At 41.5% G+C, this 53937-nt stretch overlaps 1 protein-coding gene across 1 annotated transcript; it reads left to right on the top strand.

Annotated features, from left to right (window-relative positions):
* The first annotated feature begins 756 nt into the window (after nucleotides 1-756).
* On the top strand, nucleotides 757-53464 carry fra10ac1 (FRA10A associated CGG repeat 1). The gene is made up of 14 exons (XM_060938808.1): nucleotides 757-833; nucleotides 7531-7610; nucleotides 12038-12130; nucleotides 12207-12252; nucleotides 12514-12590; nucleotides 17820-17903; nucleotides 17992-18076; nucleotides 18167-18212; nucleotides 41930-42043; nucleotides 43988-44030; nucleotides 45803-45921; nucleotides 47863-47907; nucleotides 48091-48175; nucleotides 53350-53464. The coding sequence occupies exons 1-14, from the start codon at nucleotides 804-806 to the stop codon at nucleotides 53390-53392; spliced, it is 990 nt and encodes a 329-aa protein (XP_060794791.1). The 5' UTR covers nucleotides 757-803; the 3' UTR covers nucleotides 53393-53464.
* Nucleotides 53465-53937: the final 473 nt, after the last annotated feature.

The raw sequence follows: 53937 nt of genomic DNA, 5'->3' as shown, positions 1-53937 counted from the left end.
CTGACCTCGGCCCAGAGGGCCTCGCTCAGTACTTTCAAGACCTCGGTCACGGTATTTCACCATACGGACCTCCCAGCTGGGAAATAACATATATATCCTTTCTTTTACCTCGCAAAGACGCTCTACCAGTTTATCAGCCCGGGCTGTTTTTGGCTGCTGGTAACTGGTTGGTGTGCGCTGTGTTTTTTCAGCAGGGATACAGGAACCTAAATATTTCTGTTCATTAGTCTATTTATCATGCAGTAAAAATTTGGCAGTTGTGGTGAACTCTGTATGGCTGAGCCATTCTTTGTTCCATTCACTGGGGCATTTTTTCATCTTTTCTCATAAAGATTTATAAACAGTCAAGTTTTGTTTCAGCGTTTGACCCGCTGTCCCTCTCTGCAGTTCATTCATCTAGAACATTTCACAGAATAAGAGACCGGTTGTTATGGTCTGACAAAAATGCATCCAGTCCTCCTCCTCCTTCTCCTCTCTGAATATTTTCATTTAGAGATGAAAACAAGGCCAATGTAGCCATGAGACCTTTTCTTCACATCTTCACAAAGACAATTTAGCCTTTATGTTTGTTTATCAAACCATAAATATGTTATTTATATGGCTGAGACACTACTATTGTGCAATATAATAGCCTACGGCACATGCAATAACCAAATCTCCACTAATATAACTTAGGACTCAAGTCAACTTCCATTGAAGCCTGAGTGCTCTTTGTTTTGGGGCCGGCTCCACCCCCTTCGTACACGTCATCACTGCGCGCCTCGAAAAATGTCTACTGCTGGCGCGTAAACACAGATGTGAGCATGGATCAGAGCGGTCTCGACCTCGTCAAGGTGCTTATTAATAGCTATTTAACTCGAGCATTGGGGAAGAACATTATAATATTATTGAACATGAGAACTGTTTGTGTTTCTTAGTGTCTTCGTGATGATTCCAAATCCCTGTTTATAAATACACGTGTACTGCTTGGAATTTTATAATATTGACTTATATACCCGAGATGGCGCACTGTATATCAAGTAGGGAGTCTGTTTAACCCTTACCAATCAAGTATGATATAATTAGCTCACGAATACTGCATTGAAATGAAAATTACAACACTGGATCAAATGTAGGACTTTATGTGAACTATGACGTTTTTGGTGGATCCTCCTCCCACAGAATAGAATAGAATAGAATAGACCTTTATTGTCATTGTAACGCACAAGTACAGTACAACGAAATTGGTTTGCTGTCCTTTGCCGGTACAAATAGCATCAATACTAAGACACGTTTAAAAAAAAAAAATGGAGAAGCACAGGGAAGGCCAGAGAAACCTACAGTGGTATGCAAAAGTTTGGGCACCCCTGGTCAAAATTGCTGTGACTGTGAACAGTTAAGCAAGTTGAAGATGAAATGATCTCCAAAAGGCATAAAGTTAAAGATGACTCATTCCCTTTATATTTTAAGCAAAAACAATTTTTTTTAATTATCATCTTTTACATTTTCAAAATGGCAAAAAAGGAAAAGGGCCGGGCGGCACGGTGGTGTAGTGGTTAGCACTGTCGCCTCACAGCAAGAAGGTCCGGGTTCGAGCCCCGTGGCCGGCGAGGGCCTTTCTGTGCGGAGTTTGCATGTTCTCCCCGTGTCCACGTGGGTTTCCTCCGGGTGCTCCGGTTTCCCCCACAGTCCAAAGACATGCAGGTTAGGTTAACTGGTGACTCTAAATTGACCGTAGGTGTGAATGTGAGTGTGAATGGTTGTCTGTGTCTATGTGTCAGCCCTGTGATGACCTGGCGACTTGTCCAGGGTGTACCCCGCCTTTCGCCCGTAGTCAGCTGGGATAGGCTCCAGCTTGCCTGCGACCCTGTAGAACAGGATAAAGCGGCTACAGATGATGAGATGAGATGAGATGGAGAAGCACAGGGAAGGCCAGAGAAACCTACAGTGGTATGCAAAAGTTTGGGCACCCCGGTCAAAATTGCTGTTACTGTGAACAGTTAAGCAAGATGAAATGATCTCCAAAAGGCATAAAGTTAAAGATGACTCATTCCCTTTATATTTTAAGCAAAAACAATTTTTTTTAAATTATCATCTTTTACATTTTCAAAATGGCAAAAAAGGAAAAGGGCCGGGCGGCACGGTGGTGTAGTGGTTAGCGCTGTCGCCTCACAGCAAGAAGGTCCGGGTTCGATCCCCGTGGCTGGCGAGGGCCTTTCTGTGCGGAGTTTGCATGTTCTCCCCGTGTCCGCGTGGGTTTCCTCCGGGTGCTCCGGTTTCCCCCACAGTCCAAAGACATGCAGGTTAGGTTAACTGGTGACTCTAAATTGACCGTAGGTGTGAATGTGAGTGTGAATGGTTGTCTGTGTCTATGTGTCAGCCCTGTGATGACCTGGCGACTTGTCCAGGGTGTACCCCGCCTTTCACCCGTAGTCAGCTGGGATAGGCTCCAGCTTGCCTGCGACCCTGTAGAACAGGATAAAGCGGCTACAGATAATGAGATGAGATGAGGAAAAGGGCCCGAAGCAAAAGTTTGGGCACCCTGCATGGTTAGTACCTAGTAACACCCCCTTTGGCAAGTATCACAGCTTGTAAACACTTTTTGTAGCCAGCTAATAACACTGGGGAACACAATTTTTGTTGAGTTAGGTCTGACAGCTGTTTTTAACTAATTTTTGGGTGCGGAATCCAAAACTGATCTCAGTTTTTCTCTATCACGTCAAGTTTTTTAACTATAGGACCCCCGTTTTCTTAAAAAAATATGAAAAATACTGTAAACAGATATGTGCTTGTTTTATAAAAATTTACAAATATTGACATACAATGAAATATGAAAGAAACAGGCATGACTGCAATGTTTATTTAACACTATTATGTTTTTACAAAGGATATGGCTACTGTAATTATAATTGTGTGCAAGAAGAAGAAACCTTTATTTGTCACATGCACACTTCAAGCACAGTGAAATTCATCCTCTGTATTTAACCCATCTGAAGCAGTGAACACACGCGCACACACTCAGAGCAGTGGGCAGCCACATCAGAGCGCCTGGGGAGCAGTCAGGGGTTCGGTACCTTGCTCAAGGGCACCTCAGCCCAAGGCCGCCCCATGTTAACCTAACTGCATGTCTTTGGACTGTGGGGGAAACCAGAGCACCCAGAGGAAACCCACGCAGACACGGGGAGAACATGCAAACTCCACACAGAAAGGTCCTCGCCTGGCCGCTGGGTTCGAACCTGGAACCTTCTTGCTGTGAGGCGACCGTGCTAACCACTACACCACCATGCCGCCCGTGCAAGTAGTTAAGGTAAAAATTTACATTTATAGCTCTTTCTGGAGTGTTCAACTTGAGGACTATCGCGTTTGATGCTCCAACAATAGTCAGCCATCATATGTACATCCCATCTACCCTGATAACATTCTTCCATAACCTTCAAATAAATAGTCTTACTACAGCTAATCAGTGGAATTTTGCTTATCTGGAGGGTAAGCTGTGGAGAAAAAACTTGACGTGCTAGAAAAAAACTGACTGCAATTTTGGAATCAGCATGCCAATTTTAGTTTTAATCAGCATAAAAATCTAACTCAACAGAAATTTTTCAATTTTTTCAAATTGTTCCCCAGTGTAATCTTTCAGTTCTTACCTGGGGGATTTTCACACATTCGTCCTTGCAAAAGGCTTCCAGTTCTACAGGTTTCTTGGGCTGTCTTGCATGCACTGCTCTTTTGAGATCTATCTACAGATTTTCAGTGATGTTTAGGTCAGGGGACTGTGAGGGTCAGGGCAAAACCTTCAGCTTGTGCCTCTTGAGGTATTCCATTGTAGATTTTGAGGTGTGTTTTGGATCATCGTCTTATTGTAGGACCCATCCTCTTTTTAATTTCAACTTTTTTACAGATGGTGTGACGTTTGCTTCCAGAATTTGCTGGTATTTATTTGAATCCATGCTTCCCTCGACCAATGAAATGTGCCCTGTGCCACTGGCTGTAACACAACCCCAAAGCATGATCGATCCACACCCATGCTTCAGAGTTGGAGAGGTGTTCTTTTCTTGGAATTTGGCACCCTTTTTTCTCCAAACATACCTTTGCACATTGTGGCCAAAAAATTCTATTTTGATTTCATCAGTCCACAGGACTTGTTTCCAAAATGCATCAGGCTTATTTAGATGTTCATTTGCAAACTTCAGACGCTGAATTTTGTGGCTAGGACGCAGGAACAGTTTTCTTCTGATGACTCTCCCATGAAGGTCATATTTGTTCAGGTGTCGCTGCATAGTAGAACAGTGCACCACCACTCCAGGGTCTGCTAAATCTTTCTGAAGGTCTTTTGCAGTCAAACAGGGTTTTTTTTAATTTGCCTTTCTAGCAATCCAACGAGCAGTTCTTTCAGAAAGTTTTCTTCATCTTCCAGACCTCACCTTGATCGCCACTGTTTCTGTTAACTGCCATTTCTTAATAACATTATGATCTGAGGAAACGGCTACCTGAAAATACTTTGCTACGTTCTTGTAGCCTTCTCCTGCTTTGTGAGCATCAATTATTTTATTATTCAGAATGCGAGGGAGTTGCTTAGAGGAGCCCATGGCTGTTGATTTTAGGGACAAGTTTGAGGAGTCAGAGAATTTATAGCTACAGCTTTGAAATCTGCATCATCTGACCTTTCCTAACGAAGAATTTGAACAAGCCACAGCTCAGTAAGCTAATTAAGGTCTGGAACCTTGGTAAAAGTTACCTGAGAACTCGAATGTATTGGGGTGCCCAAACTTTCGCATGGTGTTCCTTTTCTTTTTTCACTCTCCGATTGTACAAAATAAAAATAATACACAAATCTTGCAGAAAACGCTGAAATGTATCGTCTTTACCTTTATGCCTTTTGATGATCAGTTCATCTTCTGCTCACTTAACTATTCACAGTAACAGACATTTTCAGTAAGGGTGCCCAAACTTTTGCATGCCACTGTACATTGTGTGTTTGTAGACCTGGAGAAGGCATACGATAGAGTGCCGAGAGATGAGTTATGGTATTGTATGAGAAAGAGTGGAGTGAATGAGAAGTATATTAGAGTGGTGCGAGACATGTGAGAACAGTGAAACAGCAGTGAGGTGTGCAGTTGGAGCGACTGAATGGTTCAAGGTGAAGGTGGGACTTCATCAAGGATCTGCTTTGAGTCCTTTCTCGTTTGCCATAGTGATGGATAGCTTGACGGACGAAGTGAGGTAAGAGTCACCATGGAACATGATGTTTGCGGATGATATTGTGATATGTGGTGAAAGTAGAAAGGAGGTTGAGTTGGGTTTGGAGAGATGGAGGGATGCATTGGAACGAAGAGGAATGAAGGTGAGCAGGAGCAAAACAGAATACTTGTGCATCAGTGAGATTGGGGATGAGAGTGTAGTGAAGATGCAAGGAGTAGACGTAAAGAAAGTTGGTGAATTCAAGTACCTGGGGTCAACTGTGCAGGAAAATGGGGGCTGCGATAGTGAGGTGAGAAAGAGAGTGCAGGCAGGGTGGAACAGTCAGAGGAGGATTTCGGGAGTCATTTGTGATCGGAAAGTCCCAGCAAAAGTGAAAGGTAAGATGTATAAGACAGTAGTGAGACCAGCTGTGATGTATGGATTGGAGACAGTACGCTTAACGAAGAGACAGGAGGTAAAGTTGGAGGTGGTGGAGTTGAGGTTTGCGATGGGAGTGACGAGGTTGGACAGGATAAGGAACGAGCACATCAGAGGGACAGCACATGTGGAGAGCTTGGGAATTAAGCTAAGAGAGATGAGACTGAGATGGTATGGGCATGTCCTGAGAAGAGATGCAGAGCATGCTGGAAGGAGAATGTTGAGGATGGAGCTGCCAGGCACACGAAAACGAGGAAGGCCAAATAGGAGATGCATGGATGTGGTGAGAGAGGACATGAAAGTGGCAGGTGTGGTAGAGAAGGATGCGGAAGACAGGGAGCAATGGAGACGAAAGATCCGCTTTGGCGACCCCTAATTGGGAGCAGCCAAAAGAAGAAGATTCAAAAGATATTGCGCATTCCCAATCAATATCACATTACATGGCATTTAGTAGATGCTCTTATCCAGAGCGACGTACAATGAGCGAAAAAGTCAGGTATACGAAGTGCTGAACCTTCTAGACAAGAAAGTTCTAGTGCCAACTGAACAAGTGACCGGACTGCCGAGTGTAATATGCTGTTGGAGTATCAATACTCAAACAGCCAAGGAAACAAACCAACCCTATTGCTGGGTTTCACGTAACGTCACATCCGCCTCATTAGTTATTCAAAACTTTAGCTGGTGGTCTACCAAGGCTCAGTTGTACGAAGAAGGTGCATTGCTCGCATGAAAAATGCCTTACGCTTGCGTTGTTCAAATCGATCAAACTATGAAACTAATAAAAGTTTCTTCAGGGTTCCCCGTGAAAAATCGTACACAGCAGCAGACACACAGTATTTCTGGCTTTACTGTGTCTCCTATCTAAATTTACAGCATAGTAACTGAGTTTCTTCTGCCAACATTCATTCATCTTCAGTAACCACTTTATCGTGGCCAGGCTGGCGGTGGAGCCGGAGTCCTTCCTGGGAACGCTTTGTGCACCCTGGATGGGATGCCAATCCAGCCGCACCATGCAAACAGTCATTCACACCCAAGGGCGAGTTAGAATGAGTAGTCCAGCGACTGGCATGTTTTTGGCAGGTGGAAGGAAACCCACGCAAACACATGACACAGGATCGGATCAGGGAGCTGTAAAGTTTCAACGCTGCCCGATGCACCACCGTGCCACTCCTACTACAAGCAAGTCAAGTTTATTTCTATAGCGCTTGTAGCGATAGACATTGTCGCAAAGCAGCTTTACAGAATTTGAATGACTTTAAACATGAGCTAATTTTATCCCTAATCGATCCCCAATGAGCAAGCCTGTGGTGACGGTGGCAAGGAAAAACTCCCTCAGACGGCATGAGGAAGAAACCTCGAGAGGAACCAGACTCAAAAGGGAACCCATCCTCATTTGGGCGACAACAGACAGCCTGACTATAACATTAACAGTTTTAACATGAAGTCAGTTTCGTTGATGTTATAAACTCTTCAATTGATGGAAACTCGAGTGCAAAACTGTACAAGCAGTCTCGTGTTGTTCGTTCTGCAAGGCAGAATAGATTTTTAGGAAAGTGAAATGTACGCTGTTGTCACATGTTTGTGAGTCTTATGTTCTATAGGCTTCATTCCATTACGTTGTTAGTGATTCAGAATAAGTGGGAATTGATTGCCCTTCACCTTAAACCAATACAGTGTGTGCAGTCTCGGATGATCAGGATCAGATATATGGCACTTTGCTGAAATGGAGCTTCTGGGAGCTGACATTCACTTCCTGTAAAGATGACAAAGTGCATTTCAGCTATTTCTGTTGATGATGCATGTCTCAGAAATGAATGATATGACAATTCTTTGAATCCCAATACAGAAGTTTGCAAATCCAGGGAGGCACTGGTATAGGAGACAAACGTCATGTAGCATTGATTTTCCAACAGTTCTGATGGTATTGTTATATAGGTTCACGGAGGCGGTGGGTATGACTCGGATTTCAGTGATGATGAGGCCGGAGGAGGCTCATCACAACGTGGAGGGAAGAGGTGAGGAGTTTTTGTTCGATTTGTTGTTGGACAGGAATCTTTTTAAACATATTTACAGTGTGGGAAATAAGGAATTTTAAAGGAACAGTCCACCGTACTTCCATAATGAAATATGCTCTTATCTGAATTGAGACGAGCTGCTCCGTAACTCTCCGAGCTTTGCGCGACCTCCCAGTCAGTCAGACGCGCTGTCACTCCTGTTAGCAATGTAGCTAGGCTCAGCATGGCCAATGGTATTTTTTGGGGCTGTAGTTAGTTGCGACCAAACTCTTCCGCGTTTTTCCTGTTTACGTAGGTTTATATGACCAGTGATATGAAACAAGTTCAGTTACACAAATTGAAACGTAGCGATTTTCTATGCTATGTTAAGTCCGCACTATAATGACAGGCGTACTAACACCTTCTGCGCGCTTCGGCAGCGCATTGATACGGAGCTCAGATATCAATGCGCTGCCGAAGCGCGCAGAAGGTGTTAGTACGCCTGTCATTATAGTGCGGACTTAACATAGCATAGAAAATCGCTACGTTTCAATTTGTGTAACTGAACTTTGTTTCATGTCACTGGTCATATAAACCTATGTAAACAGGAAAAACGCGGAAGAGTTTGGTCGCATCTAACTACAGCCCCAAAAAATACCATTGGCCATGCTGAGCCTAGCTACATTGCTAACAGGAGTGACAGCGCGTCTGACTGCGTCTGACTGACTGGGAGGTCGCGCAAAGCTCGGAGAGGTACGGAGCAGCTCGTCTCAATTCAGATAAGAGCATATTTCATTATGGAAGTACGGTGGACTGTTCCTTTAAGCAGACTGGTACAGGGCAGATGGGTCTGAAATGTTGTCTGTATGTCCAAATTTCAGCCTGTCCGAATAACGGGCCAAAGGCCTCGAACAATGCGGCTGGCGGAAAGCGGGGCCCGGAAGCTGGAGATGGCTTCTCAGATATTTCCAGGCACATTTTTGTGATCTTCAAAGGCCAAATTACGCTAGACATTAGTTGCTAATTACACTACAAATTGAATCTAATTTACAAGAAAATGTCAGAAGTTTCAAGAAAAACGTGCTTAAAGTTCGAGCCAAGAAAACAGTAGCACACACGGGTCAGTTCCATGTCTAAAAAAAAAAAAAAAAAGTATGGGGGGGCCAAGGATGTTCCAGTTGGTTACAACTTACTGGTCATCATATATAAGTACGATAATAACACTCATCAAACATTGTCAACAATGAATGTCTTTATACTGTGTCTATAATAAGTCTATACGAAATTGAATAATTAACAATACAACCATTCTTACATAATAGAGTTAAAATTTTGAGGACGAGATCCCAAGTGACTTTGTAACCAAATGACTTTTAAAACGACTCCGACCTCGACATGGGAATATCATTTAGCGTTCAGACTAAAATCTGCGGGACTAGAACTTAGAAAATAAAAACTCTATTAAAATATAAATCTACATCGTCCAAAGCATATCACTATAACTGACTGTCATTCTTATTATGAATAAAAAAATGCACATAATAATAACATGACCATTGATTGGCAGTTTGGCATTTAACATAATACTGTAGTGCAAAGTTTCATGTGAACTGAACTCTTAATCAACCGACTGGATCAATCAGATACTGTCAGCCCTAAAGCACGAGTTCAGCTGCATCGTGCAATAAAAACAACAGTGAATACTGAGTGTATTATTATTGTCTTATTTAGTGTGCCACTCGGGGAGAGGGAGGTGCCTATGAAGTTTGGTGGGGCTCGGACCTTCGGTGGCTGCGTTATGAATTTTTAAATCCCCGCACATGAGAGTGGCTGGAGCTAGGGCTTGTGCTAAAGCTTTCCGTGAGCCGCACTTGCTCCTGACATCAGATCAGGCTGTGCCTGGGCTCGTTCGAAAAGTCTCGAGGAGAGGGAGGTGCCTGTAAATTTTGGTGGGGCTGTGCCATTCGGTGGCCGATATAAGAATTTTTAAAGGCTGGCTCGAGCCAGGGCTCGTGTTAAAGTTTTTGACGAGCAGCGCTTGCGCAGGGGATTCGAGGGCGGATTACAGGCTGAGGCCGGGTCCTACCTGGTCATGCCTGGGCTGGTTTGAAAGGGCTTGGGGAGAAGGAGGTGCCTGTAAATTTTGGTGGGGCTGTGCCATTCGGTGGCCGATATAAGAATTTTTAAAGGCTGGCTCGAGCCAGGGCTCGTATTAAAGTTTTTGACGAGCAGCGCTTGCGCAGGGGATTTGGGGTGAATAACGGGCTGAGGTGGGGTCCTACCTGGTCATGCCTGGGCTGGTTTGAAAGGGCTTGGGGAGAAGGAGGTGCCTGTAAATTTTGACGGGGCTCGGACCTTCGATGGCCGAGTTACGAATTTTTAAAGTCGCGTCCGCAGGAGCGCCCATTTCACAGGCCGTGTTCCGACATGACGTATTCGCCCAGTGTAACATTTGGAAGAAAATTAGAAGTAGATTAGACCTATGATATCTTTACAATTTTTTCATAGCCCATCCAGTTTGATGCTTTTGAAATACAGACGGACAAATGCGAAAATTACCGGTCAATGTTCACCGGTCCGGCCTTATTTCCCACACTGTATTTATATTATTTTTCGCATATAACTACACACACACACACACACACACACACACACACACATTTGCATTTATAATATGAAGCTCAATATGTAAAAGATTCTAAATTGACACTTTATGTGACATCTGAAAATTTTTAGTCCATAAAAATGTCTTTCACATGATGAATGCTGACTGATTATCATTTATCATCAGTGACGATGAAGTGCAGGATACAACCCCGATTCCAAAAAAGTTTGGACGAAGTACAAATTGTAAATAAAAACGGAATTCAATGATGTGGAAGTTTCAAAATTCCATATTTTATTCAGAATAGAACATAGATGACATATCAAATGTTTAAACTGAGAAAATGTATCATTTAAAGAGAAAAATTAGGTGATTTTAAATTTCATGACAACACCACATCTCAAAAAAGTTGGGACAAGGCCATGTTTACCACTGTGAGACATCCCCTTTTCTCTTTACAACAGTCTGTAAACGTCTGGGGACTGAGGAGACAAGTTGCTCAAGTTTAGGGATAGGAATGTTAACCCATTCTTGTCTAATGTAGAATTCTAGTTGCTCAACTGCCTTAGGTCTTTTTTGTCGTATTTTCCGTTTTATGATGCGCCAAATGTTTTCTATGGGTGAAAGATCTGGACTGCAGGCTGGCCAGTTCAGTACCCGGACCCTTCTTCTACGCAGCCATGATGCTGTAATTGATGCAGTATGTGGTTTAGCATTGTCATGTTGGAAAATGCAAGGTCTTCCCTGAAAGAGACATCGTCTGGATGGGAGCATATGTTGCTCTAGAACCTGGATATACCTTTCAGCATTGATGGTGTCTTTCCAGATGTGTAAGCTGCCCATGCCACACGCACTAATGCAACCCCATACCATCAGAGATGCAGGCTTCTGAACTGAGCGCTGATAACAACTTGGGTCGTCCTTTTCCTCTTTAGTCCGAATGATACGGCGTCCCTGATTTCCATAAAGAACTTCAAATTTTGATTCGTCTGACCACAGAACAGTTTTCCACTTTGCCACAGTCCATTTTAAATGAGCCTTGGCCCAGAGAAGACGTCTGCGCTTCTGGATCGTGTTTAGATACGGCTTCTTCTTTGAACTATAGAGTTTTAGCTGGCAACGGCGGATGGCACGGTGAATTGTGTTCACAGATAATGTTCTCTGGAAATATTCCTGAGTCCATTTTGTGATTTCCAATACAGAAGCATGCCTGTATGTGATGCAGTGCCGTCTAAGGGCCCGAAGATCACGGGCACCCAGTATGGTTTTCCGGCCTTGACCCTTACGCACAGAGATTCTTCCAGATTCTCTGAATCTTTTGATGATATTATGCACTGTAGATGATGATATGTTCAAACTCTTTGCAATTTTACACTGTCGAACTCTTTTCTGATATTGCTGCACTATTTGTCGGCGCAGAATTAGGGGGATTGGTGATCCTCTTCCCATCTTTACTTCTGAGAGCCGCTGCCACTCCAAGATGCTCTTTTTATACCCAGTCATGTTAATGACCTATTGCCAATTGACCTAATGAGTTGCAATTTGGTCCTCCAGCTGTTCCTTTTTTGTACCTTTAACTTTTCCAGCCTCTTATTGCCCCTGTCCCAACTTTTTTGAGACGTGTTGCTGTCATGAAATTTCAAATGAGCCAATATTTGGCATGAAATTTCAAAATGTCTCACTTTCGACATTTGGTATGTTGTCTATGTTCTATTGTGAATACAATATCAGTTTTTGAGACTTGTAAATTATTGCATTCCATTTTTATTTACAATTTGTACTTTGTCCCAACTTTTTTGGAATCGGGGTTGTACTAAGGTGTGTCCTTTCACCTCCTTAACAGGGCACGTGAAGATGAGCTGCTGCAGAAACCATTCCAGAGAGGGAAACACGCCAAGGTCGCTCACAGAAATGTGGCTGCAGATGAATGGGACAGGTACCCGAGACATAATACAAGGTGTAACGCGTCGGTCTATAGCTGAGTCCTAACGCTGTTTTCTGCTGCACTACAGGGAGGAGGCCAGGAATCGGCGCCACCACCTCATATCCATGAATGCTGTATCCTTTCAGTGAACGTCGAATAATTTAGCAGTTTTTTAAACCAAATGTGTCATGGCTGATACCTTGTTTATGATTGTAAACAGTTGGCGTTCGGTATTTCATTAATCAACCTTGGGCTTACAAAAGGCTCCGTTATCGAAACTGATGATTATCACTTGATATATTTGTGAATGCAGTTTGATTTGTAACCTGGCACAGCACTATAGTGAGCACTTAGTGTTTCTATAAGAGCTGTTGATCCTTGATGCCGTCTTAAAGTTTGAAAGGCATAAGAAGTTTGTCAGCGACTACGTACTGTACTATGGAGGAAAGCTGGAGGATTTCAAAAGATCCACGTGAGTATGAGACACTCCACTCCTCTCCTCTCCTATCCGTCCCTCCGAAGTGGGACTGTAAATAGGCTTGACAGCGTGCCATTGCGCTGATGAACCTCCCATACGTTCGTATGGGAGAACATGTTTTCGTTTGGCCTTTAAAGATGTTTAAAAGTGTTTAGATAAAGCCAGTGTCGATTCGAGAATAAATAACACATTCAGGGCTTTCTGCAAAAATCAGTACCATAAATTGAACAATGCAGAGTACTTTCCGCACGTAAATGTCTCCTATTCCCTTCTGAAAATGAGTAATTACTATAGAAATAGGAAGATATTGTAATATATATAGGTCTAGACTATCCTGGTACTCAACCCAGAAATGAAAATAAAGGGTTTCGCTGCATGCACTGACTGCCATTCATACAGTGGCGCTTGAACCCTTTAGAATTTTCTATATTTCTGTATAAATATGACCTAAAACGTCATCAGATTTTCACACAAGTCCTAAAAGTAGATAAAGAGAACCCAGTTAAACAAAGGAGACAAAAATATTATACTTGGCCATTTATTTGTTGAGGAAAATGATCCAATATTACATATCTGTGAGTGGCAAAAGTATGTGAACCTCTAGGATTAGCAGTTAATTTGAAGGTGAAATTAGAGTCAGGTGTTTTCAATCAATGGGATGACAATCAGGTGTGAGTGAGCACCCTGTTTTATTTAAAGAACAGGGATCTATCAAAGTCTGATCTTCACAACACATGTTTGTGGAAGTGTATCATGGCACGAACCAAGGAGATTTCTGAGGACCTCAGAAAAAGTGTTGTTGATGCTCATCAGGCTGGAAAAGGTTACAAAACCATCTCTAAAGAGTTTGGACTCCACCAATCCATAGTCAGACAGATTGTGTACAAATGGAGGAAATTCAAGACCATTGTTACCCTCCCCAGGAGTGGTCGACCAACAAAGATCACTCCAAGAGCAAGGCGTGTAATAGTCGACGAGGTCACAAAGGACCCCAGGGTAACTTCTAAGCAACTGAAGGCCTCTCTCACATTGGCTAATGTTAATGTTCATGAGTCCACCATCAGGAGAACACTGAACAACAATGGTGTGCATGGCAGGGTTGCAAGGAGAAAGCCACTGCTCTCCAAAAAGAACATTACTGCTCGTCTGCATTTTGCTAAAGATCACATGGGCAAGCCAGAAGGCTATTGGAAAATTGCTTTGTGGATGGATGAGACTAAAATAGAACTTTTTGGTTTAAATGAGAAGCGTTATGTATGGAGAAAGAAAAACACTGCATTCCAGCATAAGAACGTGTGAAACATGGTGGTGGTAGTATCATGGTTTGGGCCCGTTTTGCTGCATCTGGGCCAGGACATCTGTCCATGAACTGACTCTCAAGAGAAGGTGGGTCATGCAGCAAGACAACGACCCTAAGCACACAAGTCGTTCTACCAAAGAATGGTTAAAGAAGAATAAAGTTAATGTTTTGGAATGGCCAAGTCAAAGTCCTGACCTTAATCCAATCGAAATGTTGTGGAAGGACCTGAAGCGAGCAGTTCATGTGAGGAAACCCACCAACATCCCAGAGTTGAAGCTGTTCTGTATGGAGGAATGGGCTAAAATTCCTCCACGCCGGTGTGCAGGACTGATCAACAGTTACCGCAAACGTTTAGTTGCAGTTATTGCTGCACAAGGGGGTCACACCAGATACTGAAAGCAAAGGTTCACATACTTTTGCCACTCACAGATATGTAATATTGGATCATTTTCCTCAATAAATAAATGACCAAGTATAATATTTTTGTGTCCTTTGTTTAACTGGGTTCTCTTTGTCTACTTTTAGTGACTTGTGTGAAAATCTGATGATGTTTTAGGTCATTTATGCAAAAAAATATAGAAAATTCTAAAGGGTTCACAAACTTTCAAGCACCACTGTATAGAACACTGGATTTTCAAATGTTCATAACCTTTTTTTTTTTTTAAATATATATTTACAAAATTAAACAAGTTTTCAATTCAGATCTTCACGCTCTTTAATCGTACTGTTATTTTAAAGATGACTAAATTTAACCTATTTCTATAGTTTTTACTCATTTTCATAGGGGAATAGGAGATGTTTACGTGCGGAAAGTTGCTCGGGGGGGTCCGGGGACATGTTCCCCTGGAAACTTTTGAAATTCGAGACTTCGAATGGTGCATTCTGGCAGCATCTAGGGCTGATTTAGGCACAATTCAACATTATTACATTTGTTGCTTTTTACCTTGTCAGATATGCAAGGGGCAAAATTAGATTTGAAATAACACTGGAAAGAGTCAGTTCAGAGAAATGTTATTTTATTGCACAACAAAAAAAACCCCAAATAATATTGAACAATATAGCAACTGAAATAAGAATAGTAGTAGACCTGCAACCCAACAGGCTAGAGAATCGAAGGTCAAATCACCCAACACCGCCATCTAGTGACCAGCACCTAGAGCGTGGTTTTATGTCTGGTTACAGTGGTGCGTGAAAGTTTGTGAACTCTTTAGAATTTTCTATATTTCTCAATCTCGTCGTACATGACTTGTAGCCAATTCGGTGCTATGTGCCTCATCGGCTGTCAGCTCGTGTACAACCCGATTTAGTGGAATAACTGTTAATTATTATACATACACTACCGTTCAAAAGTTTGGGGTCACTTTGAAATGTCCTTATTTTTGAAAGAAAAGCACTGTTCTTTTCAATGATCACTTTAAACTAATCAGAAATCCACTCTATACATTGCTAATGTGGTAAATGACTATTCTAGCTGCAAATGTCTGGTTTTTGGTGCAATATCTCCATAGGTGTATAGAGGCCCATTTCCAGCAACTCTCACTCCAGTGTTCTAATGGTACAATGTGTTTGCTCATTGCCTCAGAAGGCTAATGGATGATTAGAAAACCCTTGTACAATCATGTTAGCACAGCTGAAAACAGTTGAGCTCTTTAGAGAAGCTATAAAACTGACCTTCCTTTGAGCAGATTGAGTTTCTGGAGCATCACATTTGTGGGGTCGATTAAATGCTCAAAATGGCCAGAAAAATGTCTTGACTATATTTTCTATTCATTTTACAACTTATGGTGGGAAATAAAAGTGTGACTTTTCATGGAAAACGCAAAATTGTCTGGGTGACCCCAAACTTTTGAACGGTAGTGTACAGTAGAGCCCTGCACTCCCACGGGAGTCCCGCGGGACTCGCGGGACCCGCTGCAAAGCAGTGCGGCGCGGGACAAATTTTGAAAGCTCATTGCGGGCGCGGGAGGGACCGGAAGTGCACATATGCGGGCGGGAGCGGGAGTGCACATATGCAGCGCGGGTGGGAGCGGTGATAAGCTGCAGTCCCGCTAACTAAAAACGTGCTTGAAATAAAATTTATAAATTATTAATTTATGTCTATCATATATAATTCATGCTGGACATTTTATTTGGCATTAATAAAAACATTTTAAGATGCCTAAATTTGCAGAGAAAGTCAGATTGCCAGATTGAGTGAGAAATGGCATCTTAAACTTGCCATTGATCATCCTAACGGGAAATTCTTTGATCATTCTAATGACTCGCAGTTCACACCCAGCTAGCAAGAGAACCATGAGTGAATTGATTTACTTGTTGCGTTAGTCTACAACTTTAATCAGAGAGACAGGTTACACAGTGACGGTAGGCTTGACTCAATGCTATCCCAGAAATCCTTCCTGTAATATGCAAATTTGGCCGCCTCTGATTGGACAGCCAAATTTGCATATTACAGGAAGGATTTCTGGGATAGCATTGAGTCAAGCCTACCGTCACTGTGTAACATGTCTCTCTGATTAAAGTTGTAGACTAACGCAAGCAGTAAACCAATTCACTTCTTTTACTAGCTCTGCTTTGCAATAAAAAAAAAAACATTGGTACAAAGCAAGCCATTCACTTTTTTATACTGATCAGAGAATTACAATGGTTTCTCATGTGATAAAAATGTGCGATTTGCGATTAAACATTTTAATCGTTTAACAGCACTAATTATTATTATTAGAGATACTACATGCTGAATTCAGAAACAAGGTAAACAATAACAAACGTGAGCTGTAGATATTTATGCTCAAATCCACTCAAAGTAGGGGGTGGGGCACCATCACGCTGTGTCAAGACAAGAACTTTCCTGAGAACGTCTGCATCATGTGGGATTTGCGGGCGGGAGCGGGACAAAATATGGCAGGCGCGGGCGGGAGCGGGACTGAAAATCATAATATTTTTGTGGGCGCGAGCGGGAGCGGGACTGAAAATCATAATTCTTTGCGGGTGCGGGCGGGAGTGGGACTGCACAATGCGGGCGGGAGCGGGACTGAAAAATCCGACCCGCGCAGACCTCTAGTGTACAGGACACTTTTTCAATGGAATAAAAACATATGTTCTATTCCCTTCTGGTGGGTTTCATTCATTTGGTTTGACAGCATGCAATATTGTTAGCATATCGCTTATCCTACGTGTATTATGTCACTCTACCCAATGGAGAATGAGCGTTGAATATGGTTCACGATATTGCATGGTGGTCAAGACAACATGATGTCACGCGTCGGAGACGTAAAACTTCTGCGCTAGCGAGCGACTGTGAGAATTCGTAAACAAACATGGCCGCCAGGTTTGCTTCGTTAAATACTGAAGATTTTGAGAGAATTTTGAAAGACAAAGACACATTGAACACCCGAAAGAATGTGTATTTATGATGATGATGATAATATCGGCTAGCTTTTTTTCATGGTCTATCAGATATATTCCATTCAGCTAGCTTGATGTTGAACTTATCTTTGGCTTGTTCAGTATGTTTCTAGCCGAATGGAATATATCTGATATACCACTCAACGCCAGCCAATATTATTTAAATACGTCACTCAGATCCGTGATGTATTTCGTATGAAAAATGCGAGTTTTTCAACACAAGAAGATAAACTTCATATCTTCAAGCCAACGTGTGATTTTTCTTTTTATTATATCGAAACAAACAAAAAGGACCCAAATTTATCAAAACAATTCATCGATTTCCTCACCAGTGACATTTCGAGATTTGTCACGATTTTGGTTCTCCATGTCCCGGATGGAGCTCGTATGAGAAATACGAGTGGTGTATTTCCCAGTAAAACGCTCGTGTCTATAATATATTGAGTAATCCATTTCCGTCATCTTGTGCAGCTGATTAATTTTGATGTGAGTTGTCTAACCTGAATGCACTGTGCGTGCAGGGCAAACGACAAAACGGATATGGACGTGGTGAGAGAACATCACCGCTTCCTCTGGAGAGACGAGGATGAGGATGATATGACCTGGTAAAGTTTCATCTTCATTCTAAAACCCAGTTTACTCGTAGTTAAATCGTTTACTTTGGTCACACATGAACAGATTTGCCCTTTTTAGGGAGAAAGAGCTCGCAAAGAAGTACTATGACAAGCTGTTCAAGGAGTACTGTATTGCTGACCTCAGCAGATACAAAGAAAACAAGGTACGTCTCCTTCTGGGACTGAGGACTGATGTCTCTGACTTCCATGTCTCAGGAGAAATTGATGATTGTTTTTGTGTTTCCATTTTGTAGTTTGGATTCAGATGGCGCATTGAAAATGAAGTAATATCTGGAAAAGGTCAGTATAAATAATATTCCTAATGATAACACACTTACTGCTACTATTCACAGCTGGTCAGGATGGATTATCCAGGGCAGTTTGGTAATTTTACTATTTTACTGTATAATACACACATGCACGCACACACACTATACTCAGTAGGAATACCTATACCTCTGCTTATTCATGCAATTATCCAATGAGCCAATCATTTGGCAGCTGCAGCACATCAAAAGCTTCAGTTAATGTTCACTTTTTTTTGTGTGTGTGTGTGTGTGTACACACATGCATACAGTACCTGTCGAATGATGTTTGGACACACACCTTCCGATTTAATGGTTTTTCTTTGTTTTTATTAACGAAAAGATACTTCATGTCTTAGTCAAACAATAAATAAATACCAAAAAATAAATACCGTTTGTTGATCACAGCAAGTGCCCTGATGTGCCCCACTGCACGTTTAAATTAAACATAAAACTTTTCTATCAATAATTTATCCATTTTAAAAGTTATGATCTTGCTAAAAATAGGCTTATGTGGGTGCAGCTATTTGAGCTGAAACCGGATATCTGCTTGTGATGTAACGGGATCACTAGTACACCGTTTACCTTCATAACACAGAGCCATCAAATAAAGGCTTCTAATTAAAAAAAATCCCCAGGCGCCACTACGCTCTCTCTCTCTCTCTCTCTCTCTCTCTCTCTCTCTCTCTCTCTATCTCTCTCACACTCACTCTCTGTATCTGTCCGTCTCTGTCTCTGTTTCTCTGTGTCTGTCTGTCTGTCTGTCTCTCTCTCTCTCTCTCTGTGTCTCTCTTTTTCTCTGTCTTGCTCTCTGTCTGTCTGTCTGTCTGTCTCTTTTTCTCTCTCTCTGTCTCTCTGTCTCTTTTTCTCTCTCTGTCTCTCTTTTTCTCTCTGTCATCTGTCGCTTTCTTTTTCTCTCTTTGTCGCTGTCTCTGTGTCTCTTTCTCTGTCTCGGTCTCTCTATCTGTCTCTCTATCTATCTTTTTCTCGCTCTCTGTCTCTCTTTTTCACTCTCTGTCATCTGTCGCTTTCTTTTTCTGTCTTTGTCTCTGTGTCTTTCTTTTTCTCTGTCTCGGTCTCTCTGTCTCTTTTTCTCTCTCTCTGTGTCTCTGTCTCTCTTTCTGTCTCTTTCTTTTTTCTCTCTCTCTGTGTCTCTGTGTCTCTCTGTCTCTTTTTTTCTCTCTCTCTGTGACTGTCTCTCTCTATCTGTCTTTTTTATCACTCTCTCTGTATCTCTCTTTTTCTTTCTTTTTCTTTCTGTCTCTGTTTTTCTCTCTGTCTCTTTGTGTGTGTGTGTGTGTGTGTGTGTGTGTGTGTGTGTGTGTGTGTGTGTGTTGCAGATGGGTTAAATACAGAGAAAGAGCTTTCCTGTGCTGTAATGTTTATGTGACAGATAAAGGCTTCTAATTCTAAAGGTCTACTCCGAAATTTTCTGGAACCGTGTGATTTTTACTGGCAACAAAATATACAAATCAACAGACTTCACTTTTATGAAGTGTAAATCTCGCTCGGTGAGAGAATGCACGCGCAGTACTGACACAGATACTAATAAACAATGTTTGCTGTCATAGCAACGTGATTCTTGCCACCTAAAAAGATAGCTGTGAATGAAAACAAACAAAAGCATGTCACATAAAAATACAAGGAAAATTTTATGTTTTGGGAAAAACAATCCACTCTGAGTAGTGATTACAGGCAGCAAAAGGCTCCCAAAGGCTGCATATGTGTGTGTTCTCTGTTTACTTGTGTGTGTGTGTGTGTGTGTGTGTGTGTGTGTGTGTGTGTGCACTCGTGCTCATTGCTTCAATGATTGGGCTTTACAGCCAAACACTTGACACTCAGACATCTTCAGGATTGTTTACAGCTGTTTAGAAGCGATGTATCCACTAGATCTCAGCCTCAGTAAGTGACGTCACGATCTCGGATTCTCTCGTGTAATTTGTACTCTGAGCGTGATATTTGATCCTCGGAGAGAGTAAGATGCCAGCGCCCAGGGACATTGTTTTTTTTTTTAAATAAAATCTGTACACGATATACAGGTACAAATATGAACATGTCTCGTATGGATATTATCTGTCGGTATAAAGGAGTTTACTTTTGGGTTTTGTTTGGCTTTAAAGTAATGATGGATGTCGTTTCTTTACTTGGTTGAGCGGTTCGTGACACAATATGGATTACTACAGTTATACAGTTATGGTAGTGAATAAGGCTGTTTACTGTATATTTATTATTTACTGTTTGATCTCAAACGCATTAAGAAGGCAAGAAACTCGTTGACTAATTAACTTTTGACGAGACACAACTGTTAATTGCAAAGCATTCCAGGTGACTACCTCATGAAACTGGGTGAGATAATGCTAATAGTGTATAAAGCGTCATCCAGGTAGACGCTGGGTACGCTGAAGAATCTAAAATATGAAACATAAAATATTTTTTTAACACTTTTTTTTTTTTTTTACCACATAATTCCATGTGTGTGCATGAATGTGAATAGGAAGATACATGTTTTATTAGTTAACTAGAACTAAAGTTTTAGCTTCTGCCAGAGGTTACGGGGTGTGTTCCCTCATCCGCAGACTGAACCGTGTTATTGTGATAAACAATGGTTCTCCCTCCTCCGGTTATAATTTCTGGAGCTGGAGAGACATGCTTTTCTTTTGGTTTGTCAACTTGTGAATCTTGCTACACTCATTTTGTATAGGTCTAATAAACCGTGCCACTAGATGGAGATCAAGCTTCAAACTTCATGCTGTGTCCAAACAGGAACAATAAACCACATGAGCATTTTACAGACACTCGCCTTTTGCAGAAAGTTTGAACTTCTATATAATTCTGGAGACATTTTACCAACCATTACGCATATATAATACAACCCCGATTCCAAAAAAGTTGGGACAAAGTACAAATTGTAAATAAAAACGGAATGCAATGATGTGGAAGTTTCAAAATTCCATATTTTATTCAGAATAGAACATAGATGTCATATCAAATGTTTAAACTGAGAAAATGCATCATTTAAAGAGAAAAATTAGGTGATTTTAAATTTCATGACAACAACACATCTCAAAAAAGTTGGGACAAGGCCATGTTTACCACTGTGAGACATCCCCTTTTCTCTTTACAACAGTCTGTAAACGTCTGGGGACTGAGGAGACAAGCTGCTCAAGTTTAGGGATAGGAATGTTAACCCATTCTTGTCTAATGTAGGATTCTAGCTGCTCAACTGTCTTAGGTCTTTTTTGTCGTATCTTCTGTTTTATGATGCGCCAAATGTTTTCTATGGGTGAAAGATCTGGACTGCAGGCTGGCCAGTTCAGTACCCGGACCCTTCTTCTACGCAGTCATGATGCTGTAATTGATGCAGTATGTGGTTTGGCATTGTCATGTTGGAAAATGCAAGGTCTTCCCTGAAAGAGACGTCGTCTGGATGGGAGCATATGTTGCTCTAGAACCTGGATATACCTTTCAGCACTGATGGTGTCTTTCCAGATGTGTAAGCTGCCCATGCCACACGCACTAATGCAACCCCATACCATCAGAGATGCAGGCTTCTGAACTGAGCGCTGATAACAACTTGGGTCGTCCTTCTCCTCTTTAGTCCGAATGACACGGCGTCCCTGATTTCCATAAAGAACTTCAAATTTTGATTCGTCTGACCACAGAACAGTTTTCCACTTTGCCACAGTCCATTTTAAATGAACCTTAGCCCAGAGAAGACGTCTGCGCTTCTGGATCATGTTTAGATACGGCTTCTTCTTTGAACTATAGAGTTTTAGCTGGCAACGGCGGATGGCACGGTGAATTGTGTTCACAGATAATGTTCTCTGGAAATATTCCTGAGCCCATTTTGTGATTTCCAATACAGAAGCATGCCTGTATGTGATGCAGTGCCGTCTAAGGGCCCGAAGATCACGGGCACCCATTATGGTTTTCCGGCCTTGACCCTTACGCACAGAGATTCTTCCAGATTCTCTGAATCTTTTGATGATATTATGCACTGTAGATGATGATATGTTCAAACTCTTTGCAATTTTACACTGTCGAACTCCTTTCTGATATTGCTCCACTATTTGTCGGCGCAGAATTAGGGGGATTGGTGATCCTCTTCCCATCTTTACTTCTGAGAGCCGCTGCCACTCCAAGATGCTCTTTTTATACCCAGTCATGTTAATGACCTATTGCCAATTGACCTAATGAGTTGCAATTTGGTCCTCCAGCTGTTCCTTTTTTGTACCTTTAACTTTTCCAGCCTCTTATTGCCCCTGTCCCAACTTTTTTGAGATGTGTTGCTGTCATGAAATTTCAAATGAGCCAATATTTGGCATGAAATTTCAAAATGTCTCACTTTTGACATTTGATATGTTGTCTATGTTCTACTGTGAATACAATATCAGTTTTTGAGATTTGTAAATTATTGCATTCCGTTTTTATTTACAATTTGTACTTTGTCCCAACTTTTTTGGAATTAGGGTTGTACACACACACACAGAGTGCTGAATGTAAATGAGTACACCCCCTTTGAAAAGTAACATTTTAAACAATATCTCAATGAACACAAACAATTTCCAAAATGTTGAAAAGACAAAGTTTAATAGAACATCTGTAACTTATAACGGGAAAGTAAGGTTAATAATATAACTTAGATTACACATTTTTCAGTTTTACTCAAATTAGGGTGGTGCAAAAATGAGTACACCCCACAACAAAAACTACTACATCTAGTACTTTGTCTGGCCTCCATGATTTTTAATGACAGCACCAAGTCTTCTAGGCATGGAATGAACAAGTTGGCGACATTTTGCAACATCAATCTTTTTCCATGCTTCAAGAATGATCTCTTTTAGTGACTGGATGCTGGATGGAGAGTGATGCTCAACTTGTCTCTTCAGAATTCCCTATAGGTGTTTGATTGGGTTCAGATCAGGAGACATACTTGGCCACTGAATCACTTTCACCCTGTTCTTCTTCAGAAATCCAGCAGTGGCCTTAGATGTGTGTTTAGGATCATTGTCATGTTGGAAAAGTGCACGACGACCAAGGGCACGGAGTGATGGTAGCATCTTCTCTTTCAGTATAGAGCAATACGTCTGTGAATTCATGATGCCATCAATGAAATGCAGCTCCCCGACACCAGCAGCATTCATGCAGCCCCACATAAGGACACTGCCACCACCATGTTTCACTGTAGGCACCATGCATTTTTCTTTGTATCCCTCACCTTTGCGACGCCATACAGTTTTGAAGCCATCAATTTCAAAAACATTTATCTTGGTCTCATCACTCCAGAGTACAGAGTCCCAGTAGTCTTCATCTTTGTCAGCATGGGCCCTGGAAAACTTTAGGCGGGCTTTTTTGTGCCTGGGCTTTAGGAGAGGCTTCTTTTGTGGACGGCATCCATGCATGCCATTCCTCTGCAGTGTACACCGTATTGTGTCACGGGAAATAGTCACCCCAGTTTGGCTTTCTACTTCTTTAGATAACTGCAGTGAACTTGCATGCTGATTTTCTTCAACCCTTCTCATCAGAAGACGCTCCTGTCGAGGTGTTGACGACCTGGACGTCTCTGTGAGATGGTTGCAGTTCCATCTTTCTTAAATTTTTGTACCACTTTTGCTACAGTATTCTGACTGATAAGTAAAGCTTTGCTGATCTTCTTGTAGCCTTCACCTTTGTGGTGAAAAGAAATTATTTTCTTTGGAGAATTCTGAAGAGACAAGTTGAGTATCACTCTCCATCCAGCATCCAGTCACTAAAAGAGGTCATTGTTGAAGAATGGAAAAAGATTGATGCTGCAAAATGTCGCCAACTTGTTCATTCCATGCCTAGAAGACTTGGTGCTGTCATTAAAAATCATGGAGGCCAGACAAAGTACTAGATGTAGTAGTTTTTGTTGTGGGGTGTACTCATTTTTGCACCACCCTAACTTGAGTAAAACTGAAAAATGTGTAATCTAAGTTATATTATTAACCTTACTTTCCTGTTATAAGTTAAACAGATGTTCTATTAAACTTTGTCTTGTCAACATTTTGGAAATTGTTTGTGTTCATTGAGATCTTGTTTAAAATGTTACTTTTCAAAGGGGGTGTACTCATTTACGCTCAGCACTGTGTGTATATATCCTTCACCTGCCCTTTTACCCCGAGGCCAGCAGCAGGTTGGCTTTAGCTGCAGTAGGATTAACCGGGGATCCTTAAATTGCTGGTTGGCAAAGTGCGTCATAAGGGAGAACACCACCGCTGGGCTTTCCCAACTGTCTTGCTTAAGCTTGAAAGGTCACTTCACCTTCATGTAATATTCCCATGACTAACAGATCACTGTGACTCTTGCACATTTTTCAGATATCAGGACTATAGATCTGAAGAATCCTGTTCAAGATACCTGTGAGAAACTTAGGCACATTAAGGCAAGCTAAAATGACATAAACAGAGCCAGGGGTTATGTCAGCTCAGACGGCGGGTGGTTACAGACTGACGTCTTTAAAAATGATAAATACCAAGAGAGGTATTTATCTTAGCCTGTATACTGTTGACATTTTGCTAACCTTCGATCTCAGTCCAACCGAGCATGTGGAAAACACGGAGGCTCTATTTACTGTCTACGGGTAAGGTCTTCGTGTTGACTTCCACTAGCTGACCTTTAGTCACTGTTTAATGATTTTTCACGTCGCGAGACTGACTTAGCTGACTGCAAATCCTCATGTTGCACGGATTATCTCATTTCAGCAGTGACGTGGTTGTGACTCGTTTCCCCTTCCCTTAAGCTCACGTGAGCTGCGGTCAAGCTGTTAAGGATCTGATAAAAAGCATCTTGAGGAAAAAGTGCACACACATTATGGTAAGCCTCACTTATCCTCTGCTTCAAGGTTCACAAGAGAACAAACGTCTTCATCGTCACCCATAGTTTTATTACATGCTGCCTGCTTGGCTTGTCATTGTGTGTGTGTGTGTTTAGCCTCTTTCACTTACGAACTCCGTTACTATATGAGATAAAAACAATAAGTGGAGATATCAGCTAGCTAGCATCACATCTCTGTTCAGAGAGTTCGCTCCCTGTTGCTGAATATTTGTTTTGTTCGAGCAAATTTATATTTTTATACTTTTTCTTCATCCGCTGATGATTTCTCTGCATGCTGTTTTGAATTTCCACGGAGGTCGTATGAGTAGTTCCGTCAAAATGCCACTACATCACTGACGTCACCACCAATGTCATGTCCTGTCACAACACGTTCATTTGATGCTTCCAATTCCCACTGGAGTCATGGCAAAAGATTTCCGTAAAGGTTACTAGACTGCCATGGCATCGATTAACATTTCGACTTGGTTGTTTTGCTCTCATTTCCCACACAACACCATTACCATTATTCCCACTGAGTGGGAATGGGGTATATCAGAGGGGAACCGTCAGGGCCTTCTAGGCCTTTAGAGAAGGCCCAAACATATCAGCATTTCAAATGTTATATTTAATTTCTTTAACATTAAAATCGAGTTATCCAATGAGATTTTTTTGTTTGTTGTCTCTAGGCTGAGAAGGGTTTAGCGTTGGCTCACTCATTGGTTAGGACTTCATTGCTGGGACAAAAGACCATGGCAGTGTATGTTTGCATAGAAAGTAACAGATGAATTAACCAATCAGATTTTGATTTATAGTGGGAGGGACCAAAAATTTATCACCCTCCGCACTCTCGAAACCAACGTGAGCTTAACCGCGAGTCAGTGCCGTTAGCGCAGCAGTGAAGTCACCTTCCAGCCGGTGTAGCTTTCATCAGTAGTGTTAGCGAATGCTAATAAAGCGGTCAACCCAGTGCTATCCATCGAGAGCAAGTAGCACAGGCTAACGACCGAGAAACTAAGATTTCTGTCTCCAGACTCTTCTTCCACGCTGCACGCTCGCTACAGTATTTTTCACTCAGACTTAAGTATTCATTTCCCTGTATAATTTACTGAGTTACTTTTAAAATCAACATCGATGCGACCTGGCAGCCTACCGCTAATCCCTTGCAAAAGCCTTTGCTCTGCTGCTTTTTTGGTGTGTCTGGCTAAATTTTGGCTGAGCTCAAGTCCCAGCTCTAATAGTAACGGTTCATGTGTTTTGTGTGGAGGAGGGGTTAATGCCACATCACTCCTCCGGCTTGATCGGTTTCAACAACAGGATGGCCTTGAACATAGGTCCTGGGTAAGTGTCACACACACATAATAAACGGGCACCACATACCATTTCTGTTCACAGTATACTAAACTAACCAACATTTCTGGGTGCGTTTCATCTCAAAAGGTGTTCAGTGGTGTTGAGGTCGGAACAGGTTTGGGCCCCTTCGTTCCAGCGAAAGGAAACTCTAATGCTACAACATTCAAAGATATTTTATACAATTGTGTGCTTCCAACTTTGTGGCAGCAGTTTGTGGAAGGGACACATGAGTGTCCACAAACCTTTGGCTATGTAGTGTATATGTAAAGCTATTTGTTCTATCCACATTCACTCGATATGAGCAATCACACTCTCTGATTGGCTACTCTACTCCTAGGATATCAGCTCATATACCATGAGTAGAGAAAAACAAAATGGCGGAGCGTGTTGCTGAACCAACCGAGGACGAAATGAAAACTTTACTTGAAAACAAATCCCCCCCCCCCCAAAAAAAAGCAACAAAATATGGAATGAAAGTATTTGATGGTAAGAACGTATCTTTTTTTTTTATTTTTCAAGAATTATTATTATAGCATTTTTCACAAATTGCTCCTGTCATTTCGCCGGTTTGTTTACATTCTAAGCAGAAATGATTTTGTTGGATGTTTTGTATAAAGTTTTTATTTATCAAATTTGCTAAAAATAAAAATGCTCTGTTTCTAAAAAAAAAAAAGGAAAAAAAATCCAGTGAACGTGGATAGAATTAAACAGTTATTCCACTCAATCTCGTCATACATGGTGTATAGCTGACTCGGTGCTACGCTCCTCGTCGGCTATCAGCTCATGTCCGACTCGATTTTGTGGAATAACTTAAATATATAAAGCGATATAAATTTGCTTAAACAGGTCTATTCCAAGCAATCTGTTCCACACCCAAACTCATATCCTTGATATACTAATTAATGGATGCACTTGTTATTTAAAGAAATGTTATATACAACCACGATTGGCAATAGGTCATTAACATGACTGGGTATAGAACAGTTTTCCACTTTGCCACAGTCCATTTTAAATGAGCCTTGGCCCAGAGAAGACGTCTGCGCTTCTGGATCATGTTTAGATACGGCTTCTTCTTTGAACTATAGAGTTTTAGCTGGCAACGGCGGATGGCACGGTGAATTGTGTTCACAGATAATGTTCTCTGGAAATATTCCTGAGCCCATTTTGTGATTTCCAATACAGAAGCATGCCTGTATGTGATGCAGTGCCGTCTAAGGGCCCGGAGATCACGGGCACCCAGTATGGTTTTCCGGCCTTGACCCTTACGCACAGAGATTCTTCCAGATTCTCTGAATCTTTTGATGATATTATGCACTGTAGATGATGATATGTTCAAACTCTTTGCAATTTTACACTGTCGAACTCCTTTCTGATATTGCTCCACTATTTGTCGGTGCAGAATTAGGGGGATTGGTGATCCTCTTCCCATCTTTACTTCTGAGAGCCGCTGCCACTCCAAGATGCTCTTTTTATACCCAGTCATGTTAATGACCTATTGCCAATTGACCTAATGAGTTGCAATTTGGTCCTCCAGCTGTTCCTTTTTTGTACCTTTAACTTTTCCAGCCTCTTATTGCCCCTGTCCCAACTTTTTTGAGATGTGTTGCTGTCATGAAATTTCAAATGAGCCAATGTTTGGCATGAAATTTCAAAATGTCTCACTTTCGACATTTGATATGTTGTCTATGTTCTATTGTGAATACAATATCAGTTTTTGAGATTTGTAAATTATTGCATTCCGTTTTTATTTACAATTTGTACTTTGTCCCAACTTTTTTGGAATCGGGAGTGTGTCTATCTATCTATCTATCTATCTATCTATCTATATATATATATATATATATATATATATATATATATATATATATATATATATATATATAGACACACATACATTATATATAAATAATGTGTGTGTGTATATAATATATATATATATACACTACCATTCAAAAGTTTGGGGTCACTTTGAAATGTCCTTATTTTTGAAAGAAAAGCACTGTTCTTTTCAATGAAGATCACTTTAAACTAATCAGAAATCCACTCTATACATTGCTAATATAGTAAATGACTATTCTAGCTGCAAATGTCTGGTTTTTGGTGCAATATCTCCATAGGTGTATAGAGGCCCATTTCCAGCAACTATCACTCCAGTGTTCTAATGGTACAATGTGTTTGCTCATTGCCTCAGAAGGCTAATGGATGATTAGAAAACCCTTGTACAATCATGTTAGCACAGCTGAAAACAGTTGAGCTCTTTAGAGAAGCTATAAAACTGACCTTCCTTTGAGCAGATTGAGTTTCTGGAGCATCACATTTGTGGGGTCGATTAAATGCTCAAAATGGCCAGAAAAATGTCTTGACTATATTTTCTATTCATTTTACAACTTATGGTGGGAAATAAAAGTTTGACTTTTCATGGAAAACACAAAATTGTCTGGGTGACCCCAAACTTTTGAACGGTAGTGTGTGTGTGTGTGTATATATATAATATATGTCAGCCAACAATTGTGCAAGTTCTCCCACTTAAAAAATATGAGAGAGGCCTGTAATTTTCATCATAGGTACACTTCAACTATGAGAGACAGAATAGGGGGAAAGAATCCAGGAAATCACATTGTTGGATTTATAATGAATTAATTGGTAAATTCCTCGGTAAAATAAGTATTTGGTCACCTACAAAGAAGCAAGATTTCTGGCTCTCACAGACCTGTAACTACTTCTTTAAGAGGCTCCTCTGTCCTCCACTCGTTACCTGTATTGATGACACCTGTTTGAACTCGTAATCAGACATACAAGACCACTGATAATCTCCCTCGATCTGGGGCTCCACGCAAGATCTCACCCCGTGGGGTCAAAATGATCACAAGAACGGTGAGCAAAAATCCCAGAGCCACACGGGGGGACCTAGTGAATGACCTGCAGAAAGCTGGGACCAAAGTAACAAAGGCTACCATCAGTAACACACTACGCCGCCAGGGACTCAAATCCTGCAGTGCCAGACGTGTCCCCCTGCTTAAGCCAGTACATGTCCAGGCCCGTCTGAAGTTTGCTAGAGAGCATTTGGATGATCCAGAAGAGGATTGGGAGAATGTCATATGGTCAGATGAAACCAAAATAGAACTTTTTGGTAAAAACTCAACTTGTCGTGTTTGGAGGAGAAAGAATGCTGAGTTGCATCCAAAGAATACCATACCTACTGTGAAGCATGGGGGTGGAAACATCATGCTTTGGGGCTGTTTTTCTGCAAAGGGACCAGGACGACTGACCTGTGTAAAGGAAAGAATGAATGGGGCCATGTATCTTGAGATTTTGAGTGAAAACCTCCTTCCATCAGCAAGGGCATTGAAGATGAAACGTGGCTGGGTCTTTCAGCATGACAATGATCCCAAACACACCGCCCGGGCAACGAAGGAGTGGCTTCGTAAGAAGCATTTCAAGGTCCTGGAGTGGCCTAGCCAGTCTCCAGATCTCAACCCCATAGAAAATCTTTGGAGGGAGTTGAAAGTCCATGTTGCCCGGCGACAGCCCCAAAACATCACTGCTTTAGAGGAGATCTGCATGGAGGAATGGGCCAAAATACCAGCAACAGTGTGTGAAAACCTTGTGAAGACTTACAGAAAACATTTGACCTCTGTCATTGCCAACAAAGGGTATATAACAAAGTATTGAGATGAACTTTTGTTATTGACCAAATACTTATTTTCCACCATAATTTGCAAATAAATTCTTTAAAAATCAGACAATGTGATTTTCTGGATTTTTTTTTTCTCATTTTGTCTCTCATAGTTGAGGTATACCTATGATGAAAATTGCAGGCCTCTCTCATCTTTTTAAGTGGGAGAACTTGCACAATTGGTGACTGACTAAATACTTTTTTGCCCCACTGTATGCATATATGTATATGTATGTGTAAATTAGAGGATATTACACGGTGGCGCAAAGATATGAAGTTTATCTTTGAGTGGTGAATCTATACTACCGTGCAAAAGTCTTAAGCCCCCTATTTTTTTCATACAAACTTTATTGTAGATTTCTCTTTTATGACTTCTACATTATCGAGTCAGTACAAAAACATTTTAGAGTCCAAACATTTGTTTTCCAGCACAAAATTGATTGTTACAGAAAAAAAAAAAGTTTGTATCCGAGCAACATATTCTACAAGAGAGCACTTTTTGGATTAAAAAAGAAAACATAACGAAGGCTACTGGGATTTGGTGCAAAATGAAGAAGCAAGTACGACAGTCAAAGTGTCCAGAAGAACTGTGGCTGGTTCTGTAAGATGCTCAGTAAAACCTACTGCTGTGCTAACAGTACCGAGTTGCGGGTAAGCTAGTGTTGGCCTTCACTAATGCTATTGCTACACCGGTTGGAAGATAACTGGACTGCCCAAGTCGTGGGAAAGCTAGCATTGGTCTTCGAGAATGCTGATATGAAGAGTATGTGTAGTAATAATAATAATATTGGCTGGGTTTTTCTCATGGTCTATCAGATATATTCCATTCAGCTAGCATGATATTGAACGAGTCACTGTCATGCTATATGAATGGAATATATCTGATAGACCACGAGAAAAATGCAGTTTTTAATAGTTTCATACATCCAAGATGGCGGCACGTACACACGCAGCGGCTCCTCTCCGTCCTGACAGAACGGTGTTTTCATGTTTTTTTGTGTTTTAAAACAGTGTGTATCTGTTCGTCTTTGTCGCGTCCGTCAGTCTTAAGGTGCACATACTCCCGTGAGTTTCTGCTCGACATCCGCAGAACTATATTCACAGATATAAATCCAGTGGACGCGGAAGTGCTATGCGACTACGGTTTGCTCCAGAGGCCTGCTCAACCACCGACCCCCACTCCTGCATCCAGCCCACAGTGGAAGCGCCACAGGCGGAACATGCAGAAGAGGGGCAAGTGTGGAGGTATAGCCCTCACCGGCCGGCTATCCCTACCATCACTCTGGCCAACGTACGCTCGCTGGACAACAAGCTGGATTATGTCTGCCTGCTCCGCTCATCTTCCAAGTCTGTGAGTGAGTGTTGTGTCCTCGTGTTTGTGGAAACATGGCTTAATGACAGCGTCCCGGACTGTGCCATTCAGCTAGCCTGGCTAACATGCTACCGGTCAGACAGAGTGCTAGTCGAGGGGGGGAAGACTCGCGGCGGAGGACTCTGTGTTTACATCAGTGATGCCTGGTGCCGTGATGCTGTCATGGTCTGCAAACACTGCTCACCACTGGTGGAGTTTATAATTATTAAGTGCCGGCCATTCTATCTGCCGAGGGAATTTATAGCCATATTGCTGGTAGCAATATACATCCCTCCCGGTTCCAATAACAACAGGAGTGAAGCACTGAATGAACTCAGCACATCAGTGAGCAGCAGACAGCCCATCCAGATGCTTTTCTCATCCTGGCTGGGGATTTCAACCATGCGAACCCCAAGAGCGTGTTTCCAAAACTCTATGGACATATATCAACTTTCCCACATGTGGAAACAATACTCTGGACAATGTTTACACCATGCATAAAGACGCCTACAAAGCCCTACCCCTACTCCACCTTGGGGCCTCAGATCACTCCACTGTTATGCTAATGCCAGCATACAGGCTGCTGGTTAAAGTCACCAAACCAGCTACAAAGCAGATATGTGTGTGGCTTGAGGGGTCCTCAGAGGCACTCCAGGACTGTTTTTCCACCACTGACTGGAGCATGTTCAGACAGGCGGCCACCTACAACAACTCCACAGATATCTAAGAGTACACGGAGACCGTCACTGCCTACATGAGGAAGTGCATGGATGATGTTATGATCACCAGAACCATCTCCATTCGGGCCAATCAGAAGCCATGGCTGACAGGGGAAGTCCACAGGCTCCTGTGGGCTCAGAACGCAGCCTTCAGAGCTGGGGACGAGGTGGGCCTGAGGACAGCTAGGGCCAACCTATCACAAGGCATCAGGGTGGCCAAGAGACAGTATTCCAGGTACATTGCTGACTATTTCAATGACAGCAGAGACACCAGGAACCTGTGGCGGGGATTCAGACCATCACAGACTACAAACCCTCGCCGCAGACCTTTGACAACTCCACGTCTCTGCTGAATCAGTTGAATGACTTCTTCGCTCGCTTTGAGGCAGACAACAGCACCACAGCACAGAAGACCCCACCACCTCCCGGCGACCAGGTGTTGACGCTGTCCCCAGACAGCGTGAGGAGAGCTCTCAGGACGACAAATGCACGGAAAGCCCCGGGTCCTGATAACATTCCTGGTTGTGTCCTGAGAGGCTGTGCCGAGGAGCTCACGGATGTCTTTACAGACATCTTCAACATCTCGTTGAGCCAGGCTGTTGTCCCCACGTGCCTCAAAGCCACCACCATCATCCCGGTCCCGAAGAAGCCGTCTCCATTCTGCTTCAATGACTACCGCCCTGTCGCACTCACTCCCATCCTTATGAAGTGCTTTGAGTGACTAGTCATGCAACATATCAAGTCTGCTCTCCCCCCCACCCTGGACCCTTTCCAGTTTGCATCAGTCCAACCGTTCGACCGATGATGCCATCTCCACTGCCCTCCACTCAGCCCTCACCCACCTGGAGACAAAAGACTCGTATGTTAGAATGCTGTTCATAGACTTTAGCTCAGCATTCAACACAATCATTTCCTCAGCAGCTCATTCATAAACTGGACCAGCTGGGACTCAACACCTCCCTGTGCAACTGGCTGCTGGACTTCCTGATGGGGAGACCATAGGCTGTACGGGTCGGCACCAACTCCTCCAGCACCATCACATTGAACACGGGGGGCCCCCCAAGGACGTGTGCTGAACCCCCTCCTCTTCACTCTGCTGACCCACGACTGCACACCAACATCCAGCTCTATTCTCTTCATTAAGTTTGCGGATGACACGACTGTGGTGGGTCTCATCAACAATGGCGATGAGACAATCTACAGGAGTGAGGTGAGTCGCTTGGCCATGTGGTGCAAGGACAACAATCTCCGCCTGAATGTGGAGAAGACGACAGAGATTGTTGTAGACTTCAGGAGAGAGCACACCCAGCATGCTCCACTATCTATCGATGGTGCTGCAGTGGAGAGGGTGAGCAGCACCAAGTTTCTGGGTGTGCACATCTCTGAAGACCTGTCCTGGAGTAACAACACTGCATCACTGGCCAAGAAAGCCCAACAGCGTCTGTACTTCCTCCGCAAACTGAGGAAAGCAAGAGTCCCGGCCCCCATCATGCACACATTCTACAGCGGCACCATCGAGAACATCCTGACCAGCTGCATCACCGTGTGGTACGGCACCTGCACCGTGTCCTGCTGCAAGACTCTGCAGCGCATCGTGAGAGCAGCTGAGAGGATCGTTGGTGTCTCTCTCCCTTCTCTAATGGATATCTATAACTCCCGCCTCACCCGCAAAGTCATCAGGATTGCAGGTGACCCCACCCACCCATCTCGCAGCCTCTTCAGTCTGCTGCTGTCGGGGAGGAGACTACAGAGTCTCCGGGTCAAAACCAGCAGGCTCAAGGACAGTTTCTTCCTCCAGGCGGTCAGGAGGCTCAACCCCCTCCCTGTTATGCCACTCCTCCCCCCTCTGCCCCCTGCCACAGATTCTGCTCGCGCACACACCCCTGCCCCCCCTTCAGCATCTGACATGTCACCCTCACAGTCCCCCCCAACACACACACACACATATATCTTAGGGACTGCACATTTCACTTTACCTCACTCATTTGCACTATTCCGCACTACCTCACCTTAACAGCTATTAGTTTATTGTTTATACTGCTTATTTCATGTTTACCTGCTATACCTCAAGTGCCCTTGACTGTTTATTTGCTCCTATTTATATATATGTGTCTGTGTGTTTTTATATATATATCGTGTACCCCGCCTTTCACCCGTAGTCAGCTGGGATAGGCTCCAGCTTGCCTGCGACCCTGTAGAACAGGATAAAGCGGCTAGAGATAATGAGATGAGATATATATGAGTGTTTAGTCTATGTCTAGTTCTTATCTAGAGTGTTTATACTGTTTATATCGTTTATTTTACTTGGTCATTTATTTATTGAGGAAAATGATCGAATATTATATATCTCTGAGTGGCAAAAGTATGTGAACCTCTAGGATTAGCAGTTAATTTGAAAGTGAAATTAGAGTCAGGTGTTTTCAATCAGTGGGATGACAATCAGGTGTGAGTGGGCACCCTGTTTTATTTAAAGAACAGGGATCTATCAAAGTCTGATCTTCACAGCACATGTTTGTGGAAGTGTATCATGGCACGAACAAAAGAGGTTTCTGAGGACCTCAGAAAAAGCGTTGTTGATGCTCATCAGGCTGGAAAAGATTACAAAACCATCTCTAAAGAGTTTGGACTCCACCAATCTACAGTCAGACAGACTGTGTACAAATGGAGGAAATTCAAGACCATTGTTACCCTCCCCAGGAGTGGTTGACCAACAAAGATCACTCCAAGAGCAAGGCATGTAATAGTCGGCGAGGTCACAAAGGATCTCAGGGTAACTTCTAAGCAACTGAAGGCCTCTCTCACATTGGCTAATGTTAATGTTTATAATGTTCAGTCTACCATCAGGAGAACACTGAACAACAATGGTGTGCATGGCAGGGTTGCAAGGAGAAAGCCACTGCTCTCCAAAAAGAACCTTGCTGCTCATCTGCAGTTTGCTATACATCACGTGGACAAACCAGAAGGCTATTGGAAAAATGTTTTGTGGATGGATAAGACCAAAATAGAACTTTTTGGTTTAAATGAGAAGCATTATGTTTGAAGAAAGGAAAACACTGCATTCCAGCATAAGAACCTTGTCCCATCTGTGAAACATGGTGGTGGTAGTATCATGTTTGGGCCTGTTTTGCTGCATCTGGGTCAGGACGGCTTGCCATCATTGATGGAACAATGAATTCTGAATGATACCAGCAAATTCTAAAGGAAAATGTCAGGACATCTGTCCATGAACTGAATCTCAAGAGAAGGTGGGTCATGCAGCAAGACAGCGACCCTAAGCACACAAGTCGTTCTACCAAAGAGTGGTTAAAGAAGAATAAAGTTAATGTTTTGGAATGGCCAAGTCAAAGTCCTGACCTTAATTCAGTCGAAATGTTGTGGAAGGACCTGAAGCGAGCAGTTCATGTGAGGAAACCCACCAACATCCCAGAGTTGAAGCTGTTCTGTACGGAGGAATGGGCTAAAATTCCTCCAAGCCGGTGTGCAGGACTGATCAGCACCGCAAACGTTTAGTTGCAGTTATTGCTGCACAAGGGGGTCACAACAGATACTGAAAGCAAAGGTTCACAAGCTTTTGCCACTCACAGATATGTAATATTGGCTCATTTTCCTCAATAAATAAATGGCCAAGTATAATATTTTTGTCTCACTTATTTAACTGGGTTCTCTTTGTCTACTTTTAGGACTTGTGTGAAAATCTGATGATGTTTTAGGTCATATTTATGCAGAAATATAGAAAATTCTAAAGGGTTCACAAACTTTCAAGCACCTCTGTGTGTGTGTGTGTGTGTGTGTGTGTGTGTGTGTGTGTGTATATATGTATATATGTGTGTGTGTGTATATATATGTTATTCACTAGCTGGGAGGTCCGTATGGTGAAATACCGTGACTGAGGTCTTGCAAGTACTGACCGAGGCCCTCTGGGCCGAGGTTAGTATTCAAGGCCGAGGTCACGGTATTTCACCATACGGACCGACCTTAAGCTGGTAAATAATATATTTATTTTTTTCTTTACCAAATTCTAACAGAACACGAGAGCGCCCAAAAGGGAAAACCGAGCCGAGCTGCCATTTTGAATCCTCATTCACAGCTGTAATGCAAATTGCTTCCTCCTCGGTATACAAGTGCACTTCCATGGCAGGAAAAAAAAACTACATTTTGCCGCCTATGTAGTCCCCTATTTATAAAAAATTTAGTCATTCGGGATTCAGCCATGTTTTTGCTGGGTGTTAGCAACAGTTGCAGGTTTTTTTACTTTCTCCCGAAATGTTTTATTTCTTCTTCCGCAGGGTAGTAAAACTCGCTTTCGCTGTGAAGACTGTTGTTATCGTTATCCATGCTGTAAAATTAATGCTATTCTCCTGAGAAATGCGAAAATAAATATTGACAAAAATTGCTACTATGTTTGTTGTTGTCGTGAATGAGCGAGTCGCCAGAGGTCCATAACCGGGGTCCGTAACTGGAGTCCGTATCGTAGGATATGGACCCACTCGCCAGCCAATCAGAGCGCGGGATTTGATGGAAACCGGACCGCGAACAAAATAAAATTCCTTACTTACAAAGGTCTACAAAGCAACTATCATGACTGAATGGTAACAGTAGTTACCTTTGAATGCCTCAGCATTGGTAACTAGTTTATAGCTATAAACGAGACAGTATGAAGTCATTCTGTTGTGTTTGGCATTGGCACAGTGCCGAGTCTGAGACCGGTGACTTTTGAATTCCAGTCAAGTTTCTGCTCTCATATAAAGTTTGACCAATCTACTAATTTGTTCCTGCAGTTGTAGGTCATCCTCCATCTACTTCCATTTTTTTATGATCCTGCCTCAGATATTTTCGAATAAACCGAGTTGGTTCTGTTTCCCAAAATAACACATTAGTCATTTAAATAACCATGACTCCGACCAAAGTAAAAAAACAAAACAAAAAAACTTATGACCAGGTGTTTTTTTTTTTTATACATTGGACCTTAGTTATCAATCTTTTAGTGAAATTGTGTGAAAATGTGTGCATAAGCCAAGCCAAACCAAGCTAAAAGCTTCTGCCAGATTTACAGCCCGATTTTGTTTACCCTCATGTACATATGTTGATCACCTGGGTCGTGTGGAGTGTATTCCCAACACAACTCATTTGCATTTAGCAACACCCACAATACTCCATACAAGTGTTTTTTGTTTTTATCCCCCACTGGTTGAAAGGCCCGAAGGGGGATTATGTCATGGTGATGTCTGTCCGTCCGTCCCGGGAAGGGCACTCACCTTCTGAAATCAACTCCTCTCACAATTTTTGGAGGAATTTCACGAAACTTGGCAGGATTCTTTGTTATATGTCGGTAATATTCATATTGTAATTTCGTTAAATTGGGTCACGTTTTACCAGAGTTACAGCCCTTGATTAACAAAATTATACTTTGACAATTTCATGCGAGTGTGTTTTCCTTCTGAAATCAACTCCTCTCACAATTTGTGGAGGAATTTCACCAAACCTGGCAGGATTCCTTGTTATATGTCGGTAGTAAGCATATTGTAATTTCGCTAAATTCAGTCACATTTTACCAGAGTTGTGGCGCTTGATTAACAACCTTGTACTTTGACAATTTCATGAAGGTATGCTTGCCTTCTGACATCATCAACTCCTCTCACAATTTTTGGACGAATTTCTCGAGGCTTGGCAAAACGCCTTGTTATGTGACGGTAATACGCAGATCGCGATTTAATTTAGTTTGTGAAAATTTTATCAGAGTTTTGACCCTTGATTAAATAACTGACAATTTCACGAGGGTGTACGTTCTTCTGAAATCAACTCCTCTCATAATTTGTGGAGGAATTTCACCAAAGTCGGCAGATGACTTTGTTATATGACAGTTATACGCAGATTGAAATTTCGTTTACTTTGGGCAAATTTTACCCAAGTTATGCCCTTGATTATTAACAAACTTGTACTTTGGCAATTTCATCAAGGGGTGCTTGCTTTCTGAAATCAACTTCCCTCACAATTTTTGGAGGAATTTCATGTAAATTGGGAAAAAGTTTTTATCCCCCGCTGGCTGAAAGGCCCGAAGGGGGATTATGTCGTGGCAATGTCCGTCCGTCCGTCTGGGGAAGGGTGCTCACCTTCTGAAATAAACTCCTCTCACAATTTTTGGAGGAATTTCACAAAACTTGGCAGGATTCTTTGTTATATGTCCGTTATACGTATATTGCAATTTTGTTAAATTCGGTCACATTTTAACAGAGTTATAGCATAGTTGCTAGCGGTTGATATTGTGCTCTCAGAGCGCTCTTGTTTGACTTGCTTCTCGGCCAATAAAACTATTTAATAACATAATATTCATAACAATAAGCGTGCCCTCAGTGTGCAGACAGACCGGCATATCCTCTGTTTATAAGGCATTTATTTTGTCTCTGAAAGGGTTCCCCCAGCTGGAACGGTCAACTTCTCGAGACCAATGCCCTCATGCCACCTGCAGAATTCTGGAGCGAAAACACCGTGAAAAAAAAACAGAGAACCAGGGATCGGTTTCACTGCTGTTTATTCACAGTTTTCTAAAAAGATAAAATATTTCACACAATCTTTTATAATATCCCAAAATATGTATGTGTGTGATGAGAAGGGTGTGTGTGTTTAGAATGTGTGTGTGTTTGGGTGTGACTTCAGAGAGGGGTGGGTGTAGGATGTGTGTGTGTTGTGTGTGCGTATGTGAGTGTGTGGATATCTTGTGCTAAGTCAGCAAATCACATCTTAATTCCAATTCCTTAATTCCATTAATATGTATGTGTGTAAGTGAAAATATATCCTGTGTACATTTCAGTTGTTCTAACAGATATCAACATTTACGCACAACCTTATGTTCTGATAGAATGTTCCAAAACGCGTCTCGAGCAATGTGTCTAGCTTAGACAGAAGGTCACACAGTAACTTACAAGTTACACAGAATTCAATGCCTTCTAACCGAAATAATAAAATAGAACAGAACAATATTAAGAATAAGTATTAAGAATTACTGCCTTCTTGGTCAAGAATAAATATTTACAATTATTTATCCTTACAAAGGAATAAAACCTTACAATATGTGTGTGTGAATGAAACCTTCAATCATAAGCAAAATAATATTCATATCAGCGATTCAGCAATTTCAGCATTTATGCACGTCAAAGCGTGCGAGATATTTTCACAACAATTTTAAACAAGACACCATGGGGACGTCGTGGCTTGGGTGGATGGGGCGCCATACCGTGGGTCCGGGGACCCGGGTTCGATTCCGGCCCGGGGTCATTTCCCGATCCCTCCCCGTCTCTCTCTCTCCCGCTCATTTCCTGTCTCTACACTGTCCTATCCAATAATAAAGGTGAAAAAAGCCCCCCAAAAAATATCTTAAAAAAAAACAACAACAAGACACCATGTTTATGTCTAGCAAAGAGGAAGGTCAGGTTAGTCTAAAATAATAAAGAATCTTTAAAGCTCTAAAATGTTAAAATCATAAAGTCTAACAATCCTAAATCACGTGTAGCTATAAAACTAACTTAAATCATGGCTTTAAATCCTAGCAATCTCATTTGAATGATTTTGTTTTATTTATCTCAACTTATGGGTTTACGTTGTCTTTCTTTCTTTCTTTGTTTTTTTTCCCCAGGCCCGTTGTTCGTTTCTGCTCCACTATTTCTTTCAGTGCTTGATTTGTTCTGCTAAAATACTTTGCTGGATCTGCATCAGAAGTGCATTTCAGCCAATTAACAACTCCTGACTTACACCATCATATACTGTACGATACTGAGTCTATCCTCTGTTTTGAGCCCTCAGGTAGCTGCGAACTTCATTTAGGATGCATTTTTATGATAAATTATTACCTGCAACAAACCTGAAACAGGTGTCAAATCTGTTTTAAAAAAAAGTAAACAACAAAAATGTTAATGTGAGATGAGTTTCGGTTAAAGTGTGGGGGGAAAAAGAACTTTGGTTTTTCACTTATACATATTACACAATTACTAAACATATTGTATAGAACATGTGTACAATCTTGTATTAAACATGCCAGATCTGTTTATATGAATGATAAAATTGTTGCTTTTATTTATTTTATCTGGTTTTTTAACCCTATTTAATTTTATTTAAACCACTTTGCCAGCTTGCATTCCAGTTTTTGAAACACTTTAATATAAATACGCAGGTGATTATAGGAAATCAAGCGCACTAATTTGGTCGAGAAATTCAAACTATTTCTCGATAATCACTTCGAGCGACTCGGCAAAATGGCGGCAAATCGCTTCGTCACCGTAAGTGAGGAAGAATTACAAATGATGAAAGAAAACGCTGTTCCTAAAAGCAGTAAAGATGCTACGAAGTTTGGTCTAAAACTATTCAAAGGGAAGGTGGAATTGTGATTTATTTTAACGATTTTAAAACAAAGTATTTTATGTGACTCGGCGTAGATAAGTGATACAAGTTTGCGCCTCGACTTTATTACATTTACATACCACTTTTCAAGTTTGAAGAATGATTTTTTTAAAAATAATCACCTGTGTATTGATACTAAAACAATTCTCAAATCACCTCAGGCTCAGTGAATATTGGTATATTATTCGATCCACATTCACTGGATATGAACAGTCTACTCTGATTGGCTACTCTACTACTGGGCTATCAGCTCATATACGGTGAGTAGAGAAAAACGAAATGGCGGAGCGCGTTGCTGAACCAACCGAGGATGAAATAAAAACTACTCAAAAACAAAATCCCAAAAATGATCAAGTATTTAAAAGAAGCAGAAATAGCTAAAAGAGTATAGTTTGTTTGTTTTTCCCCCCAGTATCGCCTGTTCCACACCCCAGCCCAGTCGGTAGTGGTAACACACCTTTTAAGTTGGTTTGCCAGCTGCCCAAAAACCCTGAAGAAGAAAACACCAAAAAATACAAACAAACAAAAACAAAACACTGAAAATGTGGAACGAAAGTATTTGATGGTAATAACGTACCTTTTTTATCTCATCTCATTATCTGTAGCCACTTTATCCTGTTCTCCAGGGTCGCAGGCAAGCTGGAGCCTATCCCAGCTGACTACGGGCGAAAGGCGGGGTACACCCTGGACAAGTCACCAGGTCATCACAGGGCTGACACATAGACACAGACAACCATTCACACTCACATTCACACCTACGGTCAATTTAGAGTCACCGGTTAGCCTAACCTGCATGTCTTTGGACTGTGGGGGAAACCGGAGCACCCGGAGGAAACCCACGCGGACACGGGGAGAACATGCAAACTCCGCACAGAAAGGCCCTCGCCGGCCACGGGGCTTGAACCTGGACCTTCTTGCTGTGAGGCAACAGCGCTAACCACTACACCACCGTGCCGCCCCGTACCTTTTTTATTTTTCAAGAATTATTATAACAGCATTTTTCACAAATTGCTCCTGTCATTTCGCCAGTTTGTTTACATTCTAAACGGAAATTAGTTTGTCTGACTTTTTTTTTTAAATAAAGTTTTTATTTACTGAATTTGCAAAAAATAAAAATGCTCCGTTTCTCAAAATCCAGTGAATGTGGTTAGAATAAAACCGTTATTCCACTCAATCTCGTCATACATGGCTTATAGACAACTGGGTGCTACGTGCCTAATTGGCTATCAGCTCATGTACGACTCGATTTCGTAGAATAACTGTTAATTATACTCACCGATATTCACTTCACCTTCAGTGAATAATTGTTAAATATAATTACTATGATTATTTATTTATCTGTTTATTTACACATATGTGTATGTCATCGTGTGTATGCTGATGCATTGCAGGCCAGTTTCTGTGTGGGAATAAGCGCTGTGAGAAGAAGGAAGGCTTGAAGAGCTGGGAAGTGAATTTTGCTTATGTGGAACATGGCGAGAAGAGGAACGCTCTGGTGAAACTGCGTAAGGCAGCAACCCCCACTGCTTTTAATCTTCCTCTGTGCCCTTCTCCTCAGCAGGGCCCTCAGTGTATCTAAGCTCATTACATTCGACTTAAAACAGCCATCCCTGTCTGATACACTACCTACCTACACACACACACACCAACGCAGAAACAGAGCTATAATACACTCAAAGTAAAAAGGTTAAATCTGCGGCTCGTCTCTCTGCTTTGAGACCAAAGGGTTTCCAAGTAAGAACCTATTTTGGGCTCTCCAATCTTATCCCTATAGGGCCTGACATAGCTGCAGGTTTTCACTCCAACCAGTCAACTGTCAAGTGGATAAGTTAGGACACCCCTACCCATTAAGAATCAACGAACCCTTGAGTAGGCGTATCAGACGCTCACTGGCCTTGGTGTGAAAATTGTCCATGCAGACGCTCATTTAAGTTTCCAAAACTCTTGAATATTTTCTATCATGAATACTATTATTAAAAAGCTTATAATATCTGCTTTCCAAAGAAATTCATCTCGTTAAGATCTGTTCGGTACTTTGGGAGTAACGGCAGGTTGAAGTTGGTACAACAAGAGTACACTCTCTGCTCGCGGGACGTCGGGAAACTGCCAGTGCTTTGCTTTTTGAGTCACGGGAAAGCGCTCAGGCTCGCTCGCTCTCTCTTCTGATCGGTTTCCGACTGGATTACTCGTCAATATCAATCAGATAACTTTTATAGATATGTTCTCTCCCTCTGACTGTTTCTGATGAAGTATTCAGCGAAATTTTCCATCTGCTAGTTTTGATGTTATGATTCACGGGAGACTTTGAAGCGAGTTTTCATAGCTTTACCTACTTATTTTTTTCAAATCAAACTGATTCATGTAAATAAATAACTTTTTTAGAATATAACTGGAGTTGTTTTGATGAAAATATTGAGATCTTAGTGGTCGGAATGAGATTTTAAAAAACCGGAAGTCAGAAACGCGAGTGCCAATTTCAATTCAGTTAATGTGAATTGTTTACTGGATGTGACTTGTACAGTTTTTTTGAGGTTCTCCTTGAAAGCTGTGAATATTAATCGAAATAATCATTTATATTCTTTCATATAAACACTAGTAGGCCCTACTTAGAAATACAAAGACCTACAGAGCACAAAGAGGGGATTAGAAATAATCTTTTATTATTATTTTTTTAAAATTTTGATAGAGAATGGTAGATGTGAACGACATTCAGTGCTTATTTATGCATATTTTATAATTAACGTTGATTTCTCCCCTTCTTTGTGATGTATAAATGAGAGTTAAGATCAGCTTTATATTGCACAAATAAAGCCGTTTGGTGAAACCAATTTAACAGTTAAACTAATTAGCATAAGTAATATTAATTAAATACTAATTTGCATAATTGGTTTTAAACTTTGTATTGAGTATACAACCAACTATGTTCCTGCCAATTTCCATGTAAAATCTTGAAAGATAAAAAAAAAAGTTATGAAGAAAAAACATTGATCTCATTGGTTAATGAGGCCCATTTTGGACCATGTGATCCTCCTACAGAATATTACGGCAGCCTTCTAAAAATTAAGGCGTTTTTCAATATTTGATTTGTAATATCTCAAGAACGGATAAACCTATTTTAATTCTGTAAAAAGTATCTTGTTTTGCGTGCAACTCTGAATCCAATGAGAGCAGTTTGAAGCAATTTGGATTGAATTTGAATTTTCACCTGATATGCCTACGTTGAGGGTTTTTAATAGGATACGTTGTGTTTGGATTTGAGATCTAGGCACGTATTCATATCATATTTAAAATATTTTTACATCGTGCCATAATTAATGCCACTTAATCTTCTGAGAGAAATTCTATCCATGGCTGTGCTCTTGTTCTGTACCTTCAAGCTTTATTTGTTGGTTTTTATTATTCAGTAAGATTTTGGCTCCTAGATGTCACTTCTGATTCTTCTTCTGCAGGTCTCTGTCCAGAATGTTCCTTCAAACTGAACTACCATCACAAGTAAGGAGATCTTGATGATACAGTGGGGCAAAAAAGTATTTAGTCAGCCACCAATTGTGCAAGTTCTCCCACTTAAAAAGATGAGAGAGGCCTGTAATTTTCACCATAGGTACACTTCAACTATGAGAGACAGAATGGGGGAAAAGAATCCAGGAAATCATATTGTAGGATTTTTAATGAATTAATTGGTAAATTCCTTGGTAAAATAAGTATTTGGTCACCTACAAAGAAGCAAGATTTCTGGCTCTCACAGACCTGTAACTTCTTCTTTAAGAGGCTCCTCTGTCCTCCACTCGTTACCTGTATTAATGGCACCTGTTTGAACTCGTTATCAGTATAAAAGACACCTGTCCACAACCTCAAACAGTCACACTCCAAACTCCACTATGGCCAAGACCAAAGAGCTGTCAAAGGACACCAGAAACAAAATTGTAGACCTGCACCAGGCTGGGAAGACTGAATCTGCAATAGGTAAGCAGCTTGGTGTGAAGAAATCAACTGTGGGAGCAAGTATTAGAAAATGGAAGACATACAAGACCACTGATAATCTCCCTCGATCTGGGGCTCCACGCAAGATCTCACCCCGTGGGGTCAAAATGATCACAAGAACGGTGAGCAAAAATGCCAGAACCACACAGGGGGACCTAGTGAATGACCTGCAGAAAGCTGGGACCAAAGTAACAAAGGCTACCATCAGTAACACACTACGCCGCCAGGGACTCAAATCCTGCAGTGCCAGACGTGTCCCCCTGCTTAAGCCAGTACATGTCCAGGCCCGTCTGAAGTTTGCTAGAGAGCATTTGGATGATCCAGAAGAGGATTGGGAGAATGTCATATGGTCAGATGAAGCCAAAATAGAACTTTTTGGTAAAAAGTCAACTTGTCGTGTTTGGAGGAGAAAGAATGCTGAGTTGCATCCAAAGAACACCATACCTACTGTGAAGCATGGGGGTGGAAACATCATGCTTTGGGGCTGTTTTTCTGCAAAGGGACCAGGACGACTGATCCGTGTAAAGGAAAGAATGAATGGGGCCATGTATCGTGAGATTTTGAGTGAAAACCTCCTTCCATCAGCAAGGGCATTGAAGATGAAACATGGCTGGGTCTTTCAGCATGACAATGATCCCAAACACACCGCCCGGGCAACGAAGGAGTGGCTTTGTAAGAAGCATTTCAAGGTCCTGGAGTGGCCTAGCCAGTCTCCAGATCTCAACCCCATAGAAAATCCTTGGAGGGAGTTGAAAGTCCGTGTTGCCCAGCGACAGCCCCAAATCATCACTGCTCTAGAGGAGATCTGCATGGAGGAATGGGCCAAAATACCAGCAACAGTGTGTAAAAACCTTGTGAAGACTTACAGAAAATGTTTGACCTCTGTCATTGCCAACAAAGGGTATATAACAAAGTATTGAGATGAACTTTTGTTATTGACCAAATACTTATTTTCCACCATAATTTGCAAATAAATTCTTTAAAAATCAGACAATATGATTTTCTGGATTTTTTTTTTCTCATTTTGTCTCTCATAGTTGAGGTATACCTATGATGAAAATTACAGGCCCCTCTCATCTTTTTAAGTGGGAGAACTTGCACAATTGGTCACTGACTAAATACTTTTTTGCCCCACTGTATTTTGTTAAACTGTTTCATGAAATACTTATTCGCCTAGGTGATCTTTAAGTAGTGATCAAAAATGCTCACAAGGCGATTATATTAGTTAGCATGATTCAACCTCTCTGCTTGGTAACAACGTCTATTTTCTGTTCCTGTTTCAGGAGGAAAGAAGTCAAGGTGAAGAAGAAACGCAGATCGAAAGGGAATGGAGATGAACCACAGGCCAAGAAGTCCAAGCACAAGTCCAAACACAAACGCAAACACAAAAAGAGACGAAAAGGCAATGCTTGGTTTTATTTACACTCTCCATTTTTATCAGAGGTTTATATGCGTCATTGAACGTTCTTGTTCGCGGTCACACTTTAGCTAATGCTTCGAATGACATTGTTGCATTATCTCTGGGATCCATGGAATGAAATGTCTGAAGGGCAGAACTCAGAGTTGAGATCTTGGAAAGAGTTCTCTGAAAAACACTAGCAAGAAAGCATTCTTGTACCAGTCTATGCTTGAATATGACGTCTTAGCTTAGATATATAGCTTATTGATGCATCTTGCTGAACATTTCTATTGTATTCCAGTACTTTAGCAGTAAAATGTAATTTATTACAAGCCCAGTTCCAAAAAAGTCGGGACGCTGTGTAAACTGAAAATAAAAACACAATGCGATAATTTGCAAATCATGGAAACTTATCAACAACATATCAAATGTTGAAACTGAGAAATTTTATTGTTTTTTGAAAAATATTTGCTCGTTTTTTTAATTTGATGTCAGCAACACAACGAAATTTGGGACAGGGGCATGTTTGCCACTGTGTTGCATCACCTCCACTTTTAACAACACTCTGTAACCGTTTAGGAACTGAGGAGACCAGTTGCTGTAGTTTTGAAAGAGAAATGTTGTCCCATTCTTGCCTGATATAGAATTTCAGTTGCTCAACAGTTCGGGGTCTCCTTTATCATATTTTGCACTTCATAATATGCCAAATGTTTTAAAAGGGAGACAGGTCTGGACTGCAGGCAGGCCAGTTTAGCACCTGAACTCTTTTACTACAGAACCATGTAGCTTTAATATGTGCAGAAAACTGTTTAGGCCTTCCCTGAAAAAGATTTTGTCTGTATGGCAGCATATTGTTCTGAAACGTGTATATATCATTCAGCATTAATGATGCCTTCCCAGATGTACAAGCTACCCATGTCATGTGCACTAATACACTCTCATACCACCACAGATGCTGGCTTTTGAACTGTGCACTGATAACAAGCCGGATGGTCCCTCTCCTCTTTAGCCTGGAGGACGTGGTGTCCATGATTTCTAAAAAGAATTTCTACTTTTGATTCGTCAAACCTTGGGACAATTTTCCATTTCGCCTCAGTCCATCATAAAAGAGCTCGGGCCCAGAGAAGGTGGTGGTGTTTCTGGATGTTGTTTATATCTGGTTTTAACTTGCATTTGTTGATGCAGTAATAAACCGTTCTCACAGACGATGGTTTTCTGAAGTGTTCCTGAGCCCATACAGTGATTTCCACTACAGACACGTGTCTGCTTTTAATGCAGTGCCTCCTGAAGGCCTGAAGATCACAGGCATCCAATGTCAGTTTTCAGCCTTGTCTCTTGCATACAGAGATTTCTCCAGATTCTCTGAATCTTTTAATGATATTATGTACCGTAGATGATGTGATCCCCAAATTCTTTGCAATTTTATGTTGAGGAGCGTTATTCTTAAATCGTTGCACTGTTTGTCCACACAGGCTTTCACCGAGCGGTGAACCCTTCCCCATCTTTACCCATCCTCTCCGGGATACTCTTTTTATACCCAATCATGTTACTGACCTGTTACCAATTAACCTAATTATTTAAATTTTATTTTTTAGCATTACACCACTTTTTCAAGTCTTTTGTTGCCCCGTCCCAACTTTTTTTGAAACGTTGCTGATATCAAATTCAAAATGAGCATATATTTTTCAAAAAACAGTAAAATTACTCAGTTTCAACATTTGACATGTTGTCTTTGTACTATTTTCAATGAAACATAGGGTTTCCATGATGTGGAAATCTTCACATTCTGTTTTTATTTGTTTATGTTTTACACAGCATCCCAACTTTTTTGGAACTGGGGTGGTAGAATGATATTTAGTTATGAATTATCTATAATTAACGTATGGTTTATGTCAAGCAGTTGTGCATCAGTGCATGGCGTAACACACTTTTTCCTTTCTACAGAGCACTCGTCCTCAAGTTCCGAGGAGTCCCACGAGTCAGAAAAAGGTTTGCATAGCCTTCTGTTCTGCTTGCTACTAATCACAAACATTGCTGCAGGTCTTTAGCTAATTCATGAATTTACTTAGTAAACATATCTGACATGCAAAGTCGAGCAGGTTTCAGTTACAAAGCTGTATTGGGTTTGGTTCGAATCTGGTCATTGTGCCTGAACTGAAAATTTATCATCAGATTTGGAAAGTGAAGAAGAGGCTGAAGGCCCATCAGATTCGGACTACTGGAAAGGTCCAGCTCCTGCTCTGGAAGAGAAATCACGGTGAGCTTACAAGTTCTGCTGTCTTACCAAAACATTTCCAGTGACCGTATTCACAGACATCTTAGCATAACACGAAAAACTCCAGGGGTTTCTTATTAAAATCTGTTCACGAAAGTATTGAGAAAGCCTTTGACAAAGGAAAATAGAAGGCGGTGTTGACCGTTACATTACATTACAGGTATTTAGCAGACACTCTTATCCAGAGTGGCGTACAACATACCCAGAGCAGCCTGAGGAGCAGTTGGGGGTTAGGTGCCTTGCTCAAGGCTACTTCAGCCATTCCTGCTGGTCCAGGGAGTCAAACCGGCAACCTTTTGGTCCCAAAGCTGCTTCCCTAACCTTTAGGCCATGGCTTACCCACATCGTTACCCCATATCATAACAGATGATGGTGTGTTTTGTGACTGGATATCAGCAGTGATTGGCTGATGTGGTAGTAAAAGTAAATATGACCAGAATGTACATGCTTATATACCGAAAATATTTTTGGAACAATTGTCATTGTACACTATAAGCCATGGCCTAAAGGTTAGGGAAGCAGCTTTGGGACCAAAAAGTTGCCAGTTCGATTCCCTGGACCAGCAGGAATGGCTGAAGTGCCCTTGAGTAAGGCACCTAAACCCCAACTGCGCCCCAGGCTGCTCTGGGTATGTTGCTGGCAGGCTTGTAGTACTCGAGTCCAACTCGTGTCCTAATTTTAAGGACTCGTGACTCGACTTGGATTTGAGCACTGATGACTCGGACTCATGCATTAACTGTATTCGGACTCGTAAACTGGAGACGAGGACTTGGATTTTTTCTTAATTTTTTGTAACATGCCATAATAATTTGGCATAAGATATTTATATCTACATTAATTTTGTACTAATTTCGTGCAAGAGTGTCACACCTGTGTGCCTTGGCGTGTGCGTCAGATAGACTCTCGGGCGCGCTCCGGACAGCGCATACCAAGCGGACTCTCACGCACGCACTGTAAAGGACTCGCACCTGCACAGGATTAAGGCGCAATCAGCGTGCCGATATACAAACTGTGAAAACACGCTTACTTTGCGAAGTATTGAGTTGCGTTGCTGACACATTACCGAGCCTTATTTCCTTGTTTGGTTTCCTGATCCCTGATTTCCTGTTTCTCGTCTTTGATTCTGCCGAGTCTACGATAGCCTGTTTGTGCCTCGCTCGACCTATTGCCTGTTTCACTGTTTTACAATTTTGCCTGCCATAATGGATTGTTTAGCTGTCTTCACTTGTATTAATAAACACACCTTCTGCACTTCCATCCGTCTCCCAACCATCTCTGACAGAATACTTCACACTCCCTGATAAAGAGAAGCACATTCACCTGTTCATACGGCATGTTCAGGAACAAACTAATGTTAATGGCGCTGAAACAGACACCGTCAAATGGCGCGGACTCGACTCAGATCAGTAGTGGACTCCACTCGAAATTTTTTTTTAATGACTTGGACTTGACTCGGACTTAAACACTGGGGACTCGAGACTGGACTCGGACTTGAGGTTTAGTGACTCGAATACAACACTGGTTCTTTGTCACTCTGGAGAAGAGCGTCTGCTAAATGCCTGTAATGTAACGTGTGTGTAACCTAGTGTATTAATGACAGTACTATAGCTTAGAGTACTAAAGTGAACATTGAAATTAAGACATCAGGGGTTCATAAACTTTTTACACCCAGGAGTCTCTCCGGCTGGAATAAATAGCTCTTTATTTAAAACATGTAATATAATATGATGTGTATTTATTGGTGCCATAGAATTTTTAATTTACACATTCGGTCCAAGTTAACATTATTTCTAGGCCTATATGTTTCAGAGTTATTGAGGTTCGGATTAAACCCATTCAATTTATGTAAACAGTCAAAGACTCTAAGACTATAATAACAAATCGAATAGCTTTGATACTGGCGAGTTGTGATTTTCACCACTATCACAAAATCACAGACCCACTGGATACTTTCATTGAGCCCACTTTGAGAACCAGTGTGTTAAATGACTCACAGATGATTGCTGTCAGTAAAACGATAGTATGCCCTTCATTTATGCTGCGTAACTGCCTCTTCTCATGCAGCCAAATAAATGAGGTGTCAGAACATTGATCTCTGATATTACATTACTTTCTCTTCGTAGGTGAGGTGACTTCATCCCTCACTGCTTAACGATCAGTGCAATACCCACGTTATGAAGCTTAATCAGCAGCAGACATGTAGGATTTTGACATTTGATCTTTGCGACATAGGAGTCCTCTTGGATTGTGCTTTTATAGACTTCTAAACTACTTTTAGCGCTGAAATATGAATATACTAGTGCATCTCAAACAATTAGAATATTGTGGAAAAAGTTTGGGTTTTTTTTCATAATTTAATTCAAAAAGGTAAACTTTCATATTCTATATTCATTACACATAAAGTTTGTTTTAATTTTGATGATTATGCTCGTAAAAATCAGAAATCCAGTATCTCAAATTATTAGAATATTTCCTAAGATCAATCAAAAAAGTAGCCTGGCAAGCCAGACTAAATGTGAATATTTAGTCTGGCCTCGATCCGTAGACATTTCCGAAGCGGGTGGGAGGAACAAACCGCTGTCTTTCAAACTGTCTGTGCGTATAGGCCAACGCTCTGACCAATCAGCGCAACTGTGACGTAGTCAGAGCAACAGAAAGCAGTGGGGGAGGCCTTGAAATTAAATAATTTTTCAAAATGTGTATTAATTAATAAACAGGTTCTAGATATTAAGAAGTTTGGAGATAATGACCACAAGTTTGGAGTCTGTACCACATACACATTTTTTTCCAAGTGTTTTTCAAGGGTTTGCTTAAACTGTTTTTGAGAGTTTTTATTTAGTGGTGTTTGGTGAAATAATTTCCCTTAAATTTAAAATAACGGGAAAATAAGAAACAATCAAAAAGTAATGTTTCAAAGTTGTTTATTAATTCTTCGTACTGCACAAACTAGCCCCATCCTTTTGGCTACGAGCGGAGCCAGCTGGTAGATCAGACTTTTGCCATAGCCGGTCGGCAAAACAGCGAAAACATCCTTCTTGAAAAGGAATGAGCGGAGAGCCTCTTCCTGCTCATGTTTCAACAAAAACTCCAAGTCTAATTCTTCTAAAACTGATTCCAAAGCGGAGTCAAACGCGCGCTGTTCACTAGCCGTAGCCATCTTTCCTGTTGTGCTTTCTCCAGCGTCGCGCAGCTTTGTCGTCACTCCTGCAAAAGCCCGCCCAAAGTATCCAAACAAAAACCTTGCGTTGTGATTGGCGGGCACGATTTGATGCCTGGGGTGTTTTTGTTTGTATGGTGCGAGGCTAGACCCATTCGCTAGGCAAAAAATATTTTTGGCCGCTAGGCGGTTGGGTCTAGTTTACTAGGCTATCAAAAAAGGATTGACAATACAGAAATGTCCAACTTCTGAAAAGTGTGTTCATTTATACGCTCAATACTTGGTTAGGGCTCCTTTACCACAAATTACTGGATCAATGTGGCGTGGCATGGAGGCGATCAGTCTGTGGCACTGCTGAGGTGTGATTGAAGCCCAGGTTGCTTTGATAGTGGCCTTCAGCTCTTCTGTATTTTTGGGTCGGGTGTTTCTCATCTTCCTCTTGACAATACCCCATAGATTCTCTCTGGGATTCAGATCAGGCGAGTTGGCTAGCCAGTCAAGCACAGTAATATCATGGTCCGGAAACCATTTAGTAGTAGTTTTGTCACTGTGTTCAGGTGCTAAGTCCTGCTGGAAAAGGAAATCAGCATCTCCATAAAGCTTGTCAGCAGACACAAGCATGAGGTGTTTTAAAATCTCCTGGTAGACGGCTGCATTGACTTTGGACTTGATAAAACATGGCGGACCAACACCAGCAGATGACATGGCACCCCAAATCATCACAGACTGCGGAAATTTCACACTGGACCTCAAACACCTTGGATTCTGTGCCTCTCCACTCTTCCTCCAGACTCTAGGACCTTGATGTCCAAATGAAATGCAAAATTGACTTTCATTTGAAAAGAGGACTTTGGACCACTGAGCAACAGTCCAGTTCTTTCTGTGCTTAGCCCAGGTAAGACGCTTCTGACGTCTCTGGTTCAGGAGTGGCTTGATATTAGGAATGTGACAGTTGTAGCCCCTTTCCTGAAGACGTCTGTGCATGGTGGCCCTTGATACACTGACACTAGACTCAGTCCACTCCTTGTGAAGCTCTCCCAAGTTCTTGAATCAACTTTTCTTGACAATCCTCTCAAGGCTGCAGTCATCCCCATTGCTTGTGCACCTTTTCCAGCCAGCTTTTTCAGCAATGACCTCCTATGACTTCCCCTCCTTGTGGAGGGTGTCGATGATCATCTTCTGGACAACTGTCAAGTCAGCAGTCTTCCCCATGATTGTGGTTGCGTGTACTGAACTAGACCGAGAGTTACACGGTATTTATCCTGTTTTACGTGTAATGAGTCTAGAATATATAAAATTTTCACTTTCTTAAATAACTGATGGAAAATATTGAACTTTTGCACAATATTCTAATTGTTTGAGATGTACTAGTACTTTTAATATGAAAAGGAAAAAATGAAGAGTCTTAAAATTAGGATAAATGAGCACATTTCTCTCAAACCTGCCATTTAAGAGCTGCTCTTAGTCTTTACTTTTTTAAAATACAGCCCCAGATTTATCGACACCTTTGAATGCAGGAGGATAATGAGATGATTCCAGAAATACAAAATCGTTCGGCAATGGCCATCTATCCCCGAATTCAAAATGGACACATCACAAAAGCCACTGACTTTGTGACAATCCACTTGTGTTTTGAAATGTTCTACCTCTTCAGGCGTCTCCAATGTTATTGGACATTGCAAGAAGGGTCCGAGTGCTGTTATTCTATCAAAGGAGCGCTTCTGCGAATATGAATTGTGGACTGCTGATAATTTAGAAGCTGCTATTTGCTTAAAAACCACGCAAGTTAGTTTGAAAGCTTTCCATCTTTGGAAAAAAACACTGTCCTAGAACATCATTTATTTCATGTTTTATTTATTTTCTATATTTCTTATTGGTCATTTTCATTAAGGGTTCTTGTAATTCTGGAGTTTAATGTATGTGTGTAGGAAGCTTTTCCAGAATGAGTGGATGGAATTAGTGAATAGCATCACATGTGGGATTTGTTTCTCTTTTCCAGGGAAGAGGAGTTTGATGAATACTTCGAGGGCATGTTTCTCTGAGGAGGGGACTCCGGCGACCATCCGAAAGATTGTTCCCACAATGCTTGTGAATAAAATGCTTACTGCTTTGTTTGACAGCCTCGGTTTAAGTTCACAATCTTCAAGAAACATGTCCGTTTATACAAACCGATCTAACCAACTGTGCAAGGTTCTACTTCAAGGATCTCCTTCATATCATATGTTGAATGTTCTGAGATTTTTATTATTTTGAATAATTATTGAATATTTTAATAATTGGTAGCAGACCGTTGGAAACATAGTCAAGTCAGAGTCCCTCCTGTGCCAGGACCTGGTCTTCCCAGGCAGTCTCCTACCCACTGAGCTCTATATAATATATCTGGAGAGTTCATAGCCCATTCTCCACTGTAGAGACGAGTGAAGCCATCTGGCCGCCATCTTGCCACTCTCATCGCTTGTATTTGGCTTGTGTGTTAAACCGTGGTATCAGATCAAACTTGCTCCAAGAAAAGTATCTCCTGACTTTTTTTTTTCCCCTTTCATTAACTCAACTCCTCTTATTTTCTCACCTTTACCCATATTCCTTA

The sequence above is a fragment of the Neoarius graeffei genome, chromosome 14 (genome assembly GCF_027579695.1).
Source record: "Neoarius graeffei isolate fNeoGra1 chromosome 14, fNeoGra1.pri, whole genome shotgun sequence".
Classification (NCBI taxonomy): domain Eukaryota; kingdom Metazoa; phylum Chordata; class Actinopteri; order Siluriformes; family Ariidae; genus Neoarius; species Neoarius graeffei.
This window is presented reverse-complemented; position numbering and strand designations above follow the sequence as displayed.

Coding starts and splice junctions, on each gene's coding strand:
- fra10ac1 (XM_060938808.1), top strand. CDS start 804: ATGGATCAGAGCGGTCTCGACCTCGTCAAG. Junction 12,591..17,819: donor GAGGATTTCAAAAGATCCAC/GTGAGTATGAGA, acceptor CTGTGCGTGCAG/GGCAAACGACAAAACGGATA. Junction 47,908..48,090: donor GTCCCACGAGTCAGAAAAAG/GTTTGCATAGCC, acceptor ATTTATCATCAG/ATTTGGAAAGTGAAGAAGAG.